General features: G+C 44.1%; 1 protein-coding gene across 5 annotated transcripts; it reads left to right on the top strand.

Annotated features, from left to right (window-relative positions):
* Positions 1-6,117: 6,117 nt before the first annotated feature.
* On the top strand, positions 6,118-48,278 carry MORC2 (MORC family CW-type zinc finger 2). Of its 5 annotated transcripts, none has more exons than XR_004082416.1 (25): positions 6,118-6,191; positions 7,650-7,684; positions 8,654-8,722; positions 17,387-17,477; positions 18,955-19,063; positions 20,259-20,418; positions 20,500-20,611; positions 21,848-21,973; positions 26,207-26,286; positions 29,927-30,009; positions 30,853-30,938; positions 33,840-33,980; positions 34,409-34,563; positions 34,691-34,819; positions 36,079-36,184; positions 41,284-41,416; positions 41,836-41,910; positions 42,023-42,397; positions 43,013-43,153; positions 43,247-43,301; positions 44,069-44,210; positions 44,536-44,727; positions 44,822-44,938; positions 46,311-46,499; positions 47,357-48,278. XR_004082416.1 is itself a non-coding variant. In XM_031062437.1 (25 exons), exons 3-25 carry the CDS (start codon positions 8,683-8,685, stop codon positions 47,423-47,425), a joined length of 2,874 nt encoding a protein of 957 aa, XP_030918297.1. In that variant the 5' UTR covers positions 6,118-6,191; positions 7,650-7,684; positions 8,654-8,682; the 3' UTR covers positions 47,426-48,278. The 5 variants fall into 5 exon arrangements, 4 of the variants coding, with proteins under 4 accessions (XP_030918297.1, XP_005427657.1, XP_030918299.1 ...); XM_031062437.1 differs by having other exon boundaries at positions 20,259-20,409; positions 44,822-44,915; XM_005427600.2 differs by having other exon boundaries at positions 6,119-6,191; positions 44,822-44,915.
* Positions 48,279-54,757: the final 6,479 nt, after the last annotated feature.

Raw genomic sequence — 54,757 nt, forward strand, 5'->3', positions numbered from 1 at the left:
GCCGGCCAGAGCCCACAAAAGCCAGTGGGGCTGAGCGGCTCCCTGCCCCTGGCCCGGGCGCTTCGTGGTCCTTCCAGGGACCGGCTTTTGTACCGGGGGCAGGTCCACGGGTCGCGGAGAGCCGGTGCGTGGGGACAAGAGGCCCCGGCAGGAACGAGGAGTCACCTTGGGCAACCAAACCCGCACGGTCGGACCTCTGCGGAACGGTGTGTGTGCGCTGTCATGCCGGCCACCATCCCTCCGTAGCATCTGGCTTTGTGTGTGACTGAGTGTTTTGCAGGTTTATTTTTAACAGGATTGTGGTACTCTTTTTCCAGTCAGATTTTTTTGCATGTCGCCAGTGAATCCCCCAAAATAACACCTCTTGAGAAGAGGCAAAGCCATTATTTAAGATGACTTTCTTGTGGGTGCATGTCTAGAAAATGAGGAACACCATCAGGGAGCAGCACTTAAGAGGGGTCAGGCACCCATCAACGCTGCCTGCTGCTCCTGAGCCTTGTAATGGCATGTATAAAGGAGATGGAAGAGCTCGTTCTGCCCGAACTGGAAGAACTCTGTGGAGCTGCTTGGCATTGCTTCGTTCTGATCAGCTGGTCACCGGCATAAGATTGTCTGCTGATGTTCTGTGGAAGAGTTGACTTGCTGTCCATCAATAGAAGAATAAATAAAGTGCAGGCTTATCTTTTTGTTTCTCTTTTCAGCATGTGAAGGATCAGTGGTCTACAGCAGTCTAAAGAAGGCACAGAAACATGGGCAACTTGGTTTCAAAGGATTTTTGTCTGGTTCTGTTGGTAGATGAGATACATCTACAAGAGCAATGCAAGACCAGTTAAGACTAATCTCACATATGCCAAGACCATTCCAATCCATTTATTTTCTGAATCAGGAAAATAATGGGCTTTGAACAGGGAAATAAACCTAGTAATGGCTCCATGTCACAATTGGGTCTGCTTTTTAGCTTGGCTAGTGGCAGTTGCATATGGAGTGAACAATCTGGTCCCTGAAGATGGACAATACTGAGTCATGTTGTGGTGCTGTTGTTGATTTGTGAAATAAATTGTCATGTCCAGCTCCAGAAGACAGTCTTTTTTTTGTGGATAGGAAGACTGTGCAGATGATGGCAATGCTTTTTCAGCAGCTTTTGTTTGCCTGCAAAGCTCCAGAACTGTGTCCATCTTCATAAGAAGATAAAGCCTGTGCTAAAGACTGAGTTGTTGCTGCTGCTCTCAAGTATATTAAATGTACTTCATGTTGCCATTGTGCTTACGCTACTTGTGGCGTGCTGTCTGCTTGTGGTGTGCTGCATGTCTGCAGTGATACCTGCATTACCGAATGCTTGGAAAGAGCTCGAAGCCAATGCTTGGATAAGCCAAAGCCAGAGCTCCATGTCCATCATGAGCAAAGAGCCTTTTAAGGTTATGGGAATCAGTACATAAGTGAAATGCTTCCCTAAGAATGGCAATAGGAGTAATGGAAGTCATTATAAAAACAAAGAAAGCAGCAAACTTGACCCATAACAAACAACCTCTCCTGCTCCTCCAGAAAAAAAATGATCGAAAAAGAAAACAAGCTAATCCCCAAATCAGCCCTAGGCCAGTACAGAGATTTTGATAGAGGAGGCTGGTCTCCTCTGGACTGCTCTCTTGCTGAGAAACACCATCCCATATTAGATAAGTTCTAGTTCAGTGCCAACTGTATTCTCATAATCAAGGAGGTGGAAATTTTTAAAATTCTTTAAATTGCAGTGAAAGACCAACCATCTGGCTGCTAGGGTGCAGAAGAAAACCATGCTTTTTAAAATTTTTTTTTCTCCTTTACTTTTAAGACCTTCTTTCAGAAAAGTTTCCATATATCTGACTCGGAGCACTCAGTTTGAAGTGCTTTACAGGAGACAGTTGATCAGGTCCCTGAGCTTGAGGAACTGCAGCAGATCTTTCCAATAGCAGCTTAATGCTTACATGTCTGATGGGACATGGAGTTGGGCCTCCAGCATATATGTGAATAGATTCAGTTGCCGTATTTTTTAAAAGTAAAAATATTACTGTGCTTTTCCAACTTACTTGATGAATGGTTGAGTGAAGACAGACTTTTTAGTAAGATCTAAAGTGATGAGACAGAGGGCAATGGCTTTAACCTAAGAGTGTAGAGTCACACTAGATAGAAGGAAGATGTTCTTCCCTGTGTGGGTGGGGAGGCCCTGGAACAGGATGCCCAGAGAAGCTGTGGCTGCCCCATCCCTCAAAATGTCTAAGACCAGGTTGGATGGGGCTTGGAGCTACTTGGCCTAGTGGAAGGTGTTCCTGCCCATGGCTGGAAGTTGGACTAGATGACCTTTAAAAGCCTTTTTCAACCCTTATGTTTCTATGTTAAAATTCTTTTAAATCCTAGAATGAAAATCAGTGTGCATAAGCGCATGAAAATTGCATGTGCATTGTTTTATGACTTTGCAGTGTCACCTGCTTGCCTTTGCATTGGTTTTCCTTAACAATTAAATGCTTACATTAAGGCACTTCCAAAGTTATTCATTGAGATGATGCCAAAAATATAAGAGACCAGACAGTTTATATTTGCATATTTTGAATATTTTTAATAAAAAATTGAATTTGTTAAAAGTTGAGGACCTGTAATTGTCTTCTAGCAGTAGGTAGCGTTTAGTTTGCAACTTGTGTGTTGTTGTGTAACTAGAGTTGTCCTGGTGAATACAGTTGGAGTCGAAAAAATCACTCGAATAGTCTTCAAGATGACTAAATGATGGACTTGAGGAAAACTAGTAATAACAGACCAACAATATTTCCCTACCTCCACCCCCACCCCCCCCCAAATTCCTTCTTCTTGTGCTTTTTGTCTATTTTGGCCTGAAACAGAGTGCATTATTTAGAGAATGCCTGTTTTTCCTGATGCATGTGCCAAAATAAAGCATTTTCCCAGATGTGCTCTCCTTCAGAAGAAAAGTGAAGTCTTGAGTCTCTCATAGTAATTACGTACTTGTGTGCAGGATCTGCAGTCCACCTAGGTTCAAGCCGGAGGTTCTTGTAGGAACAAAACAAGTTTTTCTTCCCTTGGGACATTACTCCAAATGATTCTTTGTGGAGGTATTTGAAGTTAGTAATGTTTTAGAGCCATCTAACTCGACCTTTTGTCACCTATGTTTCAATAAATTGCCAATGTTGCACTCCCCTTTTAGATGCCTTGTCACACCTCCAGTTCTGCATGGAGCTGGCTCAAATGGAAGTGTGCATTGTGGGATGATCCAGGCCAGTCTTTGTCTACCCGGATGAGCTGTTGTTGACACTATGGATTTTGATACTACTTTCCTCCCTTCTGTATGTTGTTTCACCCATTGTATGGCAGTAATAGTTGTATTTTGGGTACTCTGATGCAGGTTGTTGTTGCCTCTGATGATGCCTATCTAAAATAAGCTCACCGTGTTTGCAGGTTGCTAGCAAGCTCTGATTGGCTTTATTTTGCCAACAGTTTGTCTTGTTTTTTTAAAGTTGTGCTGCAAGTAAAATAATCCTAAACTTTTTTGAAGAGATGTGAGAAATGATCGCTGGTTGATTATGATGGATGTGAAGTATTTCAGGCACTTTTGACTGTGAGGCAAGACCAATGGGTTTGTTTGAGATTAGCTGATTAAATCAGGCCAAAGCACTTCATCTGACTTAAGTTAGATATTGACAATTGTGTTCAAATTAATAAATTGAATAGAAGACTTTTATAGTATATATTCATTTCTGTTAGTGATAAATAGCTGGAGTGAATTTTCATTGGCTTGTAGCAAGGTTTCCCTTTGCTTGTGTCAGCACAAGAGGTTGCAATTTTGGGAGATGGTCAAGTTCAGTAGTGTCGGGCTATGTGAAGATGTTTTGTTTTGCCTTTCTTGTCATCTATAGCTGTGCTATCAATTGTTTCATTCCAGCATCTTTCTTTGGAAATCCTTATTTGTATCTTATTTGCATCTTTTCTTTGAAGTATTCCTAAAATTGTGGAGTAAAAAGTGCTCTTTAAGCATTGTTACTAGTACTAAAGCATGCATTTGCTTATGGGTTACTTCCTAAATATGCTTTGGTGATGTTGACCTGTGAACTGAATAGACACTTGTAAACTCAGGAGGATACTTGAAATCTGTAATCATCTTACATATCTGCTCACTCACCTACCCAGTGGAATGGGGAGGTGAATGGTACAAGGCTAAAACCATGGGCTGAGATAAGAACGTTTCAAATATTGGAGGGAAGAAACATATGATAATAATAGGAAAAAGTGAGAGAGGAATAAACCCCAAAAGTCAAGTGATGCTCAATACAATTGCTCAGCACCCACTGATCCATGCTCTCCCTGTCCCCCGAGAGTGATTGGCGCCTCTTGGCCTCTCTTGGCCAGCTCCCCCGGTTTGTAGACTGAGCAGAAGATTCTGTGGTACGGAATATTCCTCTGGCTGATTTGGGTCAGCTGCCCTGACCATGCTCCCCTCCAGCTTCTTGTATAGCTGACTAGTGCAGGACACTGAAAAGCCCTTGACTTAGGGTATGCTTGGCTTGGTACCAGACATCAGTGTGTTATCAACATTATACTTGCACTAAATCCAAAACACAACTCTTAACACCTACTGAGAAGAAGATTAATTCTATCCCTGCTGAAACCAGGTCAGCGGGAAATTGTGTTCAAAGGAAGGAATACCAAGATTGTGTTTCTGTGGAAGCTTTCTGATTGGGTAGGTAGTCTTCCAAACACTGTTCCCATTGGTCTTGTCTCTGCAGGAGAGTGGAGATATGGAAATCTCTGTTCCCATGGTTTTAGTGATAACTTTGAAGCCTCATCTGTTTTCCTCTGACTGGAGCTGTGTTGATGGGTTCAGTGTGATCACCCTGAAGATGCCTATGAAAGCGTGTTTTGTGTTTATTAACAGTGTGGACAGCTATATGTTTTATGTGTGGGAATTACCTGTGTGTCTGTTCTTGGGAGGCTGAAAATATGAAGAAATGTCTTCTTCTTGGTCACCTGTTGGCTGTATGTGAGGGTTTTGTGCAAACTGAAACATGCTGATCAAACTGGTTTCTGAGGTCTTAGTCTCTTCATTGAACAGCCTGGAGGAGTAACAAATTCCATCAGCTGTTTCTCCACATCTTTGCTGTTAACCTTATGGTGAATGTGGTTCATCTATATTTAAAAAATTGTTAGATTTGAAATTAGGTTGCCAGCTTGGGCAGAAAGTGGAGATATGGCATTTATGTCAACAGACAATGTATTACAATGATTTTTATTAGCTGCCTAAGTTTTTCTCACCATCTGTTTCAATGTTGAGGCATATAACTAATGGCTTCCAAATGGGAGCTGCTTAAAAGAGGTGGCAGTTAAAGAGGCTGGAAACTAAACATGTCTCTTGAGATTGTGCTGAAGTGGTAGCTGGGTTCATTATTTTAGCGTTACGTTGGGAAGGTGGCATGGTACTGTGGTGTCAGAAGACTTTCTCTGGATTAGTAGCAGTTGCATCTGCTGGATGTTAGCCAGGATCTGGAAGCATTTTTCTGTCACAAATAACTTCTGCAGTGGGACTGGGTGTGTGAGGGGAGACTCACCTTATTCATAACATTGTTCATGTGTTGTTGCCTAGAGCGGCTGTAGCTACCGCATCCCTGGAAGTGTTCAAGGCCAGGTTGGACAGGGCTTGGAGCAAGGTGTCCCTACCCATGGCAGGAAGATTGGAATGAAATTAGCTTTAAGGTCCCTGCCAACTCAAACTGTTCTGTGATTCTATGATAATCCTCATCTGGCCATATTTCCTTATAGGCAGTATTTAGTTGCTGTGAAAAGACCTGTCACTGTGCTGTATAAGGACTTCCATGAGCTGTTGACTGGGTCATAGGCTGGTTCATTGGATCATCATGTGTTCTCTATTATGTCTCTATCATATCACATATTTTAGACCATAGTGAGCTGCAATTTGGGGCAGACTGGCTGCTACATGGCTGCCTCTGGCAGACAGGAAATCACCCATTCCTAGTCTGCTGTCAGCCAGACCGTAGTGTTGTACCCATTTGACTGGATTTGTTTAAAATGTAGTTGAGATTCTCGTTTATTTAAAGGTCTCTCTTTTTTTAAGTGGTGTAACTCTGCTGATTTCTGTTTCATTGCAGAACTACCCATGAGTTCTTGTTTGGTGCCCTTGCTGAACTTGTAGATAATGCCAGGTATGTACCTGAGACTGCCTAATTCCCAAGGTAACTTTGGTTAAGATTTAATTCACCTATGTATTAGTTGATCTTAAGCAATTTTCACTTCTAGTAGATTTTACAAGAAAATAGAATTTTAATTTAGTATAAGTATTTCACTTGCTCATCTTACATTGCTACATCAACCCCCCTAAAAGAAAATAATTATTCCTGGAAAGACAGGTTTGAATGAATCCTGGAGCAACTCATATTGGAAAGGAAGTTGATAGCAGACACAAGAGAGATTTAAAGAAAAAACTAGTCTGCCTTTTTGTGTAAAGAAATTGCTAAAATAAATATTACAGGAGCTGTGACTCATCTGATATATAAAAAATCATAGTATCAAACATGACAATGAAAATGAAATCAGAAGCGGGATGCTGAAAAATAGAGCAAGAAATGCTAAAGGAATTCTGACACTTCAAGAGATATGGTCTTTGGAAATTGCAGCTGTTGGGCCACCTGTCTCATCTGTGTATGGAGGGAATCCCTGCTATAGAAGCCTCCCAAGCCTTGCATGCTTTTGTCTTGAGCTGGAGGAAGTACTGTCATGAAGTGTTATGGAAGTATTTTGGGATTGTTTTCTCTTAAATATGATTTGTCACAGTGTGCATTTTGTGATATAACAAGCTGAAACTGGGGCATTTTTGAGTTGGAAAGCTTCTGTTTAGGGAATCAGCTCTGTGTGTGTGCGTGTGTGTGTGTGCACGCGCATGCGAGCTGGTGGTGTGTTCATGTTTGCAACAAGGTAAGAAAAGTAGGGTCTTTGGGGGTGGTTTTCCCTTTTCTTGGTTCCCGTCTGGCTATAGAGAGGTTGTCTTCTGGGAAGAAGTAGCTAGACTGGGCTGGAGATACAAAAGTGAAACCAAGTGGCTGTGGCATTTGTCAAGTGGGGTTTTGTTACTGCTCTATAGTGCCACGCCTCTAGTCAGCAAACCAAGGTTGGTTTGGGAAGAGGGCAGTAGTGCTGTACGTGCTGTACTTTCAAATACAGAGGAGGATGCAGTGTGTGAAGGGCCTCACTTCAGTGATCTTGTAATGACAGTTTCCTGTAACAATCCTGAATGTATTGGAATGAAGCTTTATATGGAGTTACTAAACCTTTTGTAGGCAGCTCAACAAAAAAACTATAGGTGATGTTTGTTTTGTATAGGAGGGAGCTCAGAAATGTGTACTTATTTGATTTCCAGCCCCAGAATGACTTTTGTTAGAATGCCAGTGGTACTTCCTGTCACCAGAACTGTTTGTGTGCTAGCAATGTCTTATGCTGGAGTTTAGGTTCAAGTAGACAGTGTTTTCTGTCACTCATGACTGTGGGGCCTCTGTGGACTTTGATTTATACAGCCAGTTATTTTGGAAATGCTTGTGTATGCCTGGATTTTTAGCTTCATTTCTGTTTAATGTTTGGATATCAACTGTGGTTCTATTTCTTTGTAGAGATGCAGATGCCACGAGAATAGACATTTATACTGGTAAGTCACTCATGCTGCTTCCTTGCATGTCAGCAATTAAGTCAGTAGTTAACTTGGATTTAGGCTGCAAATGTATGTTGTCCTTGACTGAATAAGAGCGAGAGTCTTATGCCCAATCCTGGGGTCAGTACTGGGCCCCTCAAGACAAGAAAGATACTGAGGGGCTGGAGCATGTCCAGAGAAGGGTAAGGGAGCTGAAGAAGGAGCAGACGCACAAGTCTGATGAGAAGTGGCTAAGGAAGCTGGGGAGCTCAGCCTGGAGAAACAGAGCTTTGTGGGGGGCTTTCTTGCTCCTACAACTCCCTGACAGGAGATTGCCGCCAGGTAGGGGTTGGGCTCTTCTCCCAGGAAACAAGTGACAGGAACAAGAGAAAACAGCCACAAATTGTGCCAGGAGAAGTTTAGATTGGATATTAAGGAAAATTTCTTTACTGAAAGTGTAGTCGGACACTGGAACAGGCTGTCCAGGGCAGTGGAGGAGTCACTATCTATCCATATTTAAAAAATGTGTAGATCTGGTGTTTAGGGACATGGTTTAGTGAACTCAGCTGTGTTAGATTTGTGGTTGGACTTGATGATCTTAAGGGTCTTTTCCAACCTGAATAATTCTATTGTTCTACCATTTCTTCTGTGCCATAGTCCCTGTTGCCTTTCAAAAAGGAGTACCTTTACAAATATCTTGGGGAAGCAATTAAGTCAGCCTTCACCTGGGGTCAGGTGAAGTGAGTTGCTCTATGCTGTGAATGCTAAAAAACTCCACTGACACAATACGGTTTTGTAGCTCAGTTTTGTAGTGAAGAAGTTCTTAGTCATTCTGTAACAAAAATCTGGTGCTCTTTCTTACAGCTTAGCCATATTGCAGGTTTAAAAGTCCTATTTGTTGTTTTACTTTTGTTGTTAACGCTGATCCTGTTTTATGGAACTTTTAACTTCCACTTATGGGAGCAGTGAATAACTCTTCTCTTGCAGAGCAACGAGAGGACCTACGAGGTGGATTCATGCTATGTTTTTTGGATGATGGAACAGGAATGGATTCAAGTAAGTGACAGAAAGTTACACCTGCATTTGCAAGCTGAGGTTTCATGTTATGGTTTAAGTTGAATTAACAGCTTAGTTCCATTGAAAAGGACACGTTCCATGCGTCTATGCATGTTTCTGCCTCTCCACTTGCTCTTTCACACCATATTACATATCAAACCATTTACCTCTTCCATTGCAGAAAACTAATTGGTCAAAAGAAAATTGTTTTGCTGCATTATAGAGTTGGGTCAGCTTGGCTTGAAGTTTCCCAGTACACTGAAGTTAGCCTTGGGGCTGAAGGGAGAATAATGAAGCAAGAAGGGGAACAAGCACAAGGTTTGCTGGCATAAGCCTTTTCTCCATCTGGCTGCCAGATGATCAGTGTATCTCAGCTCTAACCAGAAGGTGTGCCATGGCAGAAGTTAAGGTTCTGCTTTGAAAACAGTTTGCTATTGTTTCATCATGGACATTATGTTTGAGATCAATACTGGACAATATAAAACCTTTGTAATATGAGAATATAGCAAATGTATTTCTGCCTTGTAAGAATTGCTGTAAATTGATGTTGTATCTAGTGGGAGAAAGATAAAAGCTTTTCTGCTTTACTTTAGCATCAATGAACAGCACTGTCAACCCACCTTTGAGGACTGGTAAGTCATCCTGTGAGGAGCTCCATACAGGGCAGCAAAACTGGGTGAAACTGGGAGGTGAATATGGAGAAGACAAAGGAAATGTGTAAATAAGCAACAACTAACATTTTTGCACTGATTCCTCAGTACTTTAAGTTCCTCTTGTGATATTTTCATAGTTCAATCCCAGCTGGCAACTCAGTCCTACACAGTGGCTTACTCCAGTTCCACTGGGATGGTGGAGAGAATCAGAAGGGTAAAATGTGAAAACTTAATGGGTTGAAATAAAGACAGTTCAGTAGGGAAAACAAAAGTTGTGCATGCAAGCACAGCAAACCAAGGAATTCATTCCCCACTTCCTGTGGGCAGGCAATTGTTCAGCCACCCTCAGGAGAGCAGGCCTCCATCATGTAAAACAGTGACTTGAGAAGGCAAATGCTGCAAGGTCACACATGCCTGTCTTCCTCCTACTTCCCCAGCTTTATCTGGTGAATGCTAGCTACACCAAGATGCATGAAGCTTGGAGCAACCTGGTCTAGTAGAAGGTGTCTTTGCCCATGGCAGGGAGTGGAACCAGATGGTCTTCAAGGCCCATTCTAATCCAAACCATTCTGGGATTTTATGATACTGTCTGGAATCCCTTGGGTCAGTTGGGATCAGCCATCCCAGACTTGTCCCCTCCCAAGTCCTTGTGCAACCCACCCTGCTTGCTGGTGGTGCAGTTTGAGAAGCAGAAAGGACCTTGATGTAAGCTGTGTTCAGCACTAATGAAAACCATGTATTACCAACACTTCTCTAAAATACAGCCCCATGCAAGTTAGCATGGAGAGATTGAACTCTATGCCAGCCCAAACCCATATAGACACGAAGTATTTCATTAAATTTAATTTGTGCTCTGATACACAGATTTGTGACTTCCATAAAGGAATTTGATTTGAACTCTAGGTACCTTCTGTAAATTCCTTGGAATACGATTAAGGATGCTAAACAGGTCTCCCAAGAGTACTTTTCTGCCATCAATTTAGCTGAAGGAAACAGTAAAGCCCCATCCACAAAAAAAAGCTCTGAGGTTGAAGTGTGGCCTTCTGATAGTTCTTAGGATCAGGGAGAGGAAAATACCTTCTCTGCTTGTGTGTTTTTCTGGAAGGCGCCAGGTGTCTGTTCTAATGCTTCAGAATTTTATGGCAGCTTTTATACAGTTATTGCTTCTGTTGTGCTGGTTTTGTGACAAAATGCGATTTAAGTATTGGCTATTGTCTTGGTTTAAGACAATTTAAGGGGGATGCTCTGAAATGAGTTATATCCCCTTAGTTTTAACCAATCCCTTTCCACAGGAAATAAATGTGTAAAAATAAGTGAAAAAATAACAGTTTACTAACAAGCCAAACAGCAGCAGGTACAAACTAACAGTAAATAATTGCTAGATACAAAATTGCTAAATGTCATGGACTCCCTGGGAACCAAGAGAAACTCAAAATGGCAGTGACAGCTTTCCCCCGAGGTGATGCTTGCCATGGGCAACTGTGTGTGGGGAGACTGAGGCATGGTAAAATCCCCCCTAGAGTAAAAAGGGTAAAAGGTGCTTTTCTGTGTCAAGTTAAGGCCAAAGAGAAAAGCTGCTTCGATAAAAAAACAAGAAGATAAAGAGGAGACAGTGAAATGAAAACAGAGACGCCGCAGGAACAGGACAGGGACACAAGAAATTCCTTCTGATAATGAAAATTAGCAGCAAAAGTCACTGCGAAATTCATAGAAATGAATATGTATGAGCCTATTGTGAAATTGTATGCATATGCATTTGAAAGGGGGATAAAAGGAAGGGCTGGGGTTTGCAAAGGTGCGCATGCCCTTTGAAAGAGAGCAGTCTCTGTCTCTCTGGCATGCGTCCAGCGCTGTAAATAAACATACCGGGCTTTATGACTTTTACAGAGTTGTAGAGTTTTTTTTCTCTCCGCACAACAAGACAAAGGGAGGGCAGCCCTCCCTCTTAACTGTCTGGTGGCAGCAGCTCCATTGGTGTTTGCGACTGATATGCTCTGACTGCTGGTACTTGGTCAAGGTCTAGAACCTCTGGAAGGACTTCACCTTCATCTTGGCGGAGGATGGCAGGGCAGCCAGCCAAAGTGGCTCAGACTCTGTGACTCCTTGTGTCACCTGGCTGCTCCTGGCACCTGCACGCAGCTGCAGGGACTGGGGCCTCTTCACTCCTCCTAGTACCTTGCTACAGCTGCAGACAGATGTTGCAAAATTCAGTCTGAAACAGTTTTTGGTTATGACATGCACGGTCCCATTTTGTAGCAACAGTTGCTACTGTTGTGAGCACAGAAAACCCACCTGAAACAACCCCCTCTGGAGGTCAGAGAGAAACAGAGGAAAAAAAACCCCAAAGCAGAGCCTCTGCCTTGAGCAAAAGCTATGAGGGGAGAGACGAAGGTCTGCCTGAATGCCTTGACTTGACAGAGCTTGACACTCACCTGTTCCCATCCCTGTGGTTCTAATTCTGGCTGCACCGCTGGGTCTTAAAGTGACTTTCAATTTTGAGCACAGATGGATATGAAATACGATAATATTTGGGTTACCTAGGACAGCTATTAAGTGGCTTCTTTTGACTAATCTTTCAGCTGAATGTTGAAGAGTTTTATCCTGATAGCCTGAAATGCTTAGTGGAGAAGATTGGCAGGTACTGTGCCTTGCAGGGATGCTTCACAGTGCTATGCATTGTATATAGAAAATACCATGTAATTTAGGTCCTTTGACTGTCTTGATGCTGGACCAAGGGCAGCCAGGTGGAAGCTCTGTGTGCTGCACCATTTGCCTGTCAGCATGGACAGAAGCAGCTAAGGAGAGTCTTTCATTCAAACTCGCTGCATGGGGCTCTCTGGTTCCATCCCTAGCTGTAGGGATATGAATTTTAATTTCTCATAATGTAGGGTTTACCAGTTTTAAAGATATCCTGAAGATCTCCTATCTGACTTTAAAAGATGTCAGCAGAAAACTTTTTATTGGACTTTTCTCCCTCAATACAGACTTTGCTTCAACAGAAATCATGGATCTTGGGAGTGTTTTGTTTTTGTGCATGATAACTTCAATTAAAATTATTTTTATTGTACATAAAGCTGGCATGTTAAAAAGAATACCTCCATGACTTGCTGTAGTGCTGTTGTAGCCCATGCTAGCATGGGATCTTCCCAAGTCAACTGAAAGTATGGCTTGGAAGGCTGGATGGGGCGCCATCTGGGGATTATGAGTGAATAAACCCAGTTGCATCTGGGCACTTCTAAATGGAGGGAAGAGCTGAAGGGCTCAAGTTAACTGTCCCAGTAACAGTTTGTGTTACTCTGTCTTGTTGCTGTTCTCTTTGGTCTTGTTCTGTCTTGGGCAATTCTAGATTTGTCTGGCAGGCTCTGAAAATGGAAGGGTATAGTGAGACAGTTGGTCAGATTTGAGTGCTCTCTCTGATGGCTTCTGATTAGCAAGCCAAATGACAACTCCTCATTTCTAAAAATTAGGGACATTGGCGCTCTTAATGATCACTCTGGGTTGTGTGGTCTCAAGATCAAAAAACATTTGTATTCAAGCTGGAAACATCTCACATTGGTAGTCATGAGTTATCATAAGGTCCAAGGATTCAGTGATGTTACAGGACAGCTCTTTTCAAAGGAACCATCATGTCTTGCATAGACGTATCAAAATTATAGAATCTTCTGAGTTAGAAGGGTGGGATTTTGGGGTGTGCTGTGCCTAAGAGAGTTGTCCAAATGCTCTTGGGGCTCTGTCAGGCTTGAGACCATGACCACTGCCCTGAGGAGTCTGTTCCAGTGCCTGATCACCCTTTTGGTGAAGAACCTTTTTCTAATTTCCAGTATTAATAAATATATTATTCTCCAGTAAATACCCTCTGCCCCCAACACAGAATAATAGTACTGGTTCAAAACTTTGACTCTTTTGTAAGGAACTACATAGGAGTCCATAGAAAACCAAACAATAGATTTCATGCAGCACATCACATTTCTCATACTATCGGTGAAATCACTACTCAGGCTTGAAATTTTACCTAATGCCTGGCTCTGAAAGTAATGCATGAATTTAAAGAATCAAAATACAGGTTGAATGATTCAATGAATCAACTTGTAGGTTGAGAAAGTATAACAACTAGTTTAGGAAGTGTCTGTAGTTTTATTCTTAAGCAATTGAAGAAAATAAGTCTCTAACTGGCATTTTCATCGCAGAAGTGCTCAGGTTGGAAAGTACCTCAAAGATTTGTTCCAGCCTTTCATGGGCAAGGGAATAGATGATTTAGCACCCTGTCTCTCCAGTGATGGGGGACTCCACCACACACCTGGGGGAGTTGTTCTAGTGATTGATTAAATGACTGATTGATCTCTAAAAAATTTCGTATTTATTTTAAGAAGAAACCTCTCCCAGTGCAACTTGTATCTCTTGCCTCTTTTTCATGTGGCTCCTAGGGAAGGGTAGCCTTTGTAGCTGCCTTTCAAGTACTGTAGTATTATAATGAGATTCCCCCTGGGCCCTCTCTTCTCAAGGAAGGAGAGCTAGTTCTTCTCATCGGGTAGTTTCTGCAGCCCTCTGATCATCTCCTTTGCACCCTGTTCAGGCTGTCTGCATCTTTCCTGAATTGAGGAGACAGAACTGGGCACAGTACAACAGGTGGGGCCTGACAAACACAAAGCTGAGTGGGCTAATCACATTTCCATCTCTTTGGCAATGTCCCTGTGGATACAGTCCAGGATCCTGTTTGCTTCAATTGCTGTTGTGGGACACTGCTGGATCATACTCAGCTTGTTATCTACCAGGATCCTTCCAGCAAGGCAGTTCCTCCCAACCTGCAGATTCCAGTCTGTGCTGGGCTCTTAGGTTATTTAATCCTGGATGCAGGACTTCACAGTTCCCTTGAACTTCAGACACAATCTTGCCCACTATTTCAGCCAGTCCGGGTCTCTAAGAAAGCATTCCAGTTTACCGCCATCAGTGAAGCTGGTGAGGGTTCAAAAGTACCCCCACTGTCCAGATCCTGTATGGAGATGTTGAGCAATATGGGGCACAGCATCAGTCCCTGGGGTCTCTGCTTGTGATAGCCTGCCAGCTGGAGTGAAAACCATCGATGATCACTTCTGAACATGACCCATGAGCCAGGTCCCTACTTGTTTTGTTTACCACTTGCCTGGTCTGTGTCTCCCCAGTTTGTCCAGGAACAGGCTGTGTTAAACTGTGTCAAGCATTTCGTTGAAGTCCAGCCAAACAACACCCACTACTGTCTCCATAAGGACAGGAAGTGCTGCCTTGTAGAAGGTGACCAAATCAGTCAGGTGTTACTTGCCTTTATAAATCTCTGCAGACTTGGCCCAGTTACCTGCCTTGTCTGGCTTCTAATACTTTTTACGAGGGCTTGTTCCGTTGCTTTTTGAGAGATTGAAGCAAATATATCAAGTCTTGCTGTTTTTCAGCTGTGTTTTTGAAGTTTGGAAGCTCAAAACAGCTTTTGTTTTAATGGAAGCAGTTAATTAAGTAGTAGTGTGTTGGTTGCATTATTAGTATTTTAGTATATAGTATTTGCTCTTCAGTGTTTTAGTAGTCGCTTTATTTGTATTTAAAATACAAATTAATAAACTAAAATTTATTACAATTAAAATAAATTAAAATTTATTTGTATTTGTATTGTTTATCCAAGGCTCACAATGGTGAGGAACAATGTTTAGCTGGAACTCCAACTCCTACTTTAGAGTGTGTACACACTTGTGTGTGTGGACAGTGACTCTTGGGGGCCACTTTCAGGGGAGCAATCTACACAATTCTCAGGAGAAGATGTCTCTTTAACCTTGTTTAAGGTTAAATCTTTAACCTAAACATTGATGTTTCCTATAAAGTTAACAGATTTTTAAAACAAATTGCAGGAACATATATCAAAGCGATTTGTCAATCACTGTCTGTTTCCAGTCATTGCCCCATGTGGGGTTGGTGTCCTGTGTTTGTTACAATCACAAAGGACCTCGCAGCTTTTCCCTTGTTCCCCTATCCTCAGGAAAGTTCAACTTGGCTTTAGGCTAATTTCCCCCAGGTAATTAATTAAATCCTGCCATCTTGACCATCTTGAGTGAATTTCTTCAGCGTGTTTTTTCTCTTCTTTGTTTTGCATAGATCTCCCTTCTCTATTTTTCTTGCTGGGGAGTTTGGCTTTTTTAAATCCAGTAACTCTGAGGCACAACAAAACAAAAATAGTGTGACAAAAATAGCCTTAAGTAGAAACACCCTCCAGAGCCTATAAAGAGCTGGGGAAAAAAAATTTTGTCTTGATTCTTGGGAGGATATAAATATTAAATCTCTCCTAAAGACAGCTTGGAGAGAGGTGCTGCCTCACATTCCCCTCTGCTCAGCATCACCTTCATCCCTCTGACCTGAAAGAGGAGTCATAATAGGGTGGTTTCAGACGTCCAGCATTGAGTGATAAACTATCTGGTCACCTTTCCTGAGAGGAGAAGTGCTTCGGATAATTACTCTTTACCCTCTTCAGGCTTTCTAAAAGTTTCTTGAAAATAGTTACTGAAAAATGTTTGTGGAGCAAAATGATTCCAATAGTCCTTCTCTTTTTAATATCCTGTATCTACTTTCCTTACCAGGCTTTAAAAATAACACAGTAATAGTAGTTAGAGTAATAATAATTAGATTATGATGATCATCATCAATTGGATGATAATGGTGATGATGATGATTATTACCAACATCCTTAGCCAGATCTCAAATACAAGACATTCGAGTGTTTTCTTTCTTTGGCTAGAAAATATTACAGTAGGCTGAAGGGAAGGTAGAGGTACCCTTATCCAATCCAAAGCTGTTTGTGGAATAGCTGTGGAGTTCCATTGAGAACAACTGCAGTTTAGGCAGCAAGGTGTTTGTGCAGTTGTTCTCCTGTATTTGTGTCTTGAAGTGTGAATATAGTTTCAACTGAAAATGGTGTTCTGACACCAGCTCAGTGATGTCATGTCATACCAATGGTGTTAGTACTGAATATTTTACTGTAAAACTGGTCAATGCTGATAGGCCTGTGTGTCTCCTGCATGCTGAAATCTAGCTTGTCCATGGGCTCAGCCTCCCCATAGTTGCCTGGTGGGGTGAGTGATGTCTTGTGCTCCCTTATAGCTTGTGTGTATGCATTTGTTTTTAGCCCTCACAGTAAGGCACTTTGTGTTCCTTATCTCTGGAACTTTATTTCTCCCAGTAAACTCTGGTGAAATGATTATTATCTCTTGGGGGAAGGGAAAGGAATCTGTCCTAGGGATGATGTTAAAAGTCTTTATCCCTTGAACAATAGAAAGGCTGGAACTAAAAATGACAGACCCTCTGTGCTGTAAAGCCATTGTGTCCTTTCATTTTGTCCTGCGCTAATGAAATCCTCTGCTAATTGCTGTAGGACCTGCTTGTGTTGACTTTCTCCCCAGCTGTCCTGCTGCCAGGGGTCCAGCAATCTGCTGCCAAAGTTAGCTTGTGTCCTACTAGTGCTTTAATTAACCAGAGTGTTAAGTTCAGCACTATGAAGAAATAGCAGTGTTTATTCTGGATTTCTGACCTTTTTAATAGTCCTGACTTATGCTCTAGTGCCAGTGCTCTCAAGTGTGTGGTGTCAGTGGGATATGGGATACAACAGACCCACTGCATCCTAGGGTCTTAATTTATAAGAATTGACAACTGTGATGGACACAATAGATTATTTTTGTGGATTTTTTTTTCTTTTTGCAAAAAGAAATGTCTTCATGCAGTTCAGATGGGACAATGAACTAGACTGAAACCTAAAACTCTTTTCTGTCAGCATCATGGCACCTGCACAGATCTTCTGGTAACATCAGTGCCCTCAAGCAGTATGTGTCTCACAGGGCTCTGTGGTACAGCTTCAGGATGCAGCTTCAGCTTGGGCTTCTGGCCTCTTTTCTGGACTATTTCCAGTGGTGAAGAAGTTACCTTCCTTCTTTATCTAAAATATGTGTCTGTGTGTGTCTGTACACTGAAATAAGCCTTTTCTGTTCCCTGTTTCTTGTTGCAGATGAAGCTGCCAGTGTTATCCAGTTTGGTAAATCAGCCAAGCGATCACCTGAGTCCACTCAAATTGGGCAGTATGGAAACGGCTTGAAATCGTAGGTACAACAAGAGCCAGCCTCCTGAGGTTGGGGAGGTCATAGTCCAGATGATCGATGTACTTTTTGCTCAGAGGTGTATAGCTTTCTTCCCAGAAAAAAAAAAAAAAAGCAGATGAACTCTAAGATCCCCTGCTTTGGTAGACAGGAGCTCTCTCAACATCTGCTGTAGTTTTCCAGTGGCCAAGAAGGCTCTGTACAGCTGACAACAGTGATTTGGGACTATGTTTGCACAAGGCAGAGGGTACAGGTAAGAGCTTGGGGAAAATAACGGAAGAGCTGGAAAGAAAACGATCATCTCCCTGTTACAGTCAGGCAGCAAAATAGTGCTTCAGCCTCCCAACAGGAAAGTTATCTGGTGCAAGGCAGATGGACTTAAACCATTTCTTTTTGTTCTCAAACCAAACTAATGCAGGGAGAAGGGGAATGATGGAAGCAATGAGAGGAGGGGTAGGATTAAGTGCCAGGAGCACAACAGCGGTTGGAGTGGATTTGCTAGGAAAGAGGAAGAAGTTTGCTGTGTCTTTGGAAGAGTTGCAGGGCTTTGTGACTTACTCTGTTCTGCTTTGTGCTCACCCATGTGCCTTGATTATATGCATCCTATTGGGAAATCAGTGGGACTCAGTAACCTGGGGGGAAAAATTAGGGGATCTTGAGACACTGTCGGTTCAGCTACAGTGCAGGACAGATCCCAGATCCTGACTGTATGCTTCCAGGAGAGATGTCTGTCCTTTCTTAACCTTGAGCAAGAGGTGTACTTTATTACATCAGAGAAATGCTGCCTGAAGCCTCAGCATATGCGAAAGGTAGGTTGTGGAATTGCTGTGGTATGGACTTAAGGCAGTCTGAAGAGAAATGCGCTGCCATAACATCAATACTTCTTTCGATGCAATGTTAATTGTTACCTGTTAAGGTGTTTTGCATGAGCTTGGTAACAGGATAACTTAGGAGAGTGAGGAGAAGGAAGGGACTGTCCCTTTTTGTGACAACAAGCTGCTAAGCTGCCTTAGCTGAAGTGTCAGTAAGGCTTTAGTTAGGTTAGGAAACGAATTTTCTGTCTCCAGACTGCTGCACTTGATTCTGGATACAGTCAAATGAGGCATGTGCTTGCTTTCTCACTGACATTTCTGCTCAGAGATTTGAAGGTTATTGTCACATCTCACCTCAGTTGTCTTTCAAATTTTTTTAAATTTCTGTTTAAACTTTCTACATAGTATGAGTCTGCAATGCTGTGCGCCTTTTAATTGTGACTGGTGTTAAATGTTTTGAAACATTGTGAAAATGCCCAGATTGATATGCCTTCTGAAAGGAATGAGGTGTTTAGTGAGAAATGATAGTTGCTGTTTCAGTCCTTCTGCCTAACCTGGTTTTGGCATCTCATAACTGAACATAATGGGAAGAAAGCTCAGTAATGTGGCCTGCATTCTGAACAGTATGGTGCATCAGGTGTAACACACAGTGTGACTTCTGCCTACAGGGGTTCCATGCGGATTGGGAAGGATTTTATCCTGTTCACAAAGAAAGATAACACCATGACTTGCCTCCTCTTATCACGGACGTTCCATGAGGAAGAAGGCATCGACGAGGTTTGCATGTGCTTCTTGTAATGAACTAATATAGTGAATGCTGCCTCATCTGAACTTGCCTACCTCTTACAGAAGAGTCTGTCTCAGGGCTGTTTGTGACTCTGGTGGGATCAGTGTATGGTTTCCTTTTAGCATTATGCTGTAGGGCTTCTGCAAAGTCAACACATTTTTTTTCCTTTTGGTTTTAATTCTAATTCAGAAGTCTCTAGAGTAGAGCAAGTTTGAAGGGCTTATTTCAGTCACTTAAAGGTGTGCTTATGCTAAGTTCAGGACATGCCCAGATATCTTGCATTTTTCTTTTCCCACAAAATTTGAGTTTGAGATGTATTTAATTTTACTGTGCTGATTTGATTTTGTGTAGAGAACTAAAGATGTTTGAAGTTGCTACCCATGGGTCATTAACTGCAGGTGTATCTTCTTACAGATATTTTTGATTTTTAATAAAAAGTCAGTATAGTTCTACCTATGAAAAACTTGTATATTTTTTATAGATAACTCAGGCATTGTTGTTCCAGGCAAGGTTGATAATTTAAATTTGCACTGGGGTGGTATCTCAGAAAGCATCTTCTGGTATGAGGGAGGGATTGAAGGGTGAAGCTGGGGAGGGTCAGTGCATGCTGGTAGCCATGACTGAAGCAGGTTGGGAAGAGTAAAGTAAGTCTAATTCCCACAGCAGCTCAGGCTACTTTTTTGGCTTGACCACAGTTCTGGGATGGGATTTGTGTCTTTGATGTGCAGCTGCAGTTTATAATTCTGTCTATATTTTTACTCTACATGGCAGAAACCACCTTGCTAGCATCCTTTAAAAAATCAAAGACTGAGATCAGGATAAATATGAGTGAAGGATATCTGAGTTCAAGAGAGGAATTAAGCCAAAGTGTTTTTTTTTTTAGTATTATGAAAGTTGCTACATGAGAAGGGGAAAAAAAGCAATTGAGAATGTGAATAGCCAGTACCATACATGTAACTTGGGAATGGTTCACTCTGAGACTGGTGTGTTGAGAAGGCAGCTCAGAGGCTGGCAAAGAGGGTCTGTGAGTATTTGACAGACATGCAAACTACTGAAGAGCTGGAAAGGCCTCTCCTGGTGACTTAGGGGGCTGTCAGGAGGTGTAAGTCACTGGACCATGACCTGCAGGAGGGGCTGACTGGAGTGGGAGAGCCTGAGTCACTCTCAATACAATGGGATTTGCAGGTCATCGTTCCCCTACCCACCTGGAATGCACGGAGCCGTGAACCCCTGACGGACAACATGGAGAAATTTGCTATTGAGACGGAGCTCATTTACAAGTATTCCCCTTTCAAATCAGAATGGGAAGTGATGGACCAGTTCAATAAGATACGTGGTGAGAAAGGTACATGTGGATGGTGCAGGTCACAAGTGAGATATTTGGGGTTTGGTTGGGATTCACCTGGTTGACTTGTTACTTTCTCAGGCACTCTGGTGGTCATCTTTAACCTCAAACTAATGGATAATGGAGAGCCAGAGCTGGATGTGACTTCTGACCCTCAAGATATTCAGATGGCAGAAACACCCCCAGAGGGAACGTAAGTGTGACTGGTGTAACAGGCCTTGATCAAATTTAGTGTAGGGTTTGGCTATATACTATGTGCATGGGTTTTTTTTAAGATTCTCATTTTGTAGTGAATTAGGGAATTTAGAAGATCTGTAGTTTGTTCTTAAGCTATTTGGGGTACATGTGTGTGTCAGCCCATGGGTGTTGTGGCTGTGTTTGGGGTGAATGCCTGCAATGGCTGATCTCAGCTTAGCCAAAGCAGAAAACTCAGTGTCCTTTAGGAGCCATAAAAAAAGGGGCTCTAAGCTTTATGTTTAATTTTATACACCTATCAAAGATGTTTTCATCAGAATGAGAGCTGGTTGTGAGTTAGTGCTGCTCCCAAATTGCTGTTCAGTTTTGTGGCAAAATGTGAGGTGCTGCACAAGTCAGCCTCTGGGGGTGGATAGTATGGAAGGCAGGTGGGGTGTATCATCACATCTGTCATGGAGCACTTCTTCCTGTAGAGGGGCAAGAAGGATGTGCTCAAAGGGCAGCTGGAAGAGCACAGGCCCCTGTTTAGAGAGAGCTGAGTGTTTGCTGAGTTGATCACCTGTAACCTGAAAACAAAAAACTGAGCTGAAATGAGCCAAATGCTTGGTTAAGTCCCAGAACTCCATGGGCACACCTAGCAAGCTTTATGTTTTTGATGAGATTACATGCTTCTCCTCTGCAGTGCTTGAATTTTCCATAGGAAGTTTCAGACCCTGTAAAGCAGCTCTGTCTATGTATTAGAGTGATATTACTGAGCAAATTCCTTGCGGCCCTCCGAGGGTTCTCAGCATCTTTAATGCCTGTTTATAAGGCAGGCGTGATTGCCGCTGATCACTGCCTCTTCTTTCTGATATTGTGGTACCATGTGTGTCAGTGAGTAGTGCAGGTTCTGAGGCAGTGTACCGCTGACTCACTGAAGGGTGGAAACACTCTGGGTAGGTGGGTACACTTTTAGTGTTAAATAGGCCAGTTTATAGCTTTGGCCATTATTATCCAGACGTATTCAAACTCCCTCTTCAGGTTGCAGTAACACGAGTATCAGTTTCTTGTAGCAGTAGTTATGATGAACAGCTCAACAAAGAGTCTGGAGAAGACGTAGGTCAAAAAAATTTAAAGAAAAGCTTTACTTAATGTAGCTTCATGGTAATTAAAACAGAAAGACCTTTTCTTTCACCTGTCTGTTTTGCTAAGGGTATCTCTTGGGCATATTCTGAAGTAGACGTCTCTCTTGCAGCAAGCCGGAGCGCCGCTCCTTCCGTGCCTATGCTGCTGTGCTTTATATTGATCCCAGGATGAGGATCTTCATCAATGGACACAAAGTACAAACCAAACGACTCTCATGCTCCCTCTACAAGCCAAGGTAAGTGTTGGATCCAAGATCTGTGGGTCTGTGGAACCATTTGGAGTTAGAGGTGTGGTGTTTTGCTCTCCAGGTGTATCCTGCATAATTCCATTCCTAACCCTAACGCCACAGAATCAGACCATAAGAGAATGGCATGTGGTGTTGACATCATGGGAAGAGAGATACATCGCGGAAAATTGAATGCCTTTGAAAGTTGCATGAGTCATTGGTGCAATTTGGCTCCCTTTCAGAGAAAACAAAGAAATTAAGATCCTGGTTGTATGAAATACTATATTAGTACAAAACTGTTGGGTAACTATGTTGTTGTTGAGCAGAAGGAAATACATATGGTGGGTGTTAGGATTATTTCCAAAAAGAAACTAGACCGAGTGCTTTGAAACAGTTGCTTTTATATGTAGCTAATCTGGGTTTGAATAGAGATTGAGAAAAAGCTTTGCCTATGTTCCTTTTAGATTTCCTTAAACAAAAAATGTGACCGTGAACTGGGGTGTGCTGTCAGTTGGCTGAAGAGAGACTGGAAAAGGTTACTGGGATAGGAGGGGAAAGGGAGACCTGTATTTCAGTCTGCTTGAGGCGGACTCTCTCTGGGAGCACACAGTCTGCATTCTAGATACTCTGGCATAATTTATTTGAATCAAATAGTAGTAATTTTGTAGAGTATTTGTGGATTTTTTAGTATAGCATTTTGGGCTTGCTCAGCCTACTAGGCGCTGTTAGCAGCCACAGGCCAGTGTCACACCACTAATAGTGACTGAAGAGCCTGGCTGGTTTTTAACTTAGGCTTCCTCAGTTCCTTACATGAGACTGTGGGAAATGGTATCAGAAAGCTGACCAAAATAAAAGAATGTTACACACCCACTGCTCCTCATGCTGGCCAGGCCAGTTGTTTCCCTGCAGAAGGCAGGGAACTTGCCACTGTAAATCTTGATTTACTGGGTAGAGAATCTCTGGATTTCTGTATTTTTGACTGTGTTTTATCTACATGTGAGGGCCTTGTGCTGCTTCTGCTTGTGCTGTAGTTCATCAAAAGTACTAGGGAGAGAAACCGGGGGAGGACACAGATTTTTGTCTCATCAGAGACAAGCTTCTTGCGAGACTTATAGACAGGATGCCATCATTGTGGGTGATGCTGTCAGCGTCATGACAATATTAGGTGTCCCAGGTCACCCCAGATGTTCATTTACCTTAGTGTCTTCTTCTTCAAGTGGTCAGTAGTCTATTCTAAGGAGCCCCAAGCTGATGAGTGCTGGTGGCAGGTGTATCTTACAGATCTGCTTGTGCCACATCTGAGCAAACTCCTGTAGATCTGCTTATAGTGATAGGCCAGTACAAATTCCTGAACATTGTAAAGACATTTACATTTAAAGTCCCCATTCCTGCAACAGAGCAGTAAAGACTGCAAGGCCTCCCTGCAGAGCACAGTGTAAATCTTCTCAGTCTTGTGGCAATCATAGTGGCTTTACTGGGCCTCTCTGGAGACTGTCCAGACTGCTCCCTTCTGGCTGGACTTCCCAATGCCAGCTTTGGGCTCTAGAAGCTGCGTGGCCATCAGGACAAACCATCAAAGCCTTTACTGTGGGTTCTGAGAGCCAGCACTGCTCTTGGGGTAGATGCCACGCTGTGCCCTGGGCAGGTTGAGGAAGCTGTCTTTTTCCTCAGGAGAACTCAAATCTGCCTTGGGTGGCTCTTTCTAAAGGGAAAACCAGTAAATCAGTCCGCTCTGAAAGTGGTTACTTTGCTTTTACTGCCATAGGTGTAGGGTTTTTTTACATTTTTCTCCCTGAACCTGCTGAAAAGGGTCACTTATGCCCTCGCTTTCCCTTTAGAGCTGAAGCCAGAGCTCAGCATCCCCATTTATCTACTAGGCTTTGAGTGCTCTGCAGAGTAATACTGGGTTAATCCCTTGCATTTGTGCCAGCATTGTTTTGTGTGTGAGTGCACAGGGAAGGGACCTCCATTATGGTGCTCCTTTGGGGTCAGCAAATGTAGCAGCGATGCTCAGCTCTTTAGCATGGCTGTGTTTTTGGCCCAGTAGCCTGCGCCAGGTAAATCCTGAACCTTCCTGGTCAAGCAAAGGGATGGAGAACAGACAGTGGAAGTGCTGCTGCCTTACAGCCTGAGTAGCTGGTGTGCTTGTCTGGGACATGTGAAGGGCTCTTTCTTTCAGAGGGGCCTCCCTCCTGCTGTCACTCAGGTTGCCTTTATCTCTGAAGGAAAAGCCTGTACAGTGGCTTGTCTGCAGGTTCCAGTGTTGGTGTTTGTGGACAATGAATAGAAATCCACTGTGGATTTAGGGTATGTAAGTGCCTTTACTGAGAAAAGGTTTTGCAGCCCTTGCACTGATTTTCAGGAATGACAGTGCATCTCCTGAGCAGGACATTTGTTTTCCCTTCGTCACCACCCATGTTTCTGTGGGAGAGGCTTCTCCTCACCTTTCTGTAGCTGATAACATCCTGGTGGCAGGGGCTGTCTGGTTTTGTGTGGATCTTTCACCAGCCTTTGCGGCTGTGTTGCCACATTCCCAGCTTCCCTGGGAGTGGCCTGTGTCTCCTCAAGGATTGCTTCCATCTCTTCCCCGGTACCTGTTGGAGCTTGTTTAGCAATATGGGCTGTGCAGATAGAAATAGCCAGGCCACATGCAAGGCCTGTGCCTCCACAAGGACACTCCAAGGCAGTTGGAATGAGTGTCTTGAAGATCGTGATGGTTTCACAGTGCCATCATCTAGGACATCCGACAGTTACTTACAGTGTTCCCTACAGCAAAGGAGTGCTGTCCCTACGGTACCCCCAGGTGCTGCCCTGCCTGCTGAGCTGGGCATGGGGAGATAATTCAGCTTTGCTCTACTTCTCTGTCTTTTTATTTTTTCCTTGGAATTCAGGCAGGTGTGGGTGGAGTAATGTAGTTATGGCAACATGTTGAAAGCAGCCTGGTTTTCAGAGTCTACTGTCTCCTGGCCCCAGATAGCTTTAATCAACCTTACATAGGTTAGAGATGACGCCACCAAAATCCTGACTCTTTAACTCCTGACGTGATGAAATCACCAACTGTGATTTCTGGAAATCTTAGCACTTGCCTGCTTTTTCCCCAGGGAGGAAATCCTTTAAAATAGCAGAAGAGGTATTTCCGGGAAAATGTATTTCAGGGAACTGTGCTTGTGGTATTAATTTTCTAGATTTGGGAGCAAAGGATTCCTGTTGGTGAGATTATGTCTGATGTCAGTACCATGTGTGCTCACCTACAGAAACAAACCTAAACAAAACTTTTCATAAGTACAAGGTTATTTCTCATAAATCCTGACAGTTTATCTGCATTTGGGGGGAATTTTGTCTCTCATTAGGATCTAAATGTGATTCCAATCAGTTGGTCAGTCAAGTGTTACATCTCTGTTTGTTTTTGCCTCTCTGTAAAAACAGCATTTCTAGTGGCTTTTGCTTTAGCTAAATACTGGAAAATTTAATCCCATCCATTTGGGATGGGATTTTCCTCTTGGTATATCCAAACCCTCATGTCTTAAGGTGATCTGAGTTCCTGCAGGCTCTGCTTGTCCTAGGTGTCATCTTTCCTTGTGATTTGCTTGGAGGTTATACACATTCATGAGCTTCTGCCTCACGAACACCAATCTTTCACTCTGCAGCAGTCAGTGAATTTGGATCTGTGTTTGGCATGTTAGCATACAGGGCAGGTGAAACAAGCTGCTTCATCTCCAGCACAATTTACAAGGTTGTGAGTCAGATACAAAACACAAAGAAGTGTCCTGAAACTTGAAGTTCTTACCAAATTGGTGTTCTACTTTGAGATAGCCCTGTGTGAGATGGACCTGTCAGACTGGACCTATGGACAGCTGTTCACAGGAAAGGTTATTTAGCTGTGATGGGAGGGTTTTGAGAAGCTTTCCATATACATTCACTCCTTTTTACTTCTGAAGAAATTATTTCTCTAAGTCTTGAGATTTGCTACAAGAATATGGGTATATTTCACCCGCACTGGTTAATGCAGAAGAAGAGAGGATATTGTGGTTGGAGCTACTACTAAAATATCTATGACTTAAAAAAATTTTGCTTAGCTTCATCCAAAAGTGTCCAGTTCATGATATGTAAACCTCCTCCATTTATTGAATCTATTGGGAGGAGTAGAGTAGCATGTGGGGACCTTGTTCTCTCATGCAGTGATGAAATTTTGATTTGACCTTACTGCTGAGTTTGCTGATTAATAAATTTTGATCATCACAGGATGTACAAATACACTTCAAACCGTTTCAAGACCCGTGCAGAGCAAGAGGTGAAGAAAGCAGAGCACTTGGCAAGGATAGGTGAGTCGTCGGGGTATGCATTCATCTGTTGCTAAGGGGAGGACTAAACCCTTGAATGGTGTGACCTGGGGTTGGCTGCCTCTGGGATCACTGGAATTGCTCAGGAACTGAATTATTGCAGCAACTACAGATGGCACAGACTTACGTTCATGCAGTGGAAGGAATGTACATTGTTTCCAGAGACCATTTCATAATCTGAGTAGCAGATGTACAGGATAACCCTTGGAGTCCCAGCAGTTTGCCCCCACTTCAGCAGAAGCCTGGCTGAGCCCTGTCATCCTACAGTTCTTTTCTCACCTTTAAGATATTATGAGCTTTTGGCTATGTTTTCATTCTGCACCTTTCCTGTTAAGGCAATTAAAAAAGTAGATTTTTATCCTGTCACTTAATGTAAAGAGTCTGGGGTCTGGGTGTACAAGGGAGCCCTGGTTTGTTTGGTTTTAATCCTTCCTGGCATACCTTTTGCCCATCTAATCTTCCTTTCCTGTTAAATCCTGTAATCCTCAGGGAAAACTCAGTTTGTCATAATTGGTTATTCAGCATATAGAAATCACACAAGCATATAAATACAGCATTATACTGTATTAGAACTGCATTAAATCTCCAGAAATACAACACAAAAAGCAGCATCCCTCTCTAACACTTAATGCAAAAATACTGTAGTGAAGGAGGAATCTTGGAAGTTGTAAGTGATTTATATGTGACCTGTATCTTCTGGTAGGTTTCATAAATCAACTACATAAATCACTTGGAGGCACGTATCCTCTGTCCCAGTGTCAGAACTGCTTTAGGCATGTCTGCACGTGGCTGCAGGTCATATATACAAGGGATGGTGCTGCATTCAGCCTGTACAGCATCACAGAGGGCAGTGTGATTGTGACCCTGTCCCAAAGAAAAGCAGCAGAGTGAAATGGTGTGGATTGCCATGTTCCCTGTTCCTCCTTTAGGAAGTACAGCCTGGCAAGATAGACTTGGTAAGATGAAGCTTGAACAGATTTTATTGTGTGCCTCAATCCTCATAGGTGAATTTATTTTTACATTGAGTCCTATAGCCAGGACATGTCTTGAGCACACACTCCCATTGCTTTTCAAGAAGATGCAAAGAGTAGGATTTAGAGACACTTCTTCCCTGAAGCAGTCTGTGAGGCTTTCATGACACTTAAAAGTGGAGTTCAGTGTATGGCACTGAAAAGTGATGTCCATTGTTGTCCCAGTGCTAAGAACAGGTCCCATTGGCCCTAAAATGTTACACATTTCCATCACCAAACCACCCTGGTGCCTTTGAGTGTGCAGAGATCACTGAACCTGCAGTGTGTCCAGGGGGCCAAGAAGGCCAATGACATCCTGGCCTGTGCTAGAAATAGTGTGGCCAGTAGGACCAGGGAAGTGATTCTTCCCCCCTGCCTGGTACTCAGCACTGGTGAGGCCACACCTCAAGTACTGTATCCAATTCTGGGCCCCTCATTTCAAGAAGGACATTGAGGTGTTTAAAGTAAGTCCAGAGAAGGGCAATGGAGCTGGTGAAGGGTCTGGAGTGCATGTCCTATGAGGAGAGCTGGGATGGTTTAGCTTAGAGAGAAGGACGCTCAGGTAAAACTACCTGAAAGGAGGCTGTAGCCAGGTGGGGGTAGGTCTCTGCTCCCAGGCAGGTAGTCACAGGATGAGAAGACATAGCCTGAAGGTGCGCCACGAGAGGTTTAAGTTGGACGTTAGGATTAATTTCTTCACAGAAGGGATCATTATATATTGGAATGAACTGCCCAGGAAGGTGGTGGAGTCACCATCGCTGGAGATGTTTAAGGAAGGACTGAATGTGGCACTTAGTGCTGTGGTCCAGTTGACATGGTGGTGTTGGTCCACAGGTTGGACTCCATGATCTCAGAGGTCTTTTCCAACCTAATTGATTCTGTGATTCTGTGAACTGGCCCAGTGCTTTTGGTGTGCAGGGATCACCAAACCAGCCCAGTGCTTCAGGGAGTGCAGGAATCACTGAATGGGCCTGGTGCCTCTGGGGGAAAGAGGGTGCTGAGCAAAGGGTGTAGGACACTGTGGTGAAAACTCCCAGCTGACCTCAGACTGTTACTGCAAGATTGGAGCACACATGGAGCCTTCAGGACTAAAACATGCTCAGGGTATTATCCTCTGGGGCCTAAATCTTTACTTGTAGGAAAATAGGTTTAATCTGTAGCACCAAGCTTTTTTGTTATCCTGCTGGTAGAAATGATTAATTTCTCATGGTCTCCAGTACTCCAGAGGGATCATCAGGAATGATTTGCAGTTTGCTCTTTTAAACTCAGGAGTACATTGTGACAAATGGTGGGTCTCAGCTGAGCAAGCAGCAGTTCCAGAACACCAGAGATACCTGCCTACAAGGAATGTGTTGGAATCAGTCAGATTGAGAGATTGCTGAGTCTCTGGAAGTAGCTTATGGAATCAAAACAGGATAACCAGAAAATAGCTGGATGGGGAAAGATGTATGAGCAGCAGAGAGGGGATGCAGGCATTGTTTGCCTTGGCGTGAGCTATGCCATCCCTCAGCATGCACCCTTTGTATTGCCAAATTACAGAATCACAGGAAGAGATCTTAAAGCTCATTTTGTCTAAAGTCTCCCTGAAGCTTTCTCCAGGCTGAACACTCCCAGCTCTCCCAGCCTGGCTCCAGAGCAGAGGTGCTGCAACCCTTGGAGCATCTCCATGGCCTCCTCTAGACGCTTTCCAGCAGCTCCAGGTCCTTCCTGTGCTGGGCCTCAGGGCTAGGGGCAGCTCTGCAAGTGGGATCTCACCTGGACAGGACACAGGGCCAGAATCTCCCTCTCCCCTGCTGCACATGCTGTGGGATCAGCCCAGGGCATGGAAAGTTTCTGGAGGCCAGAGCAAACAGCTGGGACAGGTCCAGCTCTCATCCACTGGCAACCCCAATTTCTTCTTACTCAGGATTGCTCTCACTCCATTCTCCTTGCAGAAAATGAGGTTTATTGAATGAATCTTAAGTAATACCAGGGTGGTATGTGCCTATTGTCAGCATTCCTGTTTGTCTAGGAGAGAGGCAAAAAGGGGAGTTCCTTTTACATGGTATGTTTCTTGCATGCAAGGATCACGTGCAGGGTAGGTTTTCCAAATGCTGGGTCCTATGTAATGTGTAGCACAGATTTGTCTTTTTTCCAGGCAAAATTTAGCAATTATTAGAGATAAAAGCATTTCTGAGAGTAGTCCTTTCCCTCAATCTTTGCAAGAAAATTACTTCTTTGGAACTCCTTTTCAAGCCTGAGCTTAGTCTTGGTTTTGTGAGAACCTTTCTCTGAATCACATTACCAAGCAGAGCAGGCAGGGCCACAGGCATTCTTAGAGACTTTCCACTTCCTTGTTGTCTTCCTCACAGATACTTCCTTCAAATGTGCTTTTGCACAGTTTGTCCCTACTATTGTGCCAGTTGACTGGGACCTCTGAGCATGTTTAAGATGCCATGTCAGTGGGACCCTCTCATGTAAGGTTTGATTTTTGTACATTTTTGTGTTTCCTTTGTACCCTTGTACACATCAATGCAGCAAAGGCTCTCTGGAATTGCTCTCTTTGGGTGAATGCCTGACAGTGTCTGTCTGTACCAAATGGCTGACAGCATCCTTGTCCCTGTATGTTTCAGCGGAAGAGAAGGCTCGCGAGGCGGAGAGCAAAGCCCGTGCCCTCGAGTTACGCCTTGGAGGGGATCTCACGCGGGAGTCTAGGGTGAGCCTTGTGCTTTTGGCAGCATGTTGTGTTTTGAGCACCAAGGGGTGTTCGGAGCACTGGTGGTGGAGTGATGCTGACTGGGCAGCACCCCATGGCAGCATGCTGTGTACTGGTTAAGCAGGTGGCGGCTCCAGTCAGCAGTGAACTTCCAGCAACATTTAGGCATCTCCATGGCTTCATCACCACTGGATGTGTTTCACCATCTTCACATGGTGTGCAGCCCAAGTGAGAAGTGTGTTGGCATTCCCCTGCCTACACACCCAATATATCCTGCGTGAGAAGGTGACCTCCCAGCTCCAGGTGCTGTTTGCTGACAGCCTCTGTGGAAGTGGCCTGGGGAACAGAACTAGAGCTATGGGCTTTTTGGCCGTTCCCTGCTGCCTGTGCAGCTGTCTCTGCGGCATTTGGGCAGGGGCTTTTGGAGGGGGCCTCTTTGCTTCCTTCCAGTGGGACTGTGGCTTTGAGGGGCAAGGCTGAGCCCTGGCGCCAGGAGTTGGGAGGAGGGCTGACAGGGGCACCAGAAGGTCAGCAAGTAAAATCACTGAGCTTCCTATTGTTATGTCATGGAAACAATAGTATCCAAGTGCCCTGGATGTTTCCTTGTGCTCCATTGCCACTGTTTTCAATTTCCTTAATCCTCTTTTGACATGTAGACATTTTCCTTCAAACAACCTAGCATAAGTTTGCCCTACCTCTGGAGTCACACTGGTTGTCACTGTCTACCAGTTGTGACTTATTTACACTTAAAACATTTCTCAGCTCTTCCTGAAAGAGCAGAAAATCATAAATGGAGTGAATTTTATGAATTTCCCAGCTTGACTGTGCAATGCCTGTTTGCAGGTGACATTGCGTCAGGTCCAGAACTCAGCCATCACCATGCGGCGGGAGGCTGACGTCAAGAAAAGGATTAAGGATGCAAAGCAGCGGTGAGTGCAGGGGCTTCCAAACTCTGGAGTACCTAGGCTGTTTGCTCCAGGTGCTCATATACCTCTCCTGTTTTGCATGTATTTTTGGTTCAGCTCAAAGCTTAAATATCCATGGGCATCTTATATGCCTAGGCTGTTAAACCGAGCAGCTGGGGCATTATTCTGGTTACCTCTGGTATTCCCCTCTTACCTGCTGAAAGACATGTGGGTCTCTGGATTGGGTTGTTCGCTGTAAATATTTACCTGTTTTTCACATCAGTTTTTTTCACTCTTGCTTTTTCACTTGCAAATAAGATTCAGGCTGATGAACAAATGTTCGCAAGTTACAATGAAACAGCTTTAGGAATTTTAGGCATGCTTTCTAAAAAAGACCGAGTTTTGGTGTAGTCAGTGCTGTGAAATCCCAAGGCATTCTTCTAGCTTAGCTCTGGTGGCAATTAACTTTGGTTTTTGATGTACTCACAAGAATATTTCACTCTTCATATATGTTTGTTTTGCATTTCTCAAATGAAGTGAAAACCAGAAACAAATGCTCTTAAAACACATGCTGAGTTTGAGGAAGGTGGGGATTTGGATACAGAACACCTCCATTCCCTATGTGTATGCATGCCCATTTACATGGCTGCCTAGGTCAGAACTATCGCAGACTTGATGCCAGAGATAGATTTAGTACATCTTAAGATGCTGAAAAGAAATAAATAAATACAGCTTTAATTTAAAAGTGCTAGAGCTAGGATCTGAATGATACAGAAGCTTGTGAGAGAACCTATTTCCTTCAGCTTCCACATACTTTTCCATCTACACCTTTGTTCTTTAATTCTTGGGTTTGCTGACATTAGTGTGCAACAAAAAATTTGTGAATAGTCTTCTGCCCTTCCTGCCCATGGGCAAAATACTTCTTCCTGTTACTAAGCTGACCAGCAAAAAGCCGCTCTGGGCAGGTACATGGCTTTCCCTGTGTCCCTGCATTCATCACTGGTGATCAGAAGCAGATCAGAGGATTATGCTTTTCTACGGCATTGTACTTCATTCAGAAAACCAAAAAAAATCCTGAAAGATGTGTATAATAGGCACATTAACTTCTGTACTATGCAATCCCTGTTGTCTTTTGGAAAATTCTTGAGTTACAGAGGATGTCCTAGGACAGTTTTCTGCTGTTTCCCTGATGCTGGTTGCATCAATGAAAGAAGTGCTTTCAGGTTTCCAAAGGCTGTGTAAGATCAGGTTGGCTCTGAATCCAGACAGTCGGACAGGTACTAAATTTCTAGTAATTAAATTCCTGGCTTTTGACCCACTTCTTCATTTTCCATGGTTTGGATGATAATTTTACTTCCTGTCCTCTCTGATAAAAATGAAATGTCCTTTTTGTTTTGTAGGTGACTACATGCTATTTCTTGAAGTATAAGGCTCTACATTCTTTTCCAGAAGTTAAAAAAAGAAAATTAATCCCTGAGATGGGTGTTTTGCTGCACTTGCTCATGCTCTTGAATCATGGTTTTCTATGACAGTGAGCTGAGACCAACAGGTCACATTCCAGCCCAGTAGTTGGCAGTGTTCAAAACCCCTCTTGGCAAAGGTTTAGATTTGAAATTACTGAAAGCTGCTATTTCAGGTGTTTTCCTAGGAATGTACTACAGTCACCTGTTTTAAATGAAGCTGTGTCACAGGGTACCATTGCATCTGTGTGAGGGATGGTGGCCTTAAACAAAAAATGAATATGAATTTTATTTATTTTTGGTATTTATTTTGAAAAGTTTCACCATTAAGACAGACTCAGATCTCATATCTGCAGATGATCATTGTGTAGGGTTCATGCGTGCATGGTTCAGGTCTTCCTAATATTTGATATTAGTAGACAGTCAACTGAACATTTTAAGGAATTCCACTGTCTTCAGCTAACCATTTAAGCAGAAGTCAAATTCCTCATTAAGATAAAGTACATAACTGCAAAGGACTTGATGAGGGCAGGTGGGGAATATAAAGCAGGTCAAAATTGAGAGGGGTGGTCAGGACCATGGTATAGGCTATGCCTTGCAGTAGTTACTGGTTTGGACCTCACATTTGAGGATACCTTCATACTGAGGCTGAGTATCCTTATGAAAAATCCTCAGCGTCGGTATCAGGGAAGCTGTGGAACCTGATTAATTTAGTATGTTGAAGAGCAGGACTTGTTTGTGAGACACGGGGATTTTGTTTGATTTATAGCACAAAGAGATCAAAATCTCAAGGCTTTTGGCCTTAATGGAGATAGAATTGCTGGTAACCAAAGATTCAGATTGAGAAATCCCTGTGGGCTCACAAACATACTCGAGGCCAACTTTTCTTGGAGTCATCTGCTGCATAGATAAGGGAGAAATCATGCAAATTGATATCCTGACATTCCAGAAAAAAGAGCTCTGCTTGGGCTGTATGTTGTATCCTCCAGATTTTGAACTTAAGGAGCAGCCTTGCGAAATTTGGAATTAGGAGAACTTTCTAGAATCAGAATATCAAGACTGTAGTTTTGTATTGAAATCTGAATTTCCATGCTTTATCTAGAAAGGGATATATAGCTGGAAAATACAAACCAAAATAGCATGAGAAAGGACCGGTCTGGATGCAACAGCACTCTCATAAAACTAATTCACTGCATAAAAACATATGAAGTAAAAACCAGAATCTGTTCTGAAGGAGAAAACATATTAAAATGAAAAATTCTCTGTCCAGCCTAAATTACTATTTGTATTGCAAAGTTTTTGTATTTTGTTCATATTCAGTTGTAATGCTTTTTCAGCAAATGTATTTTTCAGAAGCAGCAGTTTAATGCTCAAGGGTGCTGGCCTTCCGTACCCTCTCTCTAACACCAGCAGATAGTATGCTTTGTTTCCAGCATCCCTAGGGGCTCTGTTTTGTCCCCTACAGGGCACTGAAGGAGCCCAAGGAGCTGAATTTTATCTTTGGGGTGAACATTGAGCAGCGTGAGCTGGACGGCATGTTCATTTATAACTGCAGTCGGCTGATCAAGATGTATGAGAAGGTGGGCCCACAGCTGGAGGGTGGCATGTGAGTCCTGCAGATTTTTCTGCATCTTTGCTTAAGCTTGGCACATTTTTCTATACCTGACTTTGGCTGTGCAATAGCCATGTTTTGCATTAATCATTCTTCATGAGCCTGAGGCCTGCTCATTTTGTCAGTCTTCAGTTTGCATTCTGACAAATAAATTATATGTAGTACTGCCTCATATTTTCCTGGTTTCTTGATAGAGAGTTCTTGACACAAATTTTAGACATTCCTGCAGCAGTATGAGGAGCTTGGCATTTGGTGCTGATGAATGCTGGTAGTACTAGTGCCTCATTCCAGAGACAGGCAAAATAGGTCTTGACAGCAAGTACAAATATTTGAGCCCATCTTACATTTTGCATGACAGTTCATGTTGCCAGCCTGTTGGTTTAATCTGTGTCCTTCTGTGTCACTCTGTGTCCCTCTTCCAGGGCATGTGGAGGAGTGGTAGGCGTGGTGGATGTGCCCTATTTGGTTCTGGAGCCAACCCATAATAAACAAGACTTTGCTGATGCCAAGGAGTATCGACACTTGCTGAAGGCCATGGGAGAGCATTTGGCTCAGTATTGGAAGGATGTTGCAATAGGTAGTGAAGCTTAACAATTACCAGAGTCTGGAGGGAGAGATTTGGGTGGCTGAAGGTCAGCCAAAAGTGCAGATGGTGATTTTGTGATAATGGCTCCATATTGAGTGGGATATGGTTTGTTTTCCAGCCCAGAGAGGTATCATCAAGTTCTGGGATGAATTTGGTTATTTATCAGCAAACTGGAACCAGCCTCCGTCTAGTGAACTGCGTTACAAGCGCAGGAGAGCCATGGAGATCCCCACCACTATTCAGTGCGGTGCGTCTGATCCAGCTGCTTCTCTCTGGGGAAGGGGAGAGCATTTCTGGCTGCAGATGGGGACAGTTAAATGCGTAGGAGATTTGGGATGGACTATCATCCCTTCCTAGGGCCTGTCTCCTCTGCAGTTTGCCTTTGTCTGCACTCAGTGGTATTCTGTGACAGCCAGGCATAAAGCTCCTTTCCTGCGCAGTTCGCTAGTTCACTAACTGATCTTCACAACTGATCTTCTGACAGACCAGGGCAGGTATGGCCAGTAGCAGTGTTGAGAGCAGGCTTAGAAATGTCATATGAACTGGAACTCGCCAAAGGCACCCATCCCAGCACCAGAATAAGATCTGAAACATCCTCACAAGCAATGGGAAGTGGCCAAGTAATTTGTACCCCGATGCACTGGCCTGCACTGTGTCAGCACAGAGGGAACCTTTTACAGTTACCTTGGAATTTAATGCAAGTTCTCTTCTGTGCACCTCTAAACAGCTGTGGCTAAGCCCTTGTTAGAGTTATGGGAAGCTCCACACCATCACTTTATCACCTGGTAGAGGGACACCAAACTCCTTTATTTTCTTCCCGGGACTTGAGGACGTGGTTGTAGGAAGGAATGTGAGGCAATTCTTGTGGAATTATTTGTTAGGCTCTTCTGCCTTGATGGTTGTCTCAGTCTTTTCAAGGTTATTTTGAAGGGGGAGGGACTTTTTTCTCCTTGTCTTCCCTTGTTGATATCCTTCCAGAGCCTGATTTAAGGACATTTGGATTTTCTTGGCAGAACTTGATTTTGTGAAGCTGTTGGTTTCCTGGTAGGCTAGCAATACTCTGGAAGAAAAATTTGTGTTCCTGGTTCATCAAAAATTTAGTAGATTTTATTTTTAAAGTGGATATGTCTGTGATTTGTGTTACTTTGGTATCATTGAGAGACAGCCTGACTGCTGGGCTGAGCTGTGATGTCTGGACTGGCTGTTCAATTCAGTTTGTATATGTCATAGTTGCAGCAGGAGTGTGAGATCCTCTGGTGTTGGTTGGTGCCAGGCTTCATTGCATTCTTGTTAGGTAGGGTTGTCTTTGAGGGTTTCATTCAAGTGTTTTGTGAGCACAAATAAATAATTGACTCAATTATTCTGTGACTGTCTCACTTTCTTGGCCACTAGTCTTACTGTTGTTGGATACACTTTGGTGTGGTACTTGGGCATTAAATGGGTTATGGGAAAAAATGATGTGTCTCAGGCTGTGTATTTCTGACTTGCAAAGCATCTGTCTGACAGATGTCTGTCTGAAGTGGCGGACTCTCCCATTCCAGCTGAGCTCAGTGGAGAAGAACTACCCTGACACCTGGGTGTGCTCCATGAACCCTGATCCTGAACAAGACAGGTAAGAATCAGTTAATATTAAGACTTTTCTGCAAGGTGCTTTATCTGCACATTTGGAGCTTTTTTCTGGTCGTCTGTTCTTTGAAAACAGTTGGAGGGATTCTGTACCTTTAAGTTGTGCTCAGAGTCTGTGAAAAGGCAGCAATGGCAATTGTATAGGGAGCTGAATGCTGGGTGGGCATGTGCAATGTGCAAATTGCAGAGGACATCATCAGCAAGTGACAAGTGATACCAAACTGGGAGGAGCAGCTGACAAACCAGGCAGTCATAAATCCCTCCAGAGTGACTTGCCGGTTGCAGAAATGGGCCAGCAGAAGCCTATCCTGACATTCAACTAGGAAAATGCAAATTCCTGTCCTTGGGGAGGACAGCCCCAGCACTGGTGTGTGCTGTCCACCCCAGAGCTGATCAGGTTCAGGGTGTTCTCATCAATGTATAGAAACATATAAAGACAGGCTGCAAAAAGCACAGAGCCTGGCTCTTCCCAGTGGTGCCTAGTGCCAGAACCAGACACCAGGAGCACAAACTGGAATGCTGGACGGTCCCTCTGCACATCAGAAACACTTTTTTCCCTGTGAGGGTGACCAAATCCTGGCCCAGGTTTCTCAGGGAGATTGTGCAGTCTCTATCCTTGGAGATATTCCAAGATGTGGTCCTGAGCTCCTGGTCCTGGGTAACCCTGCTTGAGCAGGGAGGAGCCAGGTAGACCCCAGAGCTGTCTCTAGCCTGTCAACCAAGTGATATGATGAAATTTGAATAATTGGTTGTTTTTCTGTACTGGCACCAGAAATACTATTATAGGTTTAGATTATATTAATTTTGCCATGGGCAGGATAGATGGCAGTTGGAGAACTGTCATGGTGCAGGCTGGGAGTTACGTGAGTTCAGGGGGGCTTTGCAATTGCCTTTATTGCTCCTACTGCTCCCACCCATCAGACACCAAACTGCAGCAATTCCACATGCTTGGGATGAGCCCAGGAGGGACATTTTGCATGCTTGAGGAAGCAGCACAGTGGTTCATTTTCCAGTGATGTGTGTTACAGTCACAAAATGTAGGTAAAATGTAGTCATTTATTTGAGTGAGGAAAATGATTTCTTTAAGTTGCTTCTCTTTGGAAAGCAGCACTGCTGGAAGCCAGTTCTTGTCTGTACTGTGTAAGGAAGGGAAGCTGCTTCTCTGTAAGTCAGGTCCCTTGGCTCAGAGCTTAAAGACAAAGGGGATGAATCCAGGCAGTAACCTCTGACTGGAATAAAAAATTTAACATCCATGGCTGAAAATCTTACAGAATATTGATCCTATTTCAAAGTATTGACTTTCTGACTTCTTCCTTTTGGTACCTCCCAGTGGAGAATACCTGTGCTGACTTCTCTCTTTGCTCCATATGTATGTAGAGCTCCTGCTGTAGAGCTCTGAGGAGCGTGGTAGTGCTGAGGATGTTCCTGGACAAAATGCTGGGGCAAGGCTGAGCCTGGAACCTAAGGGGCTGGCACATCCCCAGCCCTTCAGCTAGAAGGAGTAGCGAGATTCAGAAGATGTTGCTTGTAGACACACACAAACACAGACAGACCATGTGTGTATGTACATCCAGTCCCACAGATGGCACAAGTGGGCATGTGCAGTGCTCCCATAGACCACACCAGCAGCTTCATCCTTTTTCCCTCTTGGCTCGTCAGGATGAAGGATCACTAGTGGAAATACTCATGCCCATACCTGGCCTTCAGATCCCGTGCCTGTGCCCTTACTTCCACTGGGATAGATGGGCCCTGAGGCCTGCAGTCCCAGGGGGGAGGTGTACAGACCTCCTTCTGTGTTTGCACATAGCGCACACACACTCCAGACCTCCCAGTGTCTCACACTGGGGATCTCTGTCTTGATTGGATCAGGATCCTTGCTCTTCCCCACGTGCTTTCTGTCTAGAGACACCCACAGTTCTGCCTACACCCCTATGCTCATCTCCATCAGCTGTGAGACTCACCCATGTCTACATGTGATCAGCTCCTGAGGGTCACCCTTAGACATCCCCTCCCTTGCTCCCAGATAGCCTCCTGGTTGGCTCCTCTGGCCTGAGGTTCCTGTGGTTCATATTCATTCACTTGCCTGTAGTCACAGCAGCTGGTGGCGCTCAGGCCCATGAGTCACTGGGACCAGTGGTCCCTCTCCAGCTGCTGACACTTGCACTCCAGTACAGAGGCCCTCGCCTAGGAAAGGGGGAGATGTGGAGGTTAGTACACAGAGGTGTACTGTCCAGCCAAAGGTTTATGTACAACTGGCCCTTGTTATAGTGTATTTTTCCCATATTTGTTCTTCCCAAATAATCTCAGTCCTTTCCTTTACTTGCTTTTGGTTCCTGGTGTTGGTCCAAAAGATGTTTCAGAGGGCTGCCCCCATTGACCAGATGCCAGAGCTGAGGCAGCTGTAGGACAGTCTTGGCAGGACCCCAAAAGGGGTTTCTGTTCCTCTAAACAGATTTGCATTCCACAATTCCCAAAAAGCCCAGTTCACATCCCCTGAGCTGCCTTTGGGCCTCTGGGCTTGTGGAAATGGACCCTAGATGGGCTGGTAGCTTCTGGGATGGCCTGAGGGTAGCCATGGAAGGGTGTTATTCAGGTTCCCTCACCTGCCATTATATTCGTGCACTTCTGTCTGCAGAAGTGGGGGTTTTTATTGTATCACCTACCAGGAACTTGATTTACTGATGAAAGAATTCAGGTCTTTTATTTGCAATACCTTGAAAATTGGGGGTGTGTGGGTAGGGCTGCTTTTCACGTTGAGGTGTTGTTTGGAGTGAGTCCGAGTACCTCCGCAGTGCATGCTGTGCCATCCTACATCCCCTGTGCAGGAAGCTGGGAAAGGGCAGGTGGGGCACTTGGCACTGGTGAGCCAAACTTCTGGTCATTTTAGCTTCAAAAGGGGTCTTAGGAGTCTTACTCTGGGAGAATAAATAACTCCAGGACATTTCTTGATTAAGTAGGCTTATATGTGCTTTCCAGCAGCAAGTGCAGTTGTGTCCTTTACATGAAGTAGAAGTTTCTCCAGCACTCCTCTGGTTTTTGGTTGGAGCACATTCCAAGTGCTGCACTGTTGAGTCCTTGTGCAGAGTTTGGACATCTTCATATCTGTGTCCTGACCATTACAGGTATTTGTTGTGTCTGAAGGATGACAGGATTTGAGAAGCACATGGGTGGCATCCTCAAGCTTGTGTACTGTGAGGCTCTGTGCAGGGTCTCATCCAGCCAAATTGGAAATGATGCAATGTCAGAGCAATCTCAGGTGTTGAGACTCTCCTGGCATCAGAGGTCATATGGTAGTTTTGGCTGCCTCAGCACAGTGTCTACTATTGGCACTGAGCTGTTCCCTGCCCTTCTGGTTTGTCCACCTACACTTCAGTGGCTGCTTGTGGCATGGTGTTCCAGATCATGGGAGCTGAATGCCCTTCTCAGTCTGTGTCATGGGAAGCAGTCACTCCCTCCAGTGCCAACCATCTCTGTTGAGGTCAGCACCAGGAGCCACTGTCACTCAACTTTGTTACAGAGAAGGCAGTGTCCCTGTTTCATACTGTGAAATAATGTCAGGCTTGCTTGCCTCTATTCTCCTATCTGATATCCAGTTGGACCCCAAATGTCGTTTGGATGGGTGGCTGAAGCACCAGCTGAAGATGATTGTGTGTCTCAAAGCTCCTTGAGCATTATCAGAGTCTTGGTTTTAGTCCATTCTGACTACCAAGATAATACATTTGTTCTGATTTGCTGCCTTCAGTGATGCAGTCTCTGGGTTTAGATGCCATGAGTAGTCTGAATTTTTCTTGTCACAGAACTCAAGGTGCTTTAGTTCTTTACTGTGATGTAAGACATAGCTTGGCAATGCTTCCAGCCTTGCCATAAGCTGGAAGATGCATTTCTGTGCTGGGAAACCTGTTTATGGTGCCACTTGTTCAACTTTATCTTTGGGAACTGCAGGTTTTGTGTCACAGGCAGTCATTTTGCAGTGATGATACACACTTTCTTAGCCAAGGAAGTAACCACTCTATGGAAAGTGCTTCAGCAGGGAAGAGGCTGATGGAGGAACTGCTGCTTGTGCTCCTTCTCACTCATAAAGCTGATCAGAGTGTATCTGATAGATACAGGTCTTGACAGAATCATCTCTCCCCAGCTTCTTGGAGCTTTGAGTGTTCTACAGTGAGAGCAGGGTTCTCCCTTTACTAGTAAGACTTACATCTTCAGGTTACCAGCTTGGTTCCACTGTCCAATGAGATCTGCTGCATCTCTTGTGTTGTAAAAGGGCTGTCTGCTGCTTTTCTGGCTCAAATCATTCTTCCATGACTTTACCCCAGCAGTGCTGATCCTCGTCTGTCTTTCTGTGATTGTTTGGTGATAGGAGATGAGCCTGGGCTCAGTCCCCTCTTCCTCCTGGCAGTGCTCCTGAGGGCCAGTTGCTCGTCCAGCACGTCAAAAGGTGATGCCAGTGCATTTGAGAGACTACTTCCTGCCTCTCTTTTCCTTCTCTCTCAAGGACTCTTCTAGGATTCTGCACCTGAGAGGACTTGGGAGAGTAGGATACTCACCACTGTTGTCGGCTGTGGGCTGAACAGCTACAGGAAAGCAAAGGACAAAGCAAATAGCTACAGGATATTGCAAAGGACACTGCCTGGCCTTGAATGGCAAGGCAGAAGGCATCTGAGACTGGAAGGCTTGTGGTAATGTCTTAGTCATGGGTTTCTGGTACTGTGCTTTCCTTTATGAAGGGAAAAAAGTATGTAGAAAGAAGAACTGATATGAAGAAATAAGCTGATAGGAAGGAAAATTGCTGAAAAAGTCTGGCGTACAGATGCAGTACAGAAGCTGTCACAGCTGTCACAGTTCTTGGGCTCTGAATTGGTGATTTCCAGCATAAATGCCTTTTTATTAGCAACTGTATGCTTTTGATCCTTCATTCATATTTCTTTTCCAAGACGAAAACCACTGCTTTTGAGATTGTGGCTACTGCAGGAAAGCAGGTGGCTTTCCTGCTGCCTTTGGAATGGTATGTTGGGATAATCCTGCATGAGATGACACAGGTTCTGCTGTCCTTGCTGAGGTTGTCTTGCATTCCCTCCATTCTAGATGTGAGGCTGCAGAGCAGAAGCAGAAGGTACCACTGGGAACTCTAAAAAAAGACTTGAAATCAAATGAGGAAAAGCAGAAACAACTGACAGAGAAAATCCGTCAGCAGCAGAAAAAGCTGGAAGCTCTGCAGGTGAGTCTGGAGGTCTCCAGCTAAGCAGAGCAGGTGTGTTGGACTTCCCTGTGCAAAGGGCTGCTGCTGAGTCTGAAACCATCTATGCTCCTTCATAGGGCTGGGGCTGTTGTAACAACAGAAATTGATCATCTCATCTTGCATTTAATTTTCTGTTGGGAAAATGGAAATGACACATGAAGGAATGTCTCTTGAAGAACACAAAACACACCATATATTTGTTTGGTTTATCCTGGAAAACTGCTGGGATGGGTTCAGGCAGCCCCTGGCAGCTTGTAAACATGAACTTTCTGATCTGTATTTTTTTGTTGTTGTTGTTTTGGTTTGGTTTTGGGTTTTTGTTTGGTTGGTTGGTTTTGTATTTGGGTTTTTTTTTTCATTTTTTAAAATTTTTCTTTTTTTGTTGTTGTTTTTTGTAGAAAACCACTCCAATTCTATGTCAGGCTGACTTAAAGAAACTACCTCTGGAAGTGACTACACGGCCTTCAAGGGAGGTAAATGGGATCCTGCTGTAGGCTTTTTACTCCTTTGTGGTTCCTTAGCTGTTCTGAACAGCAGTTCCCCACTCTTCTACCCTTCCTCTCTCTCTACCCTCCTTTGTTTCAGCACACCCGAACTCAGCGCCCACGATCTCCTCCTTTGCCTGATGTAATCAAGAATGCTCCCAGCAGGCCACCAGGATCTTCACCTCCTCACAAGTCCTGCACTCAGCTGAAAAAAGGTTCTTCAGATCGTCCAAATACCAGCTCCCCCAAGCTAGCCAGCATGCTCTTCAAGGAGGAGGCCAGCACTTCCAGGACACACCATCACACTGTGACAGCTGGGAAGTCTAACAGCACTTTAAAAACGCTTGCCAAGCCAGGTACAAGCATGAAGTCGCTCTCTGGCCAACAGAGCCCCAAAAGCTCGTGTGAGACACCCAATCCAAAAGCAGCCAAGGTGCCAGCAGTAAGGAAATCTGCCTCTGGCAAATGTTTACAGGTAAGAATCAATGGGATGAAACCCCTCAGCTCCTCACCCACTGTCCTGCAAGCCTGTCTGTTCTCTATTGTGATATGTGCACTCTGGGCACTGCACAGGACAAGAGAACTTCTACTTTGCTCTTGGGTTAGGGTGCCATTTACACTCCTTGAAAAGACTGGTCTCATCTCTTTCCTGTTAGACCAGATTGTTTCGCCAGGGAAAAAATAAGTGCATGGAGTGGTGGGGTGAGTGTTTGCATGATGATATACCACCTCTAAAACCTTCCAGAAAAGCTCATTAACTACTTAACTACCAAATTAAATACAGAATGTTGGGTTTTTTTCTGGAGGGTTGGTGGTTTTTTTTTTGGTGGCTACAAAGTCTCCCTTGAGTTTTTTCTTTCTTTTTGGTTTGTTTCAGTTTTGGGGTTTTTTTGTCTTTTTTTTTTCCCTAATAAACATGCAGTTTGACTTTCCTTATCTCACATAGGACAAGACATCAGATTATGCTTCTTCTTTTTTGTTTTTTTTTTTTTTGTTTGTTTGTTTGTTTGTTTTTGTTTTTGATTTTTTTTTTTTTCTTTTTTTGTTTTTAACTTGGCTGCAAGAGCTAGAGCTTGTTTTCTTCCTTCAGGCCTCCAGCACTCGAAAGAGGGCCTTGAACATTCCAGAGGATGGGTCTGAGGAGGAGGGTGAGCCCAAAAAGGAGAGGACAAAACGAGGAAAATTTTTGGCAGTGAAAGAAGAGAAGGATTCCAATGAGGTGGTGGTGGAGGTAAGAGTGTGTTGGTTTCCCCAGCAGAAGGTCTTTGTCAGGTGTTTATAATCTTGATGGGAGGTGACTAATATGAGCTCTCTCTGCTCCCAGCTCACAGACAGTGCTGGAGAGGAAGAGTTGTTGGAACTGAAGAAAGCACAGAAAGGTGAGAAATAAGCCCTTGGGCTGCCAATGTCTGACATAAAAAAGAACTGTTGTACCAGTTAAACGTGTGCTTTCATTAATGAGATTTTAAAATAAAAAATAGTGTAGATTTGAATTCCAAACCCCAAAATTACTCTAACTTGCATGAAAAATTTTGGCTGAGAACCCTTTGATTAGACCAGTGGCAATTGTGGCATGGAAAGGTGTGTGATTGATGGTTATGTCATGTTGTCAGGGGTGGGCTGGGCTGCAGGGTGTAGCTGATCGCATGTTCATCTGTCCTGAGTGGATCATGCAGCCATGCCAGCTGGAAAATGCTCAGGACTCGATCCAGATCTGCACTGCTCTGAGAGAAGAGTGACTGGGAGACCCCAGGAAAGGTGATAGCTGGGGTGGTACTGCACCATCTGCCAGAGCAGGGCATCTTTTCAGCATGCTTCCAGGGAGCTGTCTGGAAAGTGGCCCACTAGGGACATGTGGCAAATTGTCCTAGAGGCCATCATGAGACTATAAAGCCAATGTCAAACAGCTTGGAGTACAGGAGAAACCTTCCATCCAGAATTGCCAGCTCATTTCCATGCATCTTCATGTTTCTCAGCAGGAGCTGACCTGTGAGCCCATTGTGTTTTGATGGTGTCTGTACTGCTTGAGGGCATTGTCACAGGTTCAGGTGTGCTCCCTGCTGAGGTGCCTGAATCTCTAGAGCCCCTGTAAAATGTGCTTTCCAGCAGCTGAATGTTTACAAACACCTTTGCTTCCCCCTCACAGATAAGGGGCTGCACGTGGAAGTGCGTGTGAACAAGGAATGGTTCACAGGCCGTGTCACAGCTGTGGAAAGGGTCAGGCATGCAATCCGGTGGAAGGTGAAGTTTGATTATGTCCCTACAGACACGACACCAAGGGATCGCTGGTAACTATCTAGAGCTACTGAATTTTGGAGGCTTGGGTTTTTTTTGGGGAGGAAGGGCCTGTTTTATTGCCATAGATCCTGAAGACAAATATGCTGTTGTCATGTCAGGAAACATGTGAGGTCAAGACTGTCCAGGGCTACATAAGGAATGGGCATGACAGACTCCATCAGTCTGTCACTCTCATGCCTGCCCTGGAGACAGCTGTTGTGTGTCTAGAGGTCTATGTGACACTTGGGTACAGGTTCTGATGAAACTGTTAACCGTGTTTCAGGTATGTCCAATATAAAAAAAGATTTCTGACATTCCCTTAATACTTTTTCTCAGGGTAGAGAAGGGCAGTGAGGATGTAAGGCTTATGAAGCCTCCCTCTCCTGAGTACCAGGCTCCAGACACACAGCAGGAAGAAGAGGTGGTCATGGCTGAACCTTCTACCTCGGATTGCATCAGAATCGAGCCTGACACCACTGGTCCCAGCAGCAGCCAAGAAACAGTTGACTTACTAGTCCAGATCCTTCGGTGGGTTCACTGCAGATCTTGTGAGCTCTGCAGTCTGATTGCTTCAGTCTGTGAAACTCCCAGCTCTGGCTTTGCATTTTGTTTTCTTGCACAGGAATTGTTTGCGATACTTCTTGCCTCCAAGTTTTCCAATCTCCAAGAATGAGCTGAGTTCCATGAGCTCAGAAGGGTTGTTGGCATTTCCCTTGGTGAGTTCAGTACTTCTAGAAAAGTAAGTTTATGTGTTTTCCCCACACATATTCCATTCTTATGGCAAATGTGCGTCTTGCTAATGCAGGAGTGCACTCTTGAAAAAATAATTTGGATCCTTGGCAGACTAACATAGCTGAGGAAAAGAATGAGAGCTCTGAGAGATGCCTTGAGTCTTGTAAGAGTTGTCTGAGGATTTTTTAAATTGCCATGCATGTGTGTGGGAATGCTGTTGGCTGCTACTATCTTAAATTCTTAACCATTGCTATTAAACTTCTGAAAAAGAGAGACCAGGTTACGAGTTTGTAGAAGCAAGAGGTAGACATATCTGCTTGTTTTGCTCCCCGCCTTATAACTTATCTGGAGACAATCTTAAAAATTATAAATAATAACAAATAATTATCCCCAGATACACAGAATATTCTGAATTGGAAGGAAGCCACAAGGATTATTGAGTCCAACTCTTAGGTAAATGGCCCATACAGGGTTTGAGCCCACAACGTTAGTATGGATTCAATCTGCTTTATAGGCCATTTACTTTAGTGTGAGAGCACATTGAAGTAAACCCCTTCCCACTTCCCTGGGAGAACAGGTTGACTGCCAGCAAGTCAGCTGCACACCATAAGACTTTTGACTTCTGCTTATTTGAGGACAGGTGGGACTGAGCTTCCACCAGCAGCCTGGTACTGAGAGGAATGTTACCTGGTACCAGTGCTGGCTGCAATGCGGGGCAAGGGAACTGGCCTCTCTTACTTTTTCCTTCTCCAACATAACACCAAGAGAGACCTTTCCAAGGAGGCACATGTAAAAAGCCACCTGCAGATGAGCACATGACTAAAGCCTGTTCTGTTTTGCACTCCCAGACTCAAAGTGTGTGTATTGGCAGTCTCGTCTCCTCCCCTTCTGTTAACTCAGGCATCTGCTGGCATTTGCTGGAGTTACTATTCCTGCTTCTTCTGCTTCTTCTATAGGATGCCTTGGTTGTATCTGGGGCTTTTGGTTAGTGTAGCTGTCCCTACCTTGCAGTGGGAGGCTATGATATCTGGGTGATCTGTACCAAGGATACTTACAATTTACAGGGGATGTCAGGCCTGCAGCATATCTGTGGGTTCATGCTTTTTAAAGTACACTGCACCCTTAATCTAAATTCAAGCAGCTTTGGGGGCAGTTCTGGTATTGGAAGAATGTGAAAAGCTGTGTGAATTCTGTGCTGGCTGGTGTAGGCAAATCAGATGTAAATACGAGTGTGGGCAGAGTGTGCAGGGGCACACTGCAGGGAGGAAGTGATCATGGGGGCCAGGAGTTTGGATCTTCTACAGCCTGTGAATGCTTATGTTTTTGTTGATGCTTGATGCTTTCTCTTAACGTGACATCTTGTGTTTTGTCTACTACAGAAAGAATATTTTAAGCAGTATGAGGTGGGTCTGCAGAACCTGTGCAATTCATATCAGACACGTGCCGATGCCCGGGCCAAAGCCTCTGAGGAAAACCTCCAGAACTTAGAAAGGAAGCTGAGGGAAACAGAGGAGAAACTGCAGAAGCTGAGGACTAATATCATGGCCCTTCTGCAGAAAGTGCAGGAGGTGGGTGAGGAGTAGCAGCAAACCCTGAGCTCTCTCAGAGTAGCCACCTGGCTCATCCCCTCCAAGCATTACAAGTATTTCACTCCAGTGTCTCACTGGGCTCCAACTTCCTCAGCTCGGAACAGCTTGGCTGTCACTGCCCACACTTGGGATCCAGGCCCTGAGAGTCTGATGGGTGTTAATTCTCACATGAGAATGATTTCTCATGGTGTGCATGTTATGCACAGTTTCTGTTTGTTCTCTGCTGTGAGGCTGCTTGAGAATTTCCCCAGGCATAGGCAGTGCTCATCAGGGAATTTTTGCCACATTCCTGGGCAGATTCTGAACTCCACATATAGAAATGCAAACCTTTAAACAAACAACATGAAAAAGTGTTGTGGTGAAATTGATAGATTACTTATACTATTAAATGAAAATAAAAATGTATAATTAAAACATTTAAATAAATAAACTAACTCTAAACTAAAAAACTACTTTAATAAAATCAGGATCAACCTGGAAAGGCTACTGAAAGCATCTGAAAGCAGTTTCACCCTGTTAGGAAAACATATTAAATCTAAAAGAACCCCAACTAAATCTGCCTCGACCAAAATCAGTACAGTAAATATATCACTTGAGTGTGTTGTTTGAGCATCAGGTGCTGATGGGTTTCCTGTGTTGTCTTGCGGATGCTGACAGGGAAAGCTAGGGGTGCTGTCACTGCAAGCTGTCAGCAGCTGGAGGGTGCTGGAGGTTGGAGCATAGAGGTTGAGAAGGCCAGATGTAACAGAGGGTGCTAAGCTGCTCTGGCTCCTCTTTTCTTGTGCTGTTCCTCAGTATTCACTTCTCACTAGTATTCCTTGTTGCTTTGGTTTCAGGACATTGATATTAATACAGATGATGAACTGGATGCATATATTGAGGACTTGATCATGAAAGGTGACTGAGCAGCCCCAGCACAAGCTGTGGAGAAGTGCAGAAGAGCTGGCTGCTGCAAAGGGAGATGTGGACCTCTGTGCAGGTGGACTGAGGCAGCTGATGAGGAGAGAGTTTTTTAGACAGTGCTCATGTTGGTGTACAACTTGTTCCTGTGACTGTACATGAGAAACATTTGTGCTGTTGGCAGGAAAATTTTTAATTTTGTAGTTCTCTGAATCTCTTCCTTTTGTTTATAAATATTTATTTTTAAAAGAAATGGGAACTGTGCCTGTTACAATGGCTGTTTTTAGTGATGTAGAAGTGTGAGTACTGCTTTTGCAACTCAAGTATATTCATATGCTAAACCTGGGAGCTCAGAGCACCCTGCTTAGCTTACTGGTTCTCCAGCAAGAACCTGGCAGCAATTAAAAAATAAGCCTTGAGTTGTGGCAGAGGGGGTCAGGCTTTTTTTGTGGGAGATACTGAACTTGAGGTAGAGAAAGCTAAGCCATGAATTGGAGCTATAGAAAGGAGATGTCCTTGTATGAGTGTGAGTAGAGGGGATGGAACGTTGGTGGAACTCGGAAATTTGGCACTGGCACCTGCAGTGAGCTTCCTGAACAGGAGGTTGCTGCAAGTGGGTGAAACTGCCACCATGGTAATAGCCAAGAGGCTGAGGTCCTTCTGGAAGAGGATCACCTCCTGGACTGCTCACAGTGGGCTGTGAGCATCAGAGGAAGAATGCTGGCGTTTGGGTTCTCTGCTTGCAGTCACTTTATCACTCACTTCTGCTGCTGTTTCTTTGAGACATAATTACAGCATCAGAAGAACTCCTCATCCACCTGACAATAAAGTGACCCCTGTTCTATTTTCACCCCCTCAGTTTTGTGTTGCTTTGCTCAGTTTGCTCTACCAGGTAATTTTATTATTAGAGATTTCTAATTATTAGAGAGAGGCTATTTGGAGCCTTCGGAGCCCTACACTGCTGATTGGCATCTGGCCCTGTGCCTGCAGCAAGGAAAACACCTCTCCCTTATCCTTCAGCTGCAGCCAACTCCTGGTGAGCCACTTGTGGCCAAGGGGACTTGGTCAGAGTTTGTCAGCTGGCCAGCAGCTTCGCAGGCCTGCTAGGACAAAGTGTCTGTGGACTCATGTTCGGAAATTGGAGTCCCCTGCAAGCCAGATGGTTGTAAACATGGTGTAAAGCAAGCGGTACCCACTATCAGGGAGGTCATGTGGAATGGACCCTGGGGATCGACACCTGGATGTGTAATAGACGTCTGGCAGCAAACCCTTCCAAATTAAATATCTGTTGCACCAAAAATCTTTGGCACTAATTGTTTATACTCCTGAAGAACTCCCAAGTTTCTACACACCACAGAAGAAGGGGAAGGCTTTTGCTTATTACCTGAATTCCAGGTGCTTATCACAGCACATGGTGAGACTGCTTCCATCCAGAATCTGGGCCTGACATCCCACAATAAAGGTAAGGAGTATTCCCCTCTCCTCATACACCCTCCTGCACAAAGCGGCAGCATTCCTTAAGCAAAGGAGCAGGCTTCACCAGTTTCCATTTCCTCACACACACTGGAGATTTATTAGTTGTGATGATACACTGCAGTTTCTGATGAAAATAATCCAGAGAAGATGCATTTTATTAAGGTGGAAGAAGTCTTTGTCCTTCTCAGGAGACAGCAGACATTCTAAAGAAGGAGATTTTGTTATATTGCAGTTCAGAGCTGCTGCTGCACTCAAGCTTTAATTTCTGACACCCAGAGGGCGCCAGGATGGGGCTAACTGTTCTTACATAGTTCTTGAGCTTCCTGGCAGTTTGATTTCCTACTTCACCCATGTTAGGAAAGTGCAATTGTTTTGAGGCTTGGTCTTTTCCCCCTCTTTTCTGTGGAACTTCTCATTTCCAATTTTAACTCTTGTTTTTTAATGCATTTAATTTTTTTGATCTTCTACCAAGGTTTTTTGCTAGGAAGAGAAAGCCAAGAACTTTTAAGTGCCAGTAAAATAGATTTTTCATTCTCAAACCCTTTCAGACAATGCTCTGCAGCTGCTTTTTTCTTTTTCTTGATTTTGTTTCTGTAAATTTGTTAAGCAAGTCTGTGTGTAACACCAGGTTTTAGTAACACCTCTAAAACCCATAGGCTCAGAATGCCTCCAGAGGGGATCCAAACTCCTGGCTTCAAGTGGGGTATACTCCAAAGCTTTATCAAGTGGTTCAGGGCATTTTCCTGTTGAGCTCTTAAAATCAGGGGTAGAGACTGCCCCACAGCTCTGCACCACACACCACTCCTATGGGTATTCTTCCCGGGTATCACACAGGGATGTCCTATCACATCTAGAAGGTTGTTCCAGCTGCCATCAAAAACCTGTCCCCTGCCTGTAACCCTGTCATGACACCTCCATCCTGCATTTAAGCCTCTTAATGCCTCAGATGTTCCCTTAGGTCTTCCTCTTCAGTTTCAGCTGTTTCTTACAGCAGAAATACTAAGGACATGCGTTTCATTTTGCACAACATTCGCCTCCCCCTCTGCATGGCCAGCTTAATCCCTTGTTTATACATTCCATAGTTGAAATTTCTCCCAGAGCTGTCAGCTGGATATTTCATGCCAGCTTACTTCTTGTGGGGAGGTTGCATTTTTCCTTCAAGCTCTGCCACATTCCCTTTGCATCTGCTTCCAAGAGCAGCAGGAACAGCAGATGACTGACGTTCTTGCCTGCAGGAAAGTAAAGACGAGGGTCACTCATGAGAGAAGCCAAGGGAATCTGGGACATTTGCCAATTCTTGATAGTTGCTGTGGACTAAAATGCTGTGGAAATGGAGAGGATGTCCTGGCATGCACAGCTCTGCAGAGGTGTAAAGTAACACTGATCTTTTTTGGATGGAGAAATGTTCATTGTCCCTAAGAGTTCCTCAGTGCCCAGAGTTGCTTCTTAGCAAGGAAATGAGGAGGACTGTGTGGTTCCTGTCCTTTTGGAGCACTTCTTGAAACACTTTTTGTGTCTCAACCAGAGCTTTCACCTTGTCTTCGTTTGAAAAGCAAGTGTCTGCCAAGGTGTCTGCCTTGGTGTCTGCCACGGAAGGCAGGAGCATCCCTTGGAATGGAGACTATAACCCCCTTCCCTCAGAATTATTTTAACTTTGAAATTAAGGGCCTTTTGGGCAAAGATTTGGGAAAAGGAATAGCAGCTCTTTCCTAGTATGCACACCAAGGCAAACAGACAACTGCGGCATTACCAACGCCCAGAGGCAGAGCCTCGGTCCCAGCCATTCCCCCTCTGGTGCAGTTCCGGGCACAGCCGGCAGGGGCGCTGCTGGCTCCCGGCAGGGCGGGGGCGGTTCCCCCGCGCCTGCAGGGGGCGCTGTGGCGCGGGCTCGGTCATTTCTCTCCTGTTGTAATGGCGGACGTGCCGGCAGAAGGGTTGGGAAAAGGGCTTGCTCCACAAACCTCCAGGGGCAGCCGATCCCAGTGCCACATCAGGAACCTTGGAAGTGGCAAGCTGAAGTGGCAGGAACGAGCTCAACCTGGGATAGCAAGCAAGAGTCAGCTGTAGCAGGAGCTGCAGTGTGTCCTGGCAGGCAGGGAGTATGGGGTTACAGTCTTGCAAAGAACCCCTGGAGCAGTAGCGGAGGCGCAGCAGGAGCTGAGCAGCAGCAGACTGGTTCCCAAACTGGGCCCAGAGAGGCTCCCTTGGAGAGGGAAGGGGCTCAGGGATCCCAGCCTTTCCCCTGGGGCACCTCAGCAGATGGTGAAGGATCCTGTATTTGCTGAGGAAGGGTGCTAATAAGGTCTCAGTGCAACAGCCGCTCTAACAAGCAGAGCTCCGCTCATGGTAGGATGCAGCAGGAGACTGAACGCCGTGCTGGTTGCAAATTCTTCCCACAGCGACCGAAGCTTCTTTCCCCTCCGAAAGCTGAGAGAGCAAGACAGGTAGGAGCTCCACCCAAACCCATTTTCCCCAGCCCAGTTCTCTTGGTATCTCTGGCCCTCTGAGGGAAACCCTCTTGGAGTAGAGGGTAAGAGAAGTGCAGCTAGGTGCCCCCCCCCTCAAGCTTGGCAACTTCTTTTGTCTCTCTTAAGTACCAATCATATTTTCTTAGAGACAGATGGGACAAAATTCCATGAGAGAAAGAAACAAAAGGAAAAAATACTAAACCCAAACACTCCCCCATTAAAGACACAAGCAATTGCTGTCACACAGAGCAGCTCCTGTGAGTACCGGTCTCAGTTTGGACACAAATTCTGGGAGAAAAATGCTCTAAAATTACTGTTTTTCTCTAAAGAGAGGGCTTCAATTGACACGTGGAGAGAGACTCTAAAACTCAAAGACAAAATTAGTTTTAAAGTAGGTATGTTTTTATTTGGCCAGATGCATGGAGATATCGCTACAAAGACATGTGTACCCCTTGTACAGACACGGTTTTCTTTTATCCCCTAGAATGTTCCATATGCGTCATGTTTCAGAATAGATTATTTCCTGGCTCCCCTCCCTCTCTACTTTGTATGCTAATCATCTTATGGGTCCTTTGCTGGTGCGCAGTTGTCTCTGGTGGTCGTCTCGGGGGTCTCAGGGGTCGTAAGGGATGAAGTAAAGTTGTCTTCCTCAGGACTGACTTTTTGATCTGCTGCCTTGCACATTCTTACTGATCTTTTGGCCACTGTTCAAGCCAGGAGTCCAGATTCATCTGATTTCAGGGGTCCAAGGAGCCTTGTTATCTCAGTATCCTTGCATACTGTATCCTGTTCTTGATAAACATCCTTCTCCTTATCAGGCATCCTTGCATTCTTTCTTGCTGTTTTGCACATATTCCTTTCCTGTATTCCTTTTCTTTCTCACACAACTAAGGATGTAGCAAATATTAAGCAATGTCCACCATCTATGTGCCTATTATTAATGAATACCTTCTAATTTCTGTGATTGATATATATCCTCTAGTTTCTGACTCCATGCTTCAGTCCCCCCTTTTTAATAAAGTAGTAAATTCTTTTACTTAGTATAAATTCCAATCCTCACGGTGTCTTCTAATGCTTTACCATGTACTTGGGATAAAGAGGTTAATATTGCTATTTGTTGTAACAGTTTCCAATTCCAAATAAGTATTACAAAAGACAGTGTTAAACTTATACCAATTAGTAAAACTTTACCAATTAGTAAAACTTTACCAATTAGTAAAACAATGATGTGGTGACATAATGTATTTAGGATCCCAGTTGCAGTTGGCAACCATCTGAAAAATGAACCCCACCAGTTGTGACTTGCATCTTGTTTTTACTCTTTGCAGAACCTTGTTTATTTCCTTTGCGTCACAATGGACAGTAATTAAAGTTTTCTCTCCAGTTTCTGAATATCCTTTAGAATTTTGACAAGGTCCTGATGCTTTATTAATTTTATGTGAGGTTTGTTTTAGTAGGTGTGGGTGACAACCTGTGATACATCGTATTGTCGTATTTAATTAGGTGGTGAGATACAACTGGTGCCAAATTCAGAAATTCACACCCTAAAATTTTAACAAAGTTAGAAATTTTGGGTTCAGGCCTTGGGTTCAGGTGTGATTTGGGTTTGGGCTGGGGTAATGGGCTCAACTGTGGCATTTATTTTAAATTTCAAGGTGAGCCCAATAGTATTGTGGGCCCAGAGACAAACCACCTCAATGGTCTGTACTAACGTAAAGTTATACCAACAGTCTAATTCACTTGAATGACTACAAACCTCCTGGTGTTTGTCCGTGTGAGAAGTTGAAACACTAATTTGGATTGCTCTCCTATGATCTGTTCCATTAATCCTTCGACACCTTATCCTGATTTCCTCTCCTATAGTCCCTTGAAGTGACCATAACCTTTGTCTTTGCCACTCTTGCCTTCCATATACTTGGTTTTTGTGCATGACTACAGTTGACAGGTTTAGATTTTTTAAATCAGAATATTCTCCCATGGATCCAGTGTATCCAGTAAAAGCTTGGGACCAAGGCCATTCAGCATTATCCTGTCTAGAGGTATTTTCTAGTTCTAGGATTGTAATTATGATTACTAACTGTCCTGGTTTACAGCAAATTTGGGAGAAAACAGGCACAGCACTCCCCAGCACAAGAAATGAACAATACCAGATGACAAAACTCATTGACCACTCTGAAGAGATGACAAATTCAGAAAAGTCTCTCCTGGGAGTGGTCGCTCTATTATCAGTCCCTCTGGTGCTGGGAATGGCTGCTGCCCAGAACAGACCCAGTAGGCCACAAAGTGCAAGCTCTCGGTGTTTCCCCGGGTCCTGGTCTGAAGCAGATTTGAATGGTTCCAAGAAAAGGGAAAGAAAAACAGTCCAGAGAAAACTCTGACTACCTCAGCTAGCTAAACTAACTAAAAATCAAAAGCAGCACTGTGTTCTGCCCTGTCTGTGCCCAGACAACAGTAGAGTTCTGTGTTCCAGCAGACTGTGGGGGAGAGTGCAACTGATAAAGAAACTCTGTGCTTCTTCTTCTCCCTGCCTGCACTGTGAGAGCCAGCCCTGAAGGCACAGAATATAACATCCAGCATAAACAGAACACCCGACTGGGGATACAAGCATCATAACGTCACCCTAGGACATTAAGAAAATAATTTTCTTGATTAAATTCCTGCAATCCAGATTGCTAAACACTTTCAACTGCAATATATTAATTTTGTTCGAGTGAATCTTAGTTCATCACCCGGTGTTACTCTCCAAGGAGCCTCAGGAGATTCCTTTACACGAGAGTGGTGAATCCAGGCATTCCGCTCTTGGATCTTAATTGCAGTAAAAGTGGCGAGAAGCACTTGGAATGGTCCTTCCCACTGCGGCTCCAAGGTCTTTTCTTTAAGACACTTGACATACACATAATCCCCAGGCTGTATGTCATGCACTGGGCCATCTAGCCCTCTGCTCTGAGTTCCAGCCATGTTTTTCAATTTCTCTGAGTTGCTTCCCTAGGGCTACCATATAAGCAGTCAGTCTTTCTTTCCCAGTTTGGGTGGATATCCCTTTCTGCCCACCATATGTTCTCCCATAAAGCATTCTGAAGGGGCTCAGCTGCTCTTTAGTTCTAGACTTAGTCGGGACTCGCAGCAGTGCTGGTGGGAGGGACGGGGGCCAAGGCAAATTAACCTCCTGTCCTAGTCTCACAATTTGTTGTTTGATCAAATGACTCATTTTCTCAACTTGGTCACTTGACTGGGTATGGTATGGCGTGTGAAATTCCCAACCTATGCCCAGAAGTTGACTGACCCGCTGTACTATTTTTGAAATAAAATATGGTCCCCTATCTGGGGATATTGTGGCTGGAACTCCAAAGTGTGGTATTATTTCTTGCAACAGCACCTTGATTACCTCCTGGG

The sequence above is a fragment of the Geospiza fortis genome, unplaced genomic scaffold, assembly GCF_000277835.1.
Source record: "Geospiza fortis unplaced genomic scaffold, GeoFor_1.0 scaffold224, whole genome shotgun sequence".
Taxonomy (NCBI): Eukaryota; Metazoa; Chordata; class Aves; order Passeriformes; family Thraupidae; genus Geospiza; species Geospiza fortis.

Bases quoted from the DNA above. Each gene is read 5' to 3' on its own strand.
- MORC2 (XM_005427600.2), top strand. From the start codon at position 8,683: ATGCTATGTTTTTTGGATGATGGAACAGGAATGGATTCAA. The intron at 20,419-20,499 runs GTACATGTGGAT...TTACTTTCTCAG, and splicing joins TAAGATACGTGGTGAGAAAG to GCACTCTGGTGGTCATCTTT. The intron at 34,564-34,690 runs GTAGTGAAGCTT...TTTGTTTTCCAG, and splicing joins TTGGAAGGATGTTGCAATAG to CCCAGAGAGGTATCATCAAG.